This window comes from Phascolarctos cinereus, unplaced genomic scaffold, assembly GCF_003287225.1.
Source record: "Phascolarctos cinereus isolate Bilbo 61053 unplaced genomic scaffold, phaCin_HiC Scaffold_726;HRSCAF=1367, whole genome shotgun sequence".
In the NCBI taxonomy this organism is placed as follows: Eukaryota; Metazoa; Chordata; class Mammalia; order Diprotodontia; family Phascolarctidae; genus Phascolarctos; species Phascolarctos cinereus.
In genome coordinates this window covers 405,154,802-405,225,386 of record NW_027556098.1, presented here as the reverse complement: position 1 = coordinate 405,225,386, position 70,585 = coordinate 405,154,802, and the positions used below count along the sequence as shown (strand labels likewise).

At 50.6% G+C, this 70,585-nt stretch overlaps 2 protein-coding genes across 3 annotated transcripts; both read right to left on the bottom strand.

Moving 5' to 3' along the window:
- Positions 1-22,159: 22,159 nt before the first annotated feature.
- On the bottom strand, positions 22,160-40,430 carry C1QTNF12 (C1q and TNF related 12). The gene is made up of 8 exons (XM_020976522.2): positions 39,004-40,430; positions 29,028-29,144; positions 28,759-28,870; positions 28,023-28,192; positions 25,899-26,007; positions 24,894-24,984; positions 23,040-23,118; positions 22,160-22,679 (listed from the first exon to the last, which is right to left on the bottom strand). The coding sequence occupies exons 1-8, from the start codon at positions 39,172-39,174 to the stop codon at positions 22,581-22,583; spliced, it is 948 nt and encodes a 315-aa protein (XP_020832181.1). The 5' UTR covers positions 39,175-40,430; the 3' UTR covers positions 22,160-22,580.
- Positions 40,431-52,252: 11,822 nt separating this feature from the next.
- On the bottom strand, positions 52,253-67,947 carry UBE2J2 (ubiquitin conjugating enzyme E2 J2). Of its 2 annotated transcripts, none has more exons than XM_020976502.2 (7): positions 67,709-67,947; positions 59,845-59,975; positions 57,922-57,962; positions 55,719-55,821; positions 55,452-55,590; positions 54,007-54,087; positions 52,253-53,435 (listed from the first exon to the last, which is right to left on the bottom strand). In XM_020976502.2, exons 2-7 carry the CDS (start codon positions 59,973-59,975, stop codon positions 53,151-53,153), a joined length of 780 nt encoding a protein of 259 aa, XP_020832161.1. In that variant the 5' UTR covers positions 67,709-67,947; the 3' UTR covers positions 52,253-53,150. The 2 variants fall into 2 exon arrangements, with proteins under 2 accessions (XP_020832161.1, XP_020832167.1); XM_020976508.2 differs by lacking the exon at positions 67,709-67,947 and adding an exon at positions 67,502-67,653.
- Positions 67,948-70,585: the final 2,638 nt, after the last annotated feature.

Below are 70,585 nucleotides of genomic sequence, written 5' to 3'. Positions count from 1 at the left end.
AGCCCAGAATGTAGGGGAAACTCTCTTCAAACCCTACAGCCTATATAAAGGTTAATTATCATCAACCATCACCATTTTATCATCATTATTTTAATATTAATATTTAATTATGAATTAATAATAAATAATTATAATTATTCATAATAATTTTTATTATTTATAATAGTTTTTATTATTTATAATAATTTACTTATATTTCATTTATTATTTATTTGTAATGATAATTAATATTTAATATTAATAATTATTATTGCTATTAGCACCAGTTGCTCTCCAGAGACTAGAGTCCAATGGCACCACAAGGCCTTGCCCACTTGGAAAGTATTTCTTTTTTAAAAAACTAAATAGATTTTATTGAAGTAATTGTTTTTACGTTTGCCTCTATCCTTCCTCTCCTCCAGAAAGCTTTGCTGATCCCTCTTCGTTCCAGTGCCTTCTCTCTGCTGATTTTTGCCAATTTCTCCTGTATCTAGCTTGTTGGTTGTTTTTTTTTTTTTAATTTAAGAGGCAATGAGGGTTAAGTAACTTGCCCAGGGTCACACAGATAGTGTCTGAGTTCACATTTGAACTCAGGTCCTCTTGACTTCAGGGCCTGTGCTCTATCCACTGCGCCACCTAGCTGCCACCTGTCTCTAGCTTGTTTGTACCTAAACACTTGCACGTCATCTCCGCCATTAGTCTGGGAGCTCCTACTGGGCAGGGACTGTCTTGTGCCTCTCCTTATATCCCCAGCACTTAGCACAGTGCCTGACAACTAGTAGGTCCTTAAATATTTGTTGGCCAACTGAGTCCCAGAGAATCGTCCCTTACAACAGAGGTTTAAAAAAAAATTCAGCAAAAACATTCAGTATGTAGAAAAAAGCTGATGTTCTGTGCAATGACCCACCTCTGAGGACCCCAACTTCTGCAAAGGAGTGAGGAATGGATGTCTTCTCAGATGTCTCCTTTGAGGCCAAAATAACAGTTTGCTTATAATTATATATTATATTATATATTATATATATTACATATAATTTAATTCTAATTCCTGAGGGCTATTCTTTCCATTTCCATTTCCATGGTTGTGTGCTCAGATATTTTGATTTAGATTTATCAAGTGAAGAACAAAAGAGGCCTGGCAGACTTTTTAAGGAGAAAGCTCAGTGACCAGGCCCTGATGTGTGCACCAGGAGGAGAATGGGGAGGGGGCAGGGAAGGAGTGGAAAAGGACCCATGAAAGCATATCAGAATTTCAGAGAGCCGGCTGGGATATAAGATGGTCTCCACTTCCAGGAAACAGGCTGATATAATCAATCATCTGAGCACCTACAACTACCAGGCGTTGAGTGATAGGGATAGAACACAAAAGTCAAACAGTTCTTCAAAGAGCCTACATTCTATCTGGGGAGACAACAGGCAAACAGAAAAATACATACATATATATGACAGATTAGAGGCCATGGACTTCCTTTCCTAACCTGAACAGGCTCTTATAGTCACAGAGCTCAGGGCTACATCTGCCCTCAGGGCTTTAAGCCATGTATGACTTCTAACCTATGAACTCAAGCCCCCATTCCAGTGTGTTATCTCCAGTAGTACTTGCTGGTACTGGTTAATATCTCCTGAATTACAGCAATACCACTGATTATCAGTGGTGCAGTCAGTGAGTGGCAGGTCCAGTCAGGAGGGCTTGAATTCAAATCCAGTCTCAGACATTTACTAGCTGTGTGATCCTGTGCAAGTCACTCCACCCTGTTTGTCTCATTTTCCTCATGTGTAAAATGAGTTGGAGAAGAAAATGGCAATCCACTCCACTATCTTTGCCCAAAAAATCCCCAAAGGGGACCACAAAGAGTCAGACACAACTGAAATGATTCAACAACAACATTGATTTAGCCGTTAATTTCTCCTCCATGTCAATTAACCAATGAACATCAATCAGTGTTTACAAAGGGGTGTTTACTGAGAAGATACAGCAAGAGCAGAAGTACTGATACTTCCCCAAAGTAGGCTACACCCATCTGAGTCCCTGGGGACAATGGGTTCACATTTAAGTAGCACAATGTAAAGAGGGTTAAATTTGGAGTCAGGAAGACCCGGGTTCAAGTCACGCCTCAGACACTTACTAGCTGGGAGACTCTGAGCAAGTCACTTCATTTCTCTCTGCCTCAGTTTCCCCATCTGTAAAATAGAGATAAAAGCAGGACTCACTTCCTAGAATTGTTGCAATAATCAAACAAGAGGCACTGTGCAGACCTGTAAGTGCTACACATATAAATGCTAGCTATTATCAATATTCATAGGGAAATCTTGGAGTTTGGGGAGTAACGGAATGACGCAGTCAGGCCTGTGCTTCGGGAGTATCATTTTGGCAGCTGTTTCGGACAGTGGATTGGAGAGGGGAGAGGCAGGAGGTAAGAAGACCAATTGGTCCATCTGAGAGGTGATATGGCTCTAAATTAGGCAGATATGAAAGATGCTTTGGAGGTAGAAATGACAAGTCTTGGTAGCTGATCGGATGTGCGGGGGAAGGCAGGGGTGTGTGGGAGCCCCCTCCACCCTGAGCTTTAGAGCAGATTGTTAAATTTTCAGAAATCAGCAAAGGATACAAATCAGGGCTTGGCAGATCATTTTGTTGATTTTCTAGACTTAAGAAAAGTGATGGAGAAAATGTTATTCATGCAGGTTAAGCTTAAATGTATGTCCTGCCCCCTCTGCCCATACATTTTTTCCCAGAGAGCCAATTGTTAAACATTTACCTGCGCACTATTAGTAAGGGAGAGCGAGCAGCAGAAAAAGCCAGATGTTTCTGTAGGAATAAAGCCAGAAGGAAGCTTAGATATCAAATAGCCCAACCCCCTTATTTTAGAGGTGAGGACACCGGGGCCCAAGAGGTTAAGTGACTTGCTCAGTATCACTCAGGTGTTGTTTCAGTCGTGTTCGACTCTTCTGACCCTATTTGGGGTTTTCTTGGCAAAGATACTGGAGTGGTTTGCCATTTCCTTCTCCAGCTCATTTGACAGAAACTGAGGAAGGGTGCCTACTTTCTGCCCTTGCAGATACATAATAATTGATAAATAATAATAATGGAAGCTTTCATTTATATAGCACCTGCCATGTGCCAACCACCATGCCAAATATTGATCCCCTTCTGCATGTGTGCCAGGAGATCACAGACTTGAAGCCAAAAAGGACCTCAAATGGCCTCCTGTCCATTACCTTCATTTAATAGATAAAGAGGGGAAGGTCCAGTGAGGGGGCAGAATTGTAAGATCAGAAATTTAGAGCTTAGAGATCTGCATAGTGCCCAGATCTGCCTACCTTCCCAGAGTGGCTAATTGCCCCAGTGGACTTCAAAGCCTGGGTTCTGTGTTGGTGTTAGGGATGGGGCTGCATGGGCCTCTGGCTGCTGCCACAGTAGTGTGTAGAAGCGTGTGCTTAGGAGTGCAAGAGGATGTCTGTGTGAGTATGGGTGTGCACACATGCGCACACGCATGCGCGCGCACGCTCACACACACACACACACACACACACACACACACACACACACACACACACACACACGCTGGTGCTGGGAAATGGTTGTTTTTCTCTCCTGGCTGTGAAGTCAGCCCTTTGTTGGAATCAAATCACACCTCTTTTCCCTGTAATATTAAGACTCTAGGGCAGACCCAGAGTCCTGAGGGAGGAGTGTGTACTGCCCTCTCTGGGCCCTCAGCCCTCTTGTCCAGGGCCTCTGGCATCCCTAGGCCTGGTGCATGCCAAGCTCCAGCCCCAGAGGAACTTGCCCGCTGCTGATCCAGGGACATAGGCAGCATCCTTCACCACATCTGCTGGGCCTGCATGCTCTGCACTATAAAAATAGGGGATTGGACCAGATGCCTCCTCTGGAGAAGGCCTTGGACAGAGCCTAGAATCGCATGGCCTACAGTGCTCTGGAGAGACCCCCCTCCCCCACCCAATGGCAATCTTCCTATGTGTGTGTGTGTGTGTGTGTGTGTGTATTTAGTCATTTTTCAGTTGTGTCCAACTCTTCATGACCCCATTTGGGATTTTCTCGGCAAAGATACTGGGGTGCTTTGCCATTTTCTTCTCCAGCTCATTTTACAGATAAGGAAACTGAGGCAAATAGTCGTGACTTGCATAAGGTCATAGCTAGTGTCTGAGGCCAGATTTGAATTTGGGAAGATGAGTCTTCCTAACACTAGACTGGCATTCTATCCACAGTCACCTAGCTGTTATACACACACACACACACACACACATACAGGTATGCTATACATGTACATATGTATGCATGTATATAAGTGTGTGTATATACACAATATACACCTATATCTATATATATGGTGTTCAATCATTTTCAGTCTTATCTGACTCTTCATGACCTCATTTGGGAATTTCTTGGCAGAGATACTGGAATGGTTTGCCATTTCCTTCTCTGGCTCATTTTATGGATGAGGAAACTGAGGCAAGCAGGGTTAAGTGACTTGCCCAGGGTCATACAGCTAGTGTCTAAGGCTGGATTTGAACTCAGGAATATTAGTCTTCCTGCCTCCAGGACCAGCATTCTATCCATAGAGCCACCTACCTCTTCCCATTCATGTACACACACACACACACACACACACACACACACACACACACACACACACAGAGGTATAGTTATATATGTGTATATATGTCCAGTATACATAGCATTGGGCTAGACCCTCTGGTCTCAGGAGTGAGACCCATGGCCCTGCCCTCAGGAAGGCCTGGCCCGAAAGAGAACCCCAGCTCAGAGAAGAAGGAGATACATGGTCCCCACCCTTGGGACCAGAGGAGCTCCCGGTGTGAGGGGAATATCCTCAGCCCTTACCCCTGGGAAGCCAAGCCTGCTTCTCTAGAGCCTCCTCCCTTCTCTTCAGTAACTCAAGCTCCCTGCCCAGCCCTTCAGCACCCCGCTGAAGGCATGGCGGCCCCAGCCCAGCCTCGCTGACTGTCAAATGCCTGATCATGGCTTCAGACCTGGGACCCGGGCCGGACAGCGGCCTGGAGCCTCAGACGGTACATTCCTGGAGAATTATGGTGAGAAAGAAGGCTGATCACCTCCCATTAGCAGGCTGAGATGAGGGGACCAAGGCAAGCAGATAGAGAGATGACAGGAGATGTGCTGACGGAAGAGAGATGGGACCAGCAGACTGCAAGCCTCCCTCCTTGTCAATGACATTCAGCAAAAGCCCCTGATTGGACCCCACCGGCTCCGTCTCTGTCTGTCTCTGTTTCTGTCTCTCTGGTTTTTTCTGCGTCTGTCTCTCTGTTTCTAACCAGCTCTCAGTCTCTGCTCATCCCTAGATGTCTCTCTCAGTCCCTCTTTCTGCCTCTGTCTTTTTTCTCTGTTTCTTTTTCTGCCTCTCTTCCAGTTTCCTCTGTCTTAGGGTACTGTTTAGAGGCAGCTGACAACAGTGGATCAGAGTCTGGGTCTACAGTCAGGAAGACCTGAGTTCAAATCCCGGCTAAGATGTTTTCAAGCTGTGTGACTCTGGGTGAGTCATTGAATCTCTTCCTACCTCAATTCCCTCAACTCTAAAATGGGGATAAGTATACTATCTACCTCCCAAGGTTGTTGTGAGGATGAAATGAGAAAATATTTGTAAAAAGCATTTAGCACAGTGCCTGGCAAACAGTAGGCACTATATGACCACCTCCTCCCTTCCCTTCTCTTCCCTTCCACTTCCCCCACCCCCGCAACAATTCTCACTGTCTTGTTATATTTGTATTTGGAATGCCTCGGGAGGTGGTGAGTTCCCTGTCCTGGGAGGTCTTCATACAAAGGCTGTATGACCGAGAGCCAGATCTGGTCTAGTGGGGATTCCTTTTGGCCATAGGTTGGGTTACATGACCACTAAGGGTCCTACCAGTTGTGAGATTGTGAGATCCTGCTGGCATGATCAATCACTCCACAAGCATTTTTAAGCACCTACTATGTGTTCCAGCCAATGGGAAAACAAAAGCAAAGACAGTTCCTGTCCCTGCGGAACTTACATAAAAGAGAGGAGAACTGGGGCAGGAAGCAGGGAGGGGAACACCAACCAAAAAGGGGGCCAGGAAAGGCTTCATCTACAAGGCGGAGCTTACATGAAACCTTCAAGGAAACTGGAGATTCTGAGAGACGGAGGTGAGGAGAGAGGGTGCACCAGGTATAGGCAACAGCCAGTGCAAAGACTTGGGAGACTGCAAATAGAGGACTATGTCATGGCCCTTTGATGAGGAGGATTCAAAGATTCAGGGTACAAAATGCTGACCCTCTAAACCAGAGGAATTCCTGTCACTGGTTGGGAGGTCTGCTTCCCCAGTAGCTGGGAAGCGGACCAAGGCAACTGGTTGTGAGAAAACCAACCAGCATGATCTCTATGAAGGCCCTTGAGCTCCCCTGGAATAAAAGTGCCATAGGGATCACAGGCTCAGAGCTGGAGGGGACCTAGAGGAAGAAGTCACTGTTGTTGAGTTGTGTCCGACCCTCTGTGACCCCATTTGGGGTGTTCTTGGCAGAGATCCAGGAGCGGTTTGCCATTTCCTTCCCCAGCTCATTTTACAGATGAGGAAACAGAGGCCAACAGGGTCAAGTGACTTGCCCAGGGTCATACGTATAGTAAGGGTCAGAGGCCAGATTTGAACTCAGGTCTTCCTGACTCTGGGCCTGGAACTACCCACCGCACCACCCAGCTGGGTTCAAATTCTGCCTCTGCGGACTACTCCCTATGTGATCCTGGGTAGGTGTCTCAGATTCTCAGGGCTTCCGAATCCTCATGTACAAAATGAGAAGGTGATGGCTTCGAGGGTCCTGTCCCTTCTTGGTCTATGGTCCAAGCCCTTCACTTTGCAGAGGAGGAAACTGAGGCCCAGAAAGAAGTGATTTACCTAAGGTCACACATCAGGATCAGGATTTGAACCCAAGGCCTTTGACTCCAAAGTCAGCGATCTTTCCACTATATCCCAAGGTCTGGTCCTCCATTCTCTCTGCCCCGAGCTCCTCAGCCCTTGGGTCCTTGGTCAGAGTATCTAGTCCTCCCAGGCTTCCCCATCCTTTCACCCGAAGGTGAACTAGGAAGGCCAGCAGGAGGCTAACTGGAGAAGGGACTGTTTGTCTTGGCTGTTCCTGTGAGGAATCAAAGCGCTTTAAAGTGGGAGGGAAAGGGGGGAGGGGAGGAGGAGGGGAGGAGGGGAGAAGAGGAGAGAAAAAAAGGAGGGATGGGGGAGGGGAGGGGAAGGGAGGAGGAGAGGGGATTGGGGAGGAGAGGAGGGAAAGGGAGGGAGGAGGGGAGAAGGGGAGAGAAAGAGGGGAGAGAAGGGGAGGGGGAGGGGGAGGGGAAGGGGGAGGAGGGGAGGGGAGGGGAGAAGGGGAGGAGAGAAGGAGAGAGGAGTTGGGAGAATCCTGGGCCCTAGGAATTCACTGCTCCAACCACACTCGCTCATCCAGACCCATTGAGACCTCGGTGACATTTCCACGTATTGCACCCCCTGGCAGGGGCTCCTGTCCCTTCTAGGCTGTTCTCAGTGACCCTGAGTCATTAGACAGGCGGAACAGAGGACCAGCACCTGCTCACCCCAATCCTCCATGTCTGGAGGGGCTCCTGCTATCTGATCTTTGTAAGCAGCCTTGGCCTCCTCCCCACCCCCATCTCCCCACTCACCTCCTTACTTGATTCTCTCTTCCCAGCCCCCTCAGGGCTAATGGTGACACAGAGCTTAGGCACCCAGAGGAGATGCCAACATACACCTTCCATTAGCCAGGCCTCCTCTCAATCTCAACACAAGGTAGGTTTCCCTTGAGGACATGATCATTCCCACATCGTTTTATATACATATTCACATGCACAGACACATATATGTGCATGTATCTATGCATGTATATATGTATACACATGTATGTTGGTTAACTGTATATATCAGTTATATACATATACATATACATATACATATACATATACATATACATATACATATACATATACATATACATATACATATACATATACATATACATATACATATACATATACATATACATATACATATACATATACATATCTATCTATCTACATATATATAAATTCTCCAGGGCAGCTAGGTGGTACAATAGATAGAATGCTGGGCCTGGACTCAGGAAGACTCATCTTCACGAGTTCAAATCCAGCCTCAGACACTTCCTAGCTGTGTGACCTTGGGCAAGTCACTTCACCCTGCCTGTCTCAGTTTTCTCTACTGTAAAATGAGCTGGAGAAGGAAATGGAAGCCCAGGGTTCAAACCACTATTGTATATAGTGACAGGCCTGAGCCCACTCTCCACTCCATCGTCACTGTCTCCCCCATCTGTCACTGAGGTCACTCTCTGTTATCCGCAGATGGTATTGTATGGTAACACTAGCTTCTATCACCTTCCCGACAGATACAGTAGATAGTGTTACTGTACCTTTTAAAGACAATAGAATCTTGAGTAATAACTTCCAAAGCCCTGTGACCCTTGGGTCTAGGATACCATCCCAGGATGGTTTCAAGCCTATCTCCCACTTGCCATGGCCCAGAAAGCACATGCTGCTTGGAATCAACCAATCTAGGTAATTATCTGAGTACCCATCACACAGATGGGTAAATGTACTTTTCAGACCTTTGAAGAGAAGATACCATAAAGTAGACTGGGCTGCTTTGATAGGTAGTGAGCTCCCCATCACTAGAAGTCCAGCAAAGTCTGGAAGTAGGAAAACGTCTGCTGGTGATGCTGGAGTGACCACTGACCTCCCAATTTAAGGCCTCCAAAGAGAGACCTAGGAGATGACCTCCCCCCTGCCCCCACCAGCCTGAGTCCCACTTGTGCAGCTGCAGGCTCTTACCACCCTGGGTTCCCCAGGGCTCCGTCTCTGCCATTCAGTGGCCATGGCTGAATGGAGGTGGGAGGGGACCTAAGGAGGCGGCAAAACTGTTCCCAGCTCCATGGAGCCTCCCCACACATTACACGGGCCAGCAGCTGGCACCAGCCTTAGTCTAGGGGGCAAGAACAAGGCTTCCAGACAGGTGGGAGGGTCCTGAGATAAGGAGCCGAAGCTACTCACTGGCTCTGCCTTGAAGCTCTTTACCTCCTCAGGCTGCCTCGGGTCAAGGGACAGAGGCACTGGCCCTTCCCCAGTCTCTGGGCTACCAAAGTTCCTAGGCTGAGATGGTGGGGGAGGGAGGGAATTTATTGGGATATGGGGGAAGGAAGATATTGTCACCCGGCAGTTATTACAGGGTATCGGTGGTCTACAAAACCCTGCCCTGAGTGTGGCCAACAGTCCATCTTGGGCTTCAGACCTGAGGAATCTCCTGATCCTACTTGACATGAAAGTGTTTGACCGTGATCTGAGGCCACTCCCCCACTTGGGACACCCTACAACCTGTCTCCCTAAGGAAAGGCCCTCCGACGTTCCATCAGCGGCTGCCCTGAGCCCCTTTCCTCACTCACCAGCTCTTTCCTTCCAGTCCCCTCCCACCACCCCGGGGGACCTGAGAGGCGCTGGCCTCCAGCCAGAGCTGTCCTTCAGCACTCTCCTCCTGGCCCCTGGCCCTGTCAGTGAGCTCATTAGCAGACCCAGAGCTGTTTGTCCTGCCTGGCGCCTGAGCTGCCACCTTGCGGGAAGAAACTGCTTGGGTCCCCAGACAGGACCCCTGGGGCTGCCCTCAGCCCTCCCCTGGCTAACTCCCTGCTCCCCTTCAGGGACTACTGCTTCACATATAATTTCCTACTCCCATTCCCATCCCACCCAACTGGTGCTCACCAATTAGGAGATGGCTGAGCAAAGCATGGCAGGTGAATGTCATGGAACACCACAGCCACGTGAGAGATGGTGACTGTGAAGAAAAGCATGCAGAGACTCACAATGAAGGGATGCAGAGCAAATTTTTACAAAATGACCAACAAAATAATACACACAATGACGGCAATAATGTAAATTAAAAGAACAAAGAAAGGGAAGGCAAACGGTGTGTAATCAAGAAGCAATATAGGGGGCAGCTAGGTGGTGCAGTAGCTAGAGCACCAGCCCTGGAGTCAGGAGGGCCTGAGTTCAAATCCAGCCTCAGATACGTAACACCCACCAGCTGTGTGACCCTGGGCAAGTCACTTAACCCCATTGACTAGCCCCCCCAAAAAAAGAATATAGTCCAATGGAAAGAGCTACAGGTTTGGGGTCTGAGGACCCGAGTTCAAATCCAGCCTCAGATGCTTTCTAGCTGTATGACCCTGGGCAAGCCTCCATCTCCCCATGTGACCTGGGGATCATAATAGTGACTAACCACCTTTCAGGACTGTGAGGATCAAATGAGATAATCCTTGTAAAGTGTTCAACACAGTGCCTGGCACTTAGCAGGCATTTAACCAATGCACATTCCTTTCCCCTGACCCTTCTTTTCTCCAGGCTAAACGCGCCTAGATTTTTTTTTTTATTGAGGCAATCGAGGTTAAGTGACTTGCCCAACATCACACAGCTAGTCCGTGTCAAGTGTTTGGTCTGAGGCCGAATTTGAACTCAGGTCCTCCTGACTTCAGGGCCGGTGCTCTATCCATTGCACCACCTAGATGCCCCTACTCCTAGATTTTTCATCTGATCTTCATATGACATGGACTGGAGGCCCTTTACCATCTCAGGGGTCTGATGGTAAATGTTTAACAATTGGCTTGGGGTGGGGGGGAGAAAATGTATGCATGGAACACTATTAAATTTAATCTGCATTATTAACATTTTCTCCCTCACTTTCTTAAATCTACACAATTAGTAAAACATCAAATCAAGCCCAGAATTGTAGCTTTTGCTGATTTCTGGGGCGCAAATGCTCACACTGAAAACGTAACAATCGACTCTCTGGTTGAAGCAGTCTCCAGCACTCCCCTGGAACTTGCCCTCCTCTGGATGTTATTAATGCCCTTATCAATGCCCTGCCCAGACTGGGGCTCCCAGAACCGAACACAACATGCCCTATGTGGTCAGACCCAGGCAGAGGACAGAGTGCTGATCGCCTTAGTCCAAAAAGCTCTTCCTCTCTTAACGGAGCCCAAGATGGAATCAGTTTTTGTGGCAGCCACATCCCAGGGTTGAGCTTGCAGTCCACTAACACCCCCAGATTGTTTTCAGCACAAACTTCTGCCTAAATGCACCTCTCCCATCTTGTACTTGGGAAGCTGATTTCTGGAACCCCCAGATGATACTTTCTATTTCTGCCTATTAAATTTCATCTCATTAGATTCAGTCCAATGTTCTAGCCTGTTAAGATGTTTTGATCAAAAGGGATAGTGTGCGTAAAGCTCTAAGTGCCATATAAATGTCAGCTCTGATTATGATGGATGTGTGGGGGCAGGCTCTGATGGGATAGGTGCAGACAGTGGGACTGAGGAGGGAGCTGGCCGTGACTCCAGGAGGCCTGCCCTCATTCATCACCTGAGTTCACCTTTAGCAGGAGGGGGATGGAGGAAAGCGCTGGGGTGAGGGTCAGGGACAGCCAGGGACAGCCAGGGAGGCGGATCTCCTCTCCTCTATGGGGGAGCCTCTTGGGACCTTTCCATTCCACACTCCACCACAGCTGGCATTCTGCCACCTAGGTCTTGCTGAGGATTGCCAGGATTGTGAGTGATGGGGGCAGAACATTGGCAAAGAAATGAAAATCTTTCCAGCAGATGATAGGCACTTCCTATGTGGTGGGTGCTGGGGGTGCAAAGGCCAAAAATGAAACACTTAACTCAAAGCACTTATAATTTTCTGGAAGGGCATGAAGAAGTAAATGGATAAGTGAAAATGAGATAAGTTGAGGAAAGAGAGAGGGAGAAAGACAAAGACAGAGAGAAGGAGGGGGGAAGAGAGAAGGAAAGATAGAGGGAGAAGAGAGAGGGAGGAGAGGGAGAGAGAGACTGAGAGGAAGAAAGGAGAGGGGAGACATAAGAGAGAGAGAGGGAGGAGAGAAAGAGAGAAGAGGGAGAAGGAAAGGGAGAGAGAAGAGGTAGGGGAGGGATAGAGAGAGAAAAGAGAAGGAGGAGAGAAGAGAGGGGAGGGAGGAGAGAGATGAGAGAAGAAAAAAGGGAAGAGGGGGGAGAGAGAGAAGGAGAAAGAGAGAAGGAGAGGAGAGGAGAAGAGAAGAGAAGAGAAGAGAAGAGAAGAGAAGAGAAGAGAAGAGAAGAGAAGAGAAGAGAAGAGAAGAGAAGAGAAGAGAAGAGAAGAGAAGAGAAGAGAAGAGAAGAGAAGAGAAGAGAAGGGAAGAGAAGAGAAGAAGAGAGGAGAGAAGAGGAGGGGAGGGGAGGGGAGGGGAGGAAAGGGCAGATAGAGAGGAAGGAGAGGAGGAGAGAGAGGGGGAAGGGAAGGAGGGAGGGGAGAAGGAGAAGGAGGAGAATGAGGAGAGACCTAACTCCTGGGAAATCAGGAGAGGCTCCCTTCCCTGTAGGAGGCAACATCTCAGGTGAGCCTTAAAGGAAGCCAAGAGGATTCTAAGTGGCAGAGGTGAGAACAGAGGGCATTACAAGAGTTCAGACCAGCTTGTGCAAAGACAGGGAGGTGAGAGATGGCCGGCCAGCCAAGTTTGGGAAACAGTGAGTAGACCTGTTTGTTTGGAACATAAAGTATGTGAAGGGGAATACGTGTGGTCAGTCTGGAAAGGGAGGCTGGAGTCAGCTTGTGGAGAGCTCTCAATGCCAAGCTCAGCTCCTATTTTATCCTAGAGGCAACAGGCTTTAGTTCACGGGCCACTGACAAGAAGCATCCTTGTTGTGCTCAGGGATCTTAGCAGCTGGCTGCCTTTGGCCCTGGGCTCTCCCCTTCGTGAGAGTCTGGCACCGGACGCAGCCGTGGATGGGAGCCACTGTCTCTCAGGGTAGGTCACTGGGAGCCTGGGCCATGGCTGCCAAAATCATCTCTCAGAGCACAAGCCTGACCGCGTCCATCCCTCCTTGAGGTTCACTCGGGCCCAGGGCTGCCGACGTACAGATCTTGTTTGCCCCTGGTTGTTGGTGGGACGCTGTTTCCCCCATTCGATTGGGAGCTCCTCGAGGGCAGGGATTGTCTTTAGCCTTTGTATCCCCAGTACTTAGCACAGTGATTGGCACATAGTAGGCACTTAATAAATGCTAATCGACTGACAAGGCCTAGAATGCCACCATTAGAGTGGAATTCTAGGTAAATTTGGAAAAGAAGCCTAGCAATCCCTGGGCTGGGAGCTGGGAGAGTAGTTTTTGTGTGCATGGGGCAGAGATGGGGGCAGTTATGGCCAAGACTGAGGCCCCTGAGGAGGGGTCTGCTTGCCTCTGACTGTGCCTCTGGCCCTGGTGCTGGGGAAGGCAGCAGAAGATGGTGAGGGCCAGACTCAGCCTTACCCAGAGCCCAGCCAAGCAGGCCCCATTCAGAGCCCCAAATCAGAGGTGCCAGTGTCAAATACCAGTGCTGCCCACCCCCTCCACCCCTCAGCCCTTGCACTGTTCTGAGGAAGACCTGTAACTCTGGTGCCAGACAGAGATGGTATCAAATGTATTGTCCTGGCCCTGGAACCCTTGGGTTTCTGCCTGGCCAACCTACATTCTTGGTCTAGTTTTCTAAAGCCAAGATATCATTGGGGGAGGGGGGTGGAGACAGGGGAAGGAGGGATTTGGAGAGGGAGCTAATTGAGTAATTTCCCTTAGGCTCCATCTGGAGGTCCCAGAAGAGACAGTCAGGCAGAGGCCCTGCAGATAAAAGTGCAGGCACCTGTCTCCTTCCCAAAGGGCCTTCTCCAGGCCCAGACGCTCTCAGTCAGAACAGAACGTATCAAAGGGGCCCTCAGTCACCCTGTCTCCACTTCGCACACACGCATGTGCACACACATGTGCACACACCCCAGAGCAGGAGTGTCCAGGGTCACTAGGGCTCCCTGGACCTTCTGTCCCAAGCTATCTACCCCCTCTGATGACCCGCAGAGGCCAAGAACCTCAAGTGTCAGGGTAGAAACCAATCAATTATCAACAAGCTTTTATTAAGCACCTACTATGTATCAGATGCTATGTTTTGTTGGTGCAAGGACAAAGGTGGAATTTATATTTGGAAGGAAGGAAGGAAGGAAGGAAGGAAGGAAGGAAGGAAGGAAGGAAGGAAGGAAGGAAGGAAGGAAGGAAGGAAGGAAGGAAACAAATATTTATTAAGCACCTACTATGTGCCAGGCACTGTATTAAGAACTGTGGATGCAAATAAAAGCAAAAACACCATCCTTACCTTCAAGGAGTTCCCAGTCTAATGGGAAAGACCACTCACTATGTGATACACGTGGTCAATTGCGTGTAATCTCAGGGGAAAGACATCAAGACTTAGGAGGACTAGAAAAAGCTTCTTGAGAACAGCAGGACTTAGGAGACTTAAGCAGAGAAGCAAAGGGGTGGAGATGAGGAGAAAGAGCATTCCAGGCATGGGGCACAGCCAATTACAAACGCTCGTAGCTGGGAGATGGAGAGTCATGTCTGAGGAACAACCCCCAGATTGTGGCCCTCTGTTGCCAGGTGCCCCCTGAAGTGGCCAGCTGGTGGTGGATCCATTCTAGATTGTATTACACACACATGTGTGTATGCATATATATGTGTGTATACATGTGTATGTGTGTTGTGTGTGTTTATGTGTATGCATGTGCATCCCGTGCATATGTGTGTGCTTGTGCATATATGTGTGCATGTGTGTGTATTCACACAAAAACAGCAGTACTTGGCCCCACTACTTTGGTTGTCTCATTTGAGGCTCAGGACAACCTTGTGACGTAAATATTGCCATCCCCCTTTCATAGCCCCCAGGCTCTCTGGTCTGTCTAAAGCTAGAAGGCGTCTAGTTCAACTCCTTCATTTTACTAAACAGGAAACTGAGGCCCAAATGACTTACCCAAGGTCACCCACGCAACAGTGCCAAGACTGACACCCAGATCCTCTGACTTCAGCACCACGGTGCTTTCCACGGTGTAACAGCTCGGAAAGTCTAAATAACAGAGCTAATAGTCCTGCATTTGGAGTCAGAAGACATGGATTCCAATCCTGACTGTGAGACTTACTACCTGTGTGCCTTTGACCTCAGTTTCCTCATCTATAAAATAAGGGAGGCAAGCTGGATGCCTCTGAGGTCCAGGATACTACAACTTACCCAAGGTCATTTAGCTAGTGAGTGTCAGATTCAGGATTGGAATCCAGCTCTTTCCCACTTCAAGCCCCCTATCCACCATTCCATGCTGCAGTCACAGGCAAAATCAGAGGGTCCTGGGGGAGGCTCCTGGGACAGCTGGTTTCTATCTAGCCCCGATGGCCACTAACTCACTGGGTGACCATGGGCAAATGACTCTCTGGGCCTCGGTTTCCTCCTCTATAAATGGTAATAATTGTCCCTGCTCTGCCCACATCATAGGGGTTTTATGAGAGTCTAATGGGAAGACAGAAGGGAAAATATTTTGAAAAGAATGAAGTCTGTGCTCATGGGGAGCGTTACTAAACCCCAGGGCCCAGGATGACGCAGGGTGGGTGGAGTTGATAGGGAGGAGGCCTTCATTTTACACTCTGCATCAGTGAAAAAAAATCGACCTGCCACCCTCACCAGTCAGCTCTGACACCAACCCAATCCAACACGTACCATGTGTGATAAAGGACCAGACTCCCTAGCCAGAAGACCTGGGTTCCAGTATTGCTTTGGACACATCAGGACAGTGACACCCTGGGCAAATCACTGAACCTCTGAGTGTCCCAGGCAGTCATTAAAGCTACAGGGGAGAGGAGAAGTCCAGCCTTGGGAGATGTCCATACTTGGGGGCCAGGAAGAGGAACCAGGAAGGAACTAGAAAGAAATAGTTTGAAGGGGAATCAGGAAAGACCATTGGCTTCCTCCCCCTTCAGATGAAGGCCAGAATAAGTAAAGATTAGTAAACCAGAGTAAATAAAGGCATTGTGGAGAAGTAGCAGGGGTCTGTTTGAGGTTAAATATCTCTAACTCTAGCACAGAGTCAATAAAAGGTGGTTGGATGGATGGATGGATGGATGGGTGGGTGGATGGGTGGATTGGTAGATGGAAAGGTATAAATGCGGACAATTGAGGAGATATGTGGTTGGATGGGTAGAAGGATTAGTGGATGAATGGATGTATGAATGGATTGGTAGGTGGATGAGTGGATGGATAGGTGGATGGGTAGATGGACAAGTGAATAAGAAGATGATAATGCGGTGGATGGATGGATAGGTGGGAAAGTAAGTGAATCCCTGGTAGAAAGGTGGACAAGGGGAAGGAGAAAGGAGCAAATAGGGCCTGAGGGAGCTCCCCTCCCTTGCTCTGGTGCTATGCCTCTTGCTCATTAAAGCTGACCAGAGGTACCATCTCCACCTGCTCCTCTGCCTGCCCAGCCCAGCCCTACTGGCTTACCACTTCCAACCCTATCTCACAGCCCTTGCCGAAAGCCAACACCAAATTCCAGGACCCACAGACAAACTGCTGCCCCTCATTCTCCAGGAATTCCCCACCTCTTTATCTCCCTGCTAGCCCAACTCTGCCAGGACTCTGTCTGCACCTGCCCCTTCTGACTCTAACCCTGGCCCAGGCCCAGGCCAGGGCTCCCTCAGACTCTGTCCATCTTCCTTCCCCTTTTCTTTTACTCACTGACAATAACCACAGAAGCAGGGCTGACCTTCAGGACTCAGGGTTTTCCCCCTAGGTCTGCCCCCCAGCTTGTGGCATTATATACAGCAAGTTGGGTTTTTTTTATTTTTAATTTTTGCTTTTTGTTGAGGCAATCAGGGTTAAGTGACTTGCCTAGGGTCACACAGCTAGTTAGTGTCAAGTGTCTGAGGTCAGATTTGAACTCAGGTCCTCCTGAGTCCAAAGTCAGAGCTGTCCATATCCAGAAAGTTGTTGAACCTCATTGAACCTCAGTTTCCCCATCTATACAATGGAGCAAGAGCTTTAGCAGAAATATACTCAGTCCACAGGTGACCAGACCTCTCAATTATTCATAATAATTCCAAAATTTCAGAAAAACCTGGGAAGACTTGTATGAACTGATGCAAAATGAAGTGAGCAGAACCCAGAGAACATTGTACACAGTAACAGCAACATTGTAACAATGATCATCAACTGTGAAAGACTTAGCTGCTCTGCTCAATGCAGTGATCCAGGACAATTCCAAAGAACTCATGATGAAAAGTGCTATCCACCTCCAGAGAGAGAACTGATGAACTCTGAGTGCAGAATGAAGTACAATTTTTCTCACTTTATTTTTCTTGCTTTTTTTTTTTGGTAATATGGCTAATATGGAAATGTTTTGCATGCTTTTAAATATATAATTGGCATCATATTGCTTGCCTTTTCAATGGATAGGGAAGAGGCTGGAGAAAAGGAGAGAATTTGGAACTCAAAAACTTTAAAAAAAAAGAATGTTAAAAATAAAAGAAATTTTAAAGTTCCAGCCTCAACTTTCCTTCAGTTCTGAGATTCTCCCCTCAGAACCTTTTCAGGATTCCAGGCTGGGATTGGGGTGGGGGAAGAGGCTCAGATGAGGGATTCAGGGCCAGAACAAGCCGAGCCAGTCTCCTCCCCTGGGTGACCCTGAGCTTCTTAGGAGACAGTGCCTGAACTCAGCTCCTCCATAGGGAAGGAGTGACAAGAGCCCACGGGAGGGAGGCAGCCTGACTAAACTGAAGAGGGAGGGCCCAGAGAAGCTCCCTCCTCCTCCAGGGATCACAGCACCAGAGAGAGATGGACAAGGAGGGAGACTGAAGGGCAGAGAGAGAAAAGAGGCAGAGCGACGTGGAGAGGAAGACAGAAGCCCATACAGAAACAGAGAAAGAGACAGAAACTAATTAGGAGAAACACACAAATGCAGGCAGGAGACCAAAGAGACTGAAAGAGGCAGAGAGATAGCTAGAAAGAAAGAGATTGCCTTTGTACCCTGGGGGAGGGTTCACTCCCCTGACCTTTCCTAGGGCTGGGGTGAGTCAGGCCCTTCTGGGGCTGGCTCATCTCCACATTCCCTCTTTGACCCAGAGCTCTTAAACGCTTTTAAGAGCCCGCCTCATTACAGACGGGCGCCCTCCTCCAGCTCCCGAGCCTGGCTTTTCCATTATTGGCCAACAGCTCTTCACGGCTACCGTCTGTCCAGCTTAGATTCCTTTAGAAAAATCTGTTGCTATAAAGTATTTTTTTATTAGACTCCAAATGTAAAACACAAACACACACACACACACACACACACACACACACACAACATATACTCTCTCCCTTCTCTCTCTCTGTCTCTCCCTCCTCTCTCTCCCTCCCTCCCTCCCTCTCATTCTCTCTGTCTCTCTCTGTCTTCCTCCCTTCCCCCTTTCTCTCTCTGTTTCTCTCTCCCTGACTCCCCCTCTCATTCTCTCTCTCTGTGTCTGTGTCTGTTTTTCTGTCTCCCTCTCTCTCTCTCCCCCCCTCCCCCATCCCCCCCCCCGACTTCACTCCTCCTCACCAATCCTCCCCCTCCCCCCACCTCCTCTTCCTGGCTCCAGCCCCAGCCCCTCCTCCACCCTTAGCTTCAACCTCTTTTCTTGCCCCACTAAGTCTCAGCCTCTCCTGAACCCCAGCCTTCCCTCCCTGGGCCCAAACTCCTTTCTCCAACCCAACCCCTCCTTAATTCTGCTCAGCTCCAAAATCCTCACCCAATCCCATCATCTTCCTCTCAGCCTTGACCCAGGCCTTTTTTCCACTACCTGATACAGTAGGAAGGTCACTGCCTCTGGAGTCAAAGGACATGGGTTCGAATCCTGTCTCTGATGTCTCCTACCTAGGGGCCCTTGGGCAACATTCAGCTGAGACGTGTTAAATGCCTACAGCCAAACTATTCCTAGGACTATGAAGTTGCTTCCCTCCTTGGGTCTCAGTGTCCTCATCTGTAAAATGGGCATTTTGGCCTCTGAGTTTGCTCCCAGGTCTAGCTCTTAGATCCCAGGGTTCTCTGGTCTTCTCCCTGGTCCCTGTCCCAGCATCAGCCCAGCACAGCCTCCTCCAGCTGCCTAGAACTCTGCAGTTGTGGCCTTGGATGAAAGAGAGAAGAAAGGGCCCCTGTTACTGCTATGGTGGGGGAGAGCTTCCTATCCCAAAGATGCTCCCTCTCCCTTATGCCCCCGGCCCCAGCCTCAGGCCTAACTGCATTGGGAACACCTCTAGCTAACTCCTCCTTCCCTACAGTTAGGGAGCAGTTGGGTACTGCTATGGGCCTGGAACCAGGAAGACCCGCCTTCAAATCCAGCCTCAGACCCTTCCTAGCTGCGTGACCCTGGGCTAGTCACTTATTGGTCTCATCTGTAAAATGGGGATAACAATAGCACCTGCTCCCCAGGGTGGTTGTGAAGATCAAATGAAATATTTGTAAAGGGTTTGCACAGTGCCCCGCAAACAGTAGGTGCTTCATAAATGTGTGTTTCCTTCTTTCCAGCTCTTCTTAAACAAAAGTTTGTTTAGCCACAGCCTAGGAGAGACCACTCAGCACTGGTCCAGATGGACACTGCTGTCCTTGCCTCTAACTAGCCAGAAGGGAAAGCTATCTCTATAGTTTGAGCTGCAGTTTCCTGGACCAATTAAGTCTCCAGGACGGTTTTTTGCTTTTGTTTTTGTTTTTTTAGGCAATTGGGGTTAAGTGACTTGCCCAGGGTCACACAGCTAGTAAGTGTTAAGTGTTTGGTCTGAGGCCGGATTTGAACTCAGGTCCTCCTGACTGCAGGGCCAATGCTCTATCCACTGCACCACCTAGCTGCCCCCAAAGAAAGCTCATTCATTCATGTATTTATTTGTTTGTTTATTTATTCATTCATTTATTTATTTATTTATTTATTTATTTATTTGTTCCATCAGTGGTTGGCATTCCCAATGTGGGCAGAGCCCTTGCTCACAGTGGGCACCCCCTCCCAAATGGAGGAGGTTGAAATAGTTTGACGTAGTAACAGATGAGGCCGTTCAAGGATCTGTGGAGGAAAGCCTGTATTTTCAGCCTGGAGAAGACCCTGATTTGGGGGGGATGTAAAGCCTGCCTTCAAGTAATTGAAAAGGTATTATATGGAAGAGAAGAGTGACTCAAGACAGAGTGGCCTCAGAGGACAGAGCTAAGGACCTTGAGGGGACGGTACAAAGAGGCAGATTTTTGTCAGGGAAAACTTCCCAAAGTGGCATGGAGCCTGCCCACCTCAAGAGGCGGTAAGCTCCCCATCCAAAGAGGTCTCTGAGTAAACCCTGGACCAAATGGCCTCGGGGGTCTGCTATGTTGCTGAGCTTCTGACCATGGGACAGGTTCTATGTACTCACTCCTTTCTCTAGTTTTCTTTTAAAAGCCCCGCCCCACCATCAGCCTCTCAGTGAGTTTATATAGGACAGGCTAGGTTGGGTCCCCCCCAGACTCTCAGGGCAGACCTGGGCACAATACCCCCAGGAATCTGGAGGGAAAAGGAGAAAGACAAACCTCCACATTCACTACTTGGCCCCAGACTCTCTCATACACATGCTCACAGACCCTCCTCTCTAGCCTCTCCACTGCCACGATCCTCCACCCAGCTGCCAAAGGGACCAGCCCGAGTCTGACCAGGCCAATCAGCTCCTCTGTGGGCACTGAAAACCCTTCACAGTCTAGCTCTAACTAATCTTGCCCATCTGACTGCCCCATATCCCACATCTCAAACTTTACGCTCCAGCCAAACCAGCCTTATTTCCTAGCCTGCACACCTTTGCCTAGGCTGTGCCCCATATCTGAAATTCTCCCGGTTGTTGACTCATGTCTCTATTTAACATCGCCTACTACAAGAGGTCTTTCCTGATCTGCACGCTTAGTTGTTACTGCCCCCCCCAAATCACTTTGTAACTCACACTCACACATACACTCAGACTCATATACTCACATACACACTCACACACTTACATACACACACACATATACATGTATATGCTTATCTGTGAATCTGTTGCACTCCCCCTTTCCTTGCATAATATAGACTCCTGAGGGCATTTTGTGTCTGCATCCTTAGCATCAAGCACTGTCTGGCACATATAGGTGCTTAATAAAAACTTAGAGGTCATTCCACCAATAGAACAGGAAACTGAGGCTGGCACTGAGCTACCCTACACCTTCCCCCCCTGAGGTCTGCCTGCTCGTCCGTCTCAGGGCCCACGTGTCACACCCTCAGTGTCTCTGCACTTAGAGGTCCCCAAAAGCCTGAGGCTCCCTCAGAGGTAGCTCTGCATGCCGATTTTCGAGTGTGTGAGCACATGTGCCAGGGAGAATATGTGGGTGTTGGTATGACTTACCCATGTACCGGTGTGTGCCCATGTGTGGGTGCAATAGGGCTTGGGGGGACAGGGTGGGGAAAGGAGAGCGAGAAGCAGGCTTTCACAGGCAAGATTCCATTGGCATGAGGCAGGAAGAAAACTTTCACCCAGTATAGGGGTCGGGGGGGGGGTCCCCTTCTCCATCTTTTTGGAATTTAGGAGAAAACTCTCCTGGGCCTTAGGAATGGGCTCTGACCCCTAATGAACATGGGGCTTTATAGCACCAGAAGGCAGAGCTGGGCTGCTGCCCACTTGGAGCCCAGATTCCTACACTGCTGTCCCGCCCCAACCCAAGGGACTCAGAGTCACAGAACATAGTGAAAAAGTCCAATATATCTCTGGTTCCATCCAACCAGAAAAAATGGAGAGGAAGAGCCCAGAATCAGAGAAGGACCTGGGGGGGGGGGGGGAGGGGAGATCAGAGGCTGAGGACAAAGCCAGGCACCAACAAACAGACACCCCCCCCCCGCCGGGGTCCAGGCCCCCCCACACACACACAGCAGGCCAGCACCCAGGCTGCATGCCATTTCCAGACACTGCCTCACTCCCTTCCCTAAAGTCCTAGGGTACAGCGGAAAGAGCCCCAGGTCGGAGTCAGGGGCCTTGGATTCAAATCCCAATCTCTCTTTGTTACGCTTGTGACCTTAGCAAATCACTTCACCTCTCTGGGAATCAGTTTCCCATCAGTAAAATTTGAGGGTTGGACTAAAGGGTCTTTGAGGCCCCTCTCAGCTCTCCATCTATGATCCAAAGATCCCAAGGCTACTGCTGCATTCCCCCAGCCCCCAGGCTCCCCTCCCTCAAGCACGGAGAACCATGACAGTAACCAGACCGGGCTAGAGATTCAGCACCAGACCACGCCCCCCCTTTTATTCTTTATTATCATAATTTTCATAATAGTTATTATCAGTAAAGTGTATAATAAGAATAGGCAAGAACAAAAGAACAAGCAGCCACCTCGGACCCGCAAGGTATGTATGTGGTGTGTATGTATGTGTATAGGTGTGTATATGTATGTGCAGGCACGTGTGTGTCATGTGTGTGCCTATGGTGTGCGGTGTGTGTGTGTGTGATATGTGTAGAGTGTGTGTGGTGTGTGTGGTGTGTGTGTGTGTGTGTGTGTGTGTGTGTGTGTGTGTGTTCAGGGGAACATGGAGGGAGGGGAGGGAAGGAGGACCCAGGCTGGGCTCCCAGGCCCTTAAAGGAGAGACCTTTCTCCCCCTGCCCGTGATCTCATGCTCCCCCACTGGCCCCGGGTGTGAGCTGCTTGGCCTCCCCTCCTGATCACAGCCCCATGAGCAGCCCCATGAAGTCCGAGCCATTCTGGATGGTGAGGGAGGCCCCGGCACTGTTGTCCACAAAAATGGAGGTGTACTGACCGGCCTACGGAAGACACAAACACAGCCCAGGAGAGCCGCAGACGACCTGGCATGAGAGGGGGCTGGGGACTGATGGGGGCAGGCAGCTCCCTCCCACCCACCCTAGGGGGGAGGGGAAGTAAATCGGCAGACACAGATGATGATCCCAAACACCAGATAAGCCAGCCTCCTCCCCCGGAGCAGCTTTCCTTCCCAGAGAGGATGGGTGTGCCCAGAAGCCACAGCCGCTGTCAGGGCCGGGGGACTGCCGGGGACAGGCAACTACCCCCCCCCCCCACGGCAGCCAGCAGGGCTGGGCATTCTCTCTGGACACCCCCTCCTCCCCATCAGGGACCTCGACCCCTTCCCTGCCCCCAAGGGTTACCTGAAGCTGCAGAAGCCCCTGGACGTGCACGGTAAAGATCCTGCTGTTGCTCTCCAGGCCCGCGATCACCTCCAGGGACCTAGAGCGAAGGCCAGCAGAGGGGTGTCACACAGCAGGGCGCCCTTGGGCACCGGGCAGCGCTGCCTGGTATTCTTACCTTAGGCCAGCTGGGTCTGGGTCCTGCTCCTCCTCCCCTGGAACTGAGGCCCCGAGGGCACCGTCACGTCCCGCCTTAGACCGAGGGGATTCTAAGCTCTCTTGACCGTCAAGAGGCTCCCATCTCCGGGGTTTAACTCAGCCTCTGCACCTCAGTGTGAGCCTTTCAGGTCAGCTGGGGCTGCTGCCGCTGCCTGGGCCTTTTCCCACCATGAATCCATGAATTCTCCCGCCTTCCCTCTCTCCTGAACACTCCTCATGATCCTTTCCCCCTGCTCTCCTGAAGCTTCTCGAGTGGACTACAAATGCTTCCCCAGGAAGAGGTCCCTCTGTGCTCTGGACGACTGGGAAGCGCGGGGCAAAGCAGGACAGAAGGGGGTGCTTCGAAGGAGGCAGATCGAGACCCCTTCACTGTGACACTGGGGGCACAAGGGGGCATATCATCTTTTTTGCTTCCCCAAGCATTACTGCCAGCTTCCCCCTTAAGAGTGGAACTGAGGAGGTGGAGGCAGGATCGAGAGATGTCTCAGACGAGACCCCAGTGGTTCAACAGGACCTGAAGAAAAATCCCCTCTAGAACCTAACTCCATTTGGGGACCTGGGGGTGTAGGAGTGTGGCAGGGAGCTCACTATCTCCTGAGGTGGCCCACTCCACTTAGGGAGGGGGCTCCTGGTTAGGAAGCCAAACCTGCTGCCTTTCAGTCTAAATGTGGCCCTCTGTGACACCCCGCCACTGCTCCTGGCTCTATCCTCTAGGGCTTGGCAGGGCAGGGCTCACCTCCCTTCCCTTCAAATACGAGAAGCCAGCCCACTCCCAAGAGCCCCAAGTCTTGTCTTCATTAAGGCTTGGATACTGAAACTACCTCCTAATTGCCTTCCCTGCCTCCATCTTCTCCTCTCTCCTATCCACCCCCCACACGGCTGCCCAATCTTTTCTAAGATTCAGATCTGACCACACTCTTCATCTACTTAACTTAACATCCCTCGTTCCCTCAGCTGACACTCATGCTCAAGGACCTTTCCTATCTAGGTGACCCTCTTCTCAATATTCACCTGCTCATCAACGTCTTTCCTAACAGGTGGTCCCCAGAACCGAATATGTCATTCCCAATGCTACCTGACCCAGGAGAGGGTACAGGAGGACTCCCACCTTAACCCTAGAAGCTATGCCTCTTAATGTACCCAAGGTGACATTATTTTTGGCTGGCCCATCACACTTTTGACTCTTACTGAGCTTGCACCAAAACCCCAACATCTTTTTCAGACCAACTGTTGCCTAGCACACTTCCCTCATCTTGTGCTTGTGCAATTGGTTGTTTGAACCTATAGGTAGACTTTACATTTATAATTATTGCATTGCATCAGAAACCAAGGCCAGGCTGGGAAATACCTATAAATCACATTCACTGTCCTTGTCTGTCCCATACCAGCCACGAGGTGATGGGAAAGGAGCCACTGAGATTTCTCTTTCCCTTCCACTTCTCCTCCCAAACAACCCAAGAGAGCTTCCCTTTGGAGACCATATCATGCCATATGATAGGTTTTCCTAAAACATGGCATCCCTGGACTTCCTCCTTCCCAGGCACTGATGGTCCTATTCCCGACTCTGCTGAGACACCTCGGAGTCTGCAGAGCCAAGAAAGTGGGAGGCCAGAGGAGTCCAGGACCTACCTGAGGAATGAAAGCACAGTTACGTACGTGTGTTGGTGACATAAGGATTCGATACAGATCAGCACACGGACATTGTCTCGAGCTCTCAGCTGGGCTCGGCTCTTCAGCTCACTGTGATCTTAGAGAAAAGCATCAGGGGTGAACAGAAAGCCCACTCAAACCCAGCCCTGACTGACTCCCTTTACCCACTCAGATGGGTCTCAAAAATGTCACCCACTCTCCATTATCCACAGGCAGGGATTAGAGCAACAAGACAGATAACCCCTCAGAAACACTGGACAATCTCTTTAAAAGAAGCAGAGCTTGGAGCATAGAGAGCTGTCCTTGGTGTCAGGAAGACCCGAGTTCAAATCCTGCCTCTGACATGTCCTGGGCAAGACCCAAGATGAGTTGCCAACCTGCATCCATGGAGGGGAGTTCCTCACATGGATGAAGCCACCTCTGCCTTGAGAATTCTGGGCTTCCTCAAGTCTTCCCTCCTACAGGAAGTCTATCTGATCTCCCCTTCCCACCACCCCGTTGCCATACACCAAAATCCCTCTGCATTTTACTTCTACGGATACAGGATGCAAGATCGAGAGTTACAAGGGGCCCCAGCAGGCATCTATCAGGGGTAGGTAACCCTTTTATTTTAAAATATGGTCTTAAAAATTACCTGGGACCCCGAGAGGTTAAGCTTTGGCCAGGGTTTGGCAATCAGGATATAACCAAAGCAAGACTTGAACCCAGGTCTTCCAGACTCCGAGGCCCCCACAGTTGCCACTCTGACTCGTCTGGCACATATTAGGTGCTTTATGGCACCCCAAACCACCCATCTTCTCTCTCCATCCCCCCACCCCCCCCCCAAAATTTCCAACCTCAGAAGATCCCCAAACTCACTTTAGGCACATAGCATTGGCCTTCCTCAGCACACATCTCTGATTCTTTAGGACCCAGAAGCACAGAAGACTGCCCTGATGTTTCCTTCCCACCCATGCACACAGAGGGCCCCCAACCAGCTCTGCCTCCCCCTCCCCGCAGACTCACGCTCACCAATGTGCACGTTGGCCGAGAATTGGTAGATGCCAGACACAGGGGCGGTGAAACGGCCTGTAGAAAGGTTCAGGCCTGATCCCCTCAGGAAGGCCCCCTTGGCCAGGGGCTATGAGAAAGGAACCCTGAGTTAGTGTCGTAGACAGTCCTGGAAGACTACTCTGAGCGTCTGCCCCCTCCCCAGGTTTAGGGAACATGGAGCACAGATCACAAATGGGAAACTGAGGCACAGGGATGGTTCCAGGCCATTTGGAAAAGTCTGATCTGTCATTTATTGTGAGATCCTGGCAAGTTCTCTGGCCTCAGTTGCCCTATCTGTAAAATCAGGGGGTTGGCCTAGATGACCTTGAATGTTTGTTTTGGCTTTAAATTTAGGATTCTAGGGGCAGCTAGGTGGTGCAGTGGATAAAGCGTCAGCCCTGGAGTCAGGAGGACCTGAATTCAAACCGGGCCTCAGACACATAACACTTACTAGCTGTGTGACCCCAGGCAAGTCACTTAACCCCATTGCCTAGCCAAAATAAATAAATAAATAAATAAATAAATAAATTTAGGATTCTATAAGAGGCCCTATTTTCCCCATCCTGCCTCCTCCATCAGCTCCCTGGGATCTCTGGAGAGCTCTGATCATGATCTATTATAACTGAGTCTGTCCATCCCTGCTCCTCCATGTTTCCAGAGTGAGAGGAGGAGGGGAAGCCAGCCAGAGAGAAGGAACAGCCAACTCCACCAGGGAATGGACACAGTGGCCAGGACTGGAGTCAGGAAAACTCACCTTCCTGAGTTCAAATCTAGCCTCAGACACCTACTAGCTGTGTGACCTTGGACAAGTCCCTTCACCCTGTTTGCCTCAGTTTCCTCAAATGTAAAATGAGCTGGAAAAGGAAATGGAAAACCACTCTGGTATATTTGCCAAGAAAACCTCAAATGGGGTCATGAAGAGTTGAACATGACTGAAAATGACTGAACAACCACAAAATCCCCATTGGAGACCATCCTCTCTGATATCTTCCCTGTGATTCTTACCACCTGTATTCCCCCTGCGGTCCCTGGGCTGCCTGCCTGACCCTACTCTCCCCTGGACTGGCTCTGCCCTGGGCTTTACAATAACACTGTTATAGCTGGAAAAGAACTAGATCCAAGGGCAGCTAGTCCATTTTACAGGTGAGGAAACTGAGGCCATGGAGATGAAGCTAAGGTTACAAAAGGTGGGGAATGGTGAAGCCAGGATTCATCCACAGATCCCCTAATTCCACGTCCCTTGGGGGTGAGGGGAGGGAAGGGGAAGAGAGACTGGCCCCATCAATCTTCCTCCCACCCCCAGCAGCACCCTTCTCCCTCCTCTGGCATCTCTGCTGTCTTTGAGTCCAACAGAAAAGGGCTCCCCTCCCCCCCCCATTAAAGCAATTACATTAATAGAAGTAGCAACTTAATTCCAAACCACTGGCTGGAGAGGAGGGAAACTGCAGGCACCAGAAAATGATCCCAGATAAAGCATTCCTGTCTCTTCATGCCCCAGGCGCTGGCTTCCTTTCTTTGGGGTTTGGGGTTGTGTGTGTGTGTGTGTATGTATGTGTGCGCGCGCGCGCACGCGTGTGTGTGTGTGTGCGCGCGCACGTGCGTGTGCCTCTGGGTGCGGCTGATCTCACAGACAACATCATTTGGGGTACTTCTAGGAGGGGTTCCGGGTATCCCAGATGACCCGAAATCATCTTCTGAGAGCTCCCTCAGGGCAACAAAAAATCAAGTGATTTGTCCAAGGTCACAAAGTTAGCATTAAAGGTGAGATTTGAACTCAGACCCTCTAACTCCAGGGCTAGTGCTTCCTCTCAATTACATAATCACTATCAAGCACCCTGAGGCCTCAAAAAGCACTCTACATACATCATCTCAACTGAGCCCCACAACACTTCTGGGAGACATTATGAACCCATTTTACAGATGGGAAAACTGAGGCTGGGAAAAATTAAGTGACTCACCCAGGGTCATGCAGCTAGGAAAGGGCAAGGTTGGATTTGAACTGAGGTCTTAGCTCCAGCTCTCTGTCTACTTAAACTATGAAGAGGGCACGCTAGTCCTCGGTGTTCTTGCCCAGACTTGGGGAGGGGAAGGGAGAGGGCTCACCGCCTGAAAGTTGTGCAGCTCCATCAGGGTCTTCTTGTCAATAACCAGCTGGGCTTTCAGCTTGCAATGGAAAGCTTCTTCCACCCGCCTATAGGGGGCCACCAAGGAGTCCAGGGGCCGCTGGCTCGGCTGGGCCAAGGCCGCCATGGCTGCCCGGCGCTCTGCGGCTTCTATGGGGAACACTGCTCAGAGCGAGGGTCTCCTCCTCCCCGACTCCCCAATGGCCTTCCATTCCAAACGTGGCCCTGAGACTTCTCGCTGCCCAGCTCCCTTCCCTAGGCCAAGGTCAGCGTCTCTGACTCGCTCACCGCCATCTTTGGAGGCCAGCTCAGGGCCACCCTCCTACATGAGAGGCCATCTGGACCCCCCAACTGTTAATGCTCCTCCCTGACCCCCAAATTCCTTTGTAGTCACTTTATATGAATTCTGCACATATTTATGTCTTTCATATATTTATATTTAATATATTCTTTACTTATAAAATGTTCTTATATATTTATATGATACATAGCAGGTGTTTAATAGATGCTGCTGGAAGTGAATGGTTGTGGGGGGACAAGGCTGATCAAGGTCAAGGTCAGAATCAGCTGGGGCTAGAATCCAAGGTCAGTCAGTTCTAAGACCTGGGTGAAGATCAAACTGTGGCTGGGGGTCAGTTCCAAGGCCAAGGTCAAGGGGAAATCTGGGACCAGAGTCAGGAACTCAGAGGTCAGCCTAGGGCAGGGTCCTTTCTCACCTTTCAACATGTCCTTGAACTCTTGCAATAGGGCTTCCTGGGTAACTTCAGCCCCTGGGGGGCCTGGGGGACCAGCAGGCCCTGGGGGGCCTGGGGGGCCCACAAGGCCACGCTTAAAGCAGACAAAGCAGATGATGAAATTCAAGGTATAGGTAGAAGCAGGCCCCTTTCCTTCTGCCCAAAACCACGGCCCCTCCCTGCTGGCCCCTCTCCCAGGCCTAGGATCTCCCCACCCCCACCCCAGCTCAGCCTTGATCTGGATGACTTACTAATCTCTTATCTTTCCCTTTGCATTTCTTCCTGGGGGTCACATCATCTGGCCTCCGGACAAAGTTCAGCCAAGTTTTGTGGGCATCTGTGAGCTCAGGACCTGGAGCCTCCGGAGGCTGGAGAGCCAATAACCACAGAGATGCAGGGCCTCAGCCTCCACCCGGGGATCCCTGGAGGGGTTCTTCCCCTCCCACTGCCCTCCAGTCCTCCCAAGGGGGTCTGAGAGGCTGGCCTCAGACCCCGACTCCTGGACCACAGACAGACATGACAGACCCAGGAGAACCCAACAGGAGCAAGAAATCCACAGCACGCCAGGCTTGGGGCAGACACACGTAAGAACATCCCACTGAAGCAGTGACCATCTGGGAATGGAAGGGGGGGGGAGCAGTGTCTCCTCTTTCTGGGGGACCCAACTCCCCCCCAACTTCTGTCATTTATTAAGGCCTAACAACTCCCAGGAAACCCAGGAGTCTTGGCTCCCAGCTGGCCAAGGCCAGAGCCAGGCCTGGCACTGCAGTCAGGTGGGTAGAGCCTGGAGCTAGCTGGGTGCTAGGATTCTGGGGCTCCCAGAGCATGGGGGAGGTCAGCTGTATACAGGAATGGTCCAGGCACAGGGAGGTACCAAGTGATTCCCTACACAGACTGTATGGGAAGGGATATGCCAAGCAAGCAGCATGGCCTCTGGCTTCAGATCCCGGGAGCTCTCGGTAAAATATAAGGTTCCTGAGGGCAGGGACCATTCTTCATTGTCCTGGTAGCCCCCAGTCCCCTATATGGTGAGAAGTATCAAAGACCCCGAGCTGATCTTCTTGGGCTTTAATTTCCTATTAAAGGAGGGTGTTAGAGCAGGTGGTCACCAAAGTCCCCAGCTAACAGTTTTAATGTCTATCCCATATTAAGATTTTCAAAGAGCTTTACAAATATGAACTCATTTGATCCTCAAAACAACCCTAGGAGGTCGGTGCTAACATTATCGCCATTTTACAGAAAGGAAACTGAGGCAGAGGTGAAATGATTTACCCAGGGTCACACAGCTAAGTATCTGAAGCTGGTTTGAACTTTCTGACTCCAAATCGGGGCTCTTGCCTACATTACTGGGGAGCCTGTGACCACACCAGAGTCACCAGACAACATGCTGCCTTGTTCCTTTCAGGCTAAATATACACCTATTATCACATTGCTTGCTTTCTCAGTGGGTTGTGGAGGGGATAGGTGGGGAAGGGGGAAGAGAATTTGGAACTCAAAATCTTTAAAAAAATGTTCAAAAAATATAAAGAATAAAAATTAAAGTTAAAAAGGTTAAAATACAAGTTTTAAAAATTTATACAAATAACTAAATAATAAATTTAAAATTAATTAAAAGTTAAAGTAAAAAATACAACATCCTCCCACTAGGAGATGGGAGTGGGCACAGAAAAATGTATTCTGCTACCTATGGGGACACAGAGACACATGCATGTTTGTCTGGGTTTTTCCCCTTTTGATCTGTACCCGGGATTTCATGGACAGGAAGAACCCCAGGCCCAGATACAGAATCTCTGTCCACCCCCAAGTTTGCCCAGACACGTCCTAGTAGGGCCAGACTCCACACTCATCTACCCTTCTCATCAGAGGGAAGCTGGCCAAAGCAGCAGAAACAGGTTCGTGCTTGGGTCCCAGCAGGGATTTCTCTCTGGCCAGACCAGGGTTTGGCCAGGAGCAGGGAGAGGAGAGTGGGGCAGGCAGGCAACATCTAGAAGGGATTTTTTCCAGGTGTTTTGCCATGATTTCTCAAAGCCAGAGACAGAGGTAGGGGAAGGGTAGGATGGGACGGCGGTCAGAATGGGAGGTGGGAAAAGGGGAGCCATTTCACAATCAGCTCCAGGCCTTGGTGACCGCCCAGACAGAGCCAGGCCTGGCATGGAGGTGTGGGGGGAATGTGGGCAGAGGGGACGCCTGAGGGGCCAGATGTTTCAAAGGCAGGCAAATGGTTCCCACTTGGCCCCGTGCCGGGTGTTGCTGACGCCTTACTCCCTCTGTGATGACTGAGGGGGCTGGCAGGCTCCCAGCCTCACACCCGGGCTGGGCTAGGCGGCTTCTTCCGGGCAGCCAAGGCCCATTCTAGGTTCACGGATGGAGGGCTAGAAGGGACCTCTAAGGTCATCCAATCCATTCCTCTCCTTTCATGTAGCAGTGCCTGATTTCTAATCTGAAGCTCCTTCTACATCACCAGGCTAGCCTGCCCTTTTTCTAGCTACCTTCCAAGCCCACATCCTGGCCAGGCTGAGCCAGGCTGGACGTTCCGGTACGCTGGTACAGGTGGAGCGTGAGGGGGACACGGATGACTGCCTCTCTCAGGCCTCATGTACAAGGTCCCCAGGGACCCTCTGGGAACAGGGGGACAGGAGCAGGCTTAGGGCCCCCCGCCTTCTGGTGCTCTCCCTCTCCTGGCCCTTCCTCTCCCCCACCCTGTCTCAATCCACCCACAATATGGTGGCCAAATTTCCATCAGATCCAGTCAAAGGCTGAGACTTTTCATCCAGGGTAGAGAATGAGGTGTTGGGGCCAGGAGGGGGCCGGGGAAGAATGTATCACATCTGAGCAATGCCGGCTGTCATTCCCCCACCCCACCCCCAGCCTAGTCCCACCCACCCTCCCCTATTCTCCCCCCAGTCTCACAGGGGAAGGTGATGGGTGTGGATGAGGAATTCAGTCCTTCTGCCTGGAACAGGAAGCCCATAAAACAGGACCATGAGCTTAACAGACGCTGGCCTGCTGGCCAGGAGCTCAGAACCACTGAAGAAGGGAGTTTGATTCCCGCCAAGCCTGGCTCCCAGCTCCCGACTTCCAGCTCCTGGCCCCCAGCCCCTGGGTCCATGGGAATTCAAGTGAGGCTGGTGAAAGGTGCACATCTTCCCTCTCAATCACCCCATCCCCATCAGGCTCCCTCGCCACCATCCCATCACCCTTACCCCTGTTACCCTCACTGCCCCTGGCCTACCTTCCCTATCCCCATCCTCGCTTATTGCCGGCATGACCTTAACTCCCTCACCTCCATGAGCATTTCCATACTCCATCCCCATCATTTCCCACTTCCATGCCTTTACCTAGGCTGTCCCCCCACGCCTAGAATGCTTGTCCTTCCTGACCTCTGCCTCTTGGAACCCTAAGCTCCCTTCAAGGCTTGGCTAAAGAGCTGCCTCCCCCAAGAAATCCTTCCCAATATAGCCTCGGTGCTCTCCCGCCACCTGCCAAATTTCCTTTGCATATACTTCTCTTGCTTTTTATTTTTTTTAAATACCTACTTAGGCTCACAGATTACAAGCCTGAAGGGACCTTTGAGGTCATAAAGTTCAACCCTTTCATTTTTGCAGATGGGGAAACTGAGACCCCAAAATAACACAGCTGGTAAGTGGATGCTACTTGTATGACCTTAGACAAGTTACCTGTCTAAGGAGCCTTATCCAAGTCAGCATTCAAACCCAGGTCAGTTCTTCCTGAAGTCAAATCCAACGCTCTGTCCACCACATTGTACTGCCATGTACATTTCACTGCATCCTGCCTGATCACTCCCAAGCCTCCAGTCAAGCAGAACCTCCTTGAAGGCAGGGGCTATTTCCTTAGAGCTTAGCACCATGCCTGACAGATTGACTCAATCTTGGGTGAGTAGAATAATTTCCCCTACACTCATCATGCCCACTGACTCATTACTGCTCACTATCCCCCACTATCTCCCAACACCCCCATTCCCTGTAGCCACCATGGGGCCTTGGCTTCCATCCCCCCATCACTCCACAGACTCTCCCCCCTAGCTTTCAGCCCACCACCCCCAGCATCTCATAAATCACCACCTAGGTGAGTTATCATGACCTCAGCTGATCCTGACCCCCTCCCATTTTCTTACTGGAAGTTTTGGGGGGGAAAACCATTAAAATGTCTGTAGCAAAGGTTTGGGAGCCTCAGTCTCCCTCTTCAGTGGCAGTGAAGGAAGCCCATGTCAGTGACTGTTTGACCCAACACCTGCCTCATTGTGGGCCTCCAGCCTGGGTCCTTGGAAAACCTCCCCTCTCCCCATTGGGCACTGAGCTTCATCGGCCCAGAAGGCAGCAGGGAGCCAGAATCCCGAGTCAGGCCTAATTAAGTAATTAGTGTTAAAGTGAAAGCTGTCAAGGGCAGGCTCCCTCCTGCCCTGGGAGTCAGGGGGTAAGGAATCTCTGGGAGCCCAGGTCAATGGGCCCATTCTTCTGTGGGCTGGAGGGATCCCTGGAGCCCCTAGGAGGGATGGTAAATCCAGAGCCCACCAAGCAGGAGCCCCTGACCCAGGCCACAACGCCTCCATCCAGTCTTCTTCCAAGGGTGGAAGCCAAAGGAAATAGGGGTGCGGGGGCCTGGAATCTGAGTGCCAGGGGAATCTCACTTCTCCAGGAAAATCAGCACCGGCTCTTGCTTTCCCCCATCCCCCCCTCCCCCCCGTTCCCTTGGGATACCGAGGCCCACCTCAGGCCCATAGAGGATCGTGGGGCCTGAGAGGCCGCCTCCTTTGTCAGATGAGGAAACTCAGGCCCCTAGAAGGGAAGTAACTTATCTAAGGTCATACGAGTAGCAAGTGTCAGAAGCAGGACTGGTTCCTGGGTCCTCAGACTCTGAAGTCAGTGTTCATTCCAGTCTCCCAAGTAAGAAAGGAAACCCCAGAAGCAGAAGACAGTTATGACATGTTGATTGAACAGGGAGGCCCCTGTGACCTGGGGACAAAAAAGCCCGGGCCAGAATGTGACCATATCTCTCTCATAGAGAGTATCTCAGATCTGGAGTCAGAGGCCCTGGGTGTGAATCCTGCTTCTTTGGACAAATCACTTCCCTCATGGGCCTCAGTTTCCCCAGATGAAAAATGAAGGGGTGGTCTCTAAGGTATCCTGTATATCAAAACCTATGTTCCTATGGTAATCCTATATTGGAGATCTTCTATATCAAAATCTATGTTCCCATGATAATCCTATATCGGGGAAAGCAGTGGTTTTAGCAGGGAGTGTGGGGGTACAGTGGAAAGAACATTGATTTGGAGTTGGAGGTCTTGGGTTAAGTCCTACCCCTGCCACTTACCACCTGTGTGCCTTGGGGCAATGCATTTAATTTTTCTGCACCTCAGGGTTGGGTCTAGGTGGCCTGGGGGTCTTTTCCACTCTCTACCTATGAGCAAAAGGTCCTACAGCCCCCAAGGTCTCTGGATGAAGAAGAACAGCTCCTTCCCCAGACCAACATCTTCCTGCTTCCCGCCATATTTGGAAGGGGAATAGCGAGGGAGGTGGATGACCCATGGCCTGGTTACTGGCCTAAAGAGAGAGTCCATACAGCCAAACTGCGCCCCAGGAGGCAGCTCCATTTCCTGGATGGGTAAAGCAAGGTACCCAAAGCCAATAGGATAATGACTTTGGGCCCCAGGAGCCCAAGAATTCACAATATCTGTGAAGCTCCTAAGCCCAGGGCAGTGGACCCGGGGGCTAGGTCGGGAGTCCCAGCTCCAGATTAGAGACTGGAATTGTGCCAGAGGCCCAGTGAGGAGCCTGGGACCCGGGGGAGGCCAGCCTTCCCTTCCTGGGCCCTGCCATTCACTGAGCCTGAGGCAGCCCTGAGGAGTGAGCACATTAGGGGGCGAGGGGGGACGCCAGGGAGGGAGGGAGGAGCTGCCTGGGTGAGCCAGGCAGAAAGCCCGGCTCTTCATGTCTTCCCTGGCCTGGTTACCGTGTAGCCTATGCCCTGAATATGTGAGGGCCCCAGCAAGTCACACGCCTCCTCAGTGGCAGGCCCACCACAAGGCCACATGCCCAGAACAGCGGCCAGCCACCCTCTGACTCGCTCTGTTCCTCCCCCACCCCCAGATCTCCTCCCCCCTCTGCTTCGCACTTGGGTCGCCCTTGGTTGGGGGGGGGGATTCATTCTCAGGCAACCAGCAGTGACCCGTAGGACGAGGAGACCCAGGGGGCCCCCACGACCATCCCTCAGCCTCCCCCATCTTTGAAATGGGACCCCAGCAGGCCCAGTCCATCCGTGCCAGGACACACCCAGCCCCACACGGGCCCTGGAGGCTGGAAGATGGAGGGGTAGATAGCATCAGTGATGTAGCGGGGAGATGAAAAGAGCCCGCCGAGGCGAGGCTGCCGGCGCTGGAACAGCCTGTCTCCAGCAGGCGAACTTGCGTGCACAGGCGCACATGCACACATGCACACACCCCAAGCCTGGAAACGTACCCAGGGCCCCGGACGCCCCTCCAGACAAGCAGGCAGAGGCTGATGGGCTGTGCATCAGGACCGAGAGGACCAGGACATGCTGGTCTGGACGTCAGCCCGGAGCTCCAGACTGGGCTGGCCACCTCAGCCCGCCAGGAAGCACGGAGGGCTGGGCCAGGGGGTTGGAGCCGGCTGGGTGACTCTGGACAAGTCACTGGGCTTCTTTGAGCCTCAGTTTTCTCATCTGCAAAATGGGGCTTATCACAGCCCTTCCCTCATGAGGTTGCCCTGAGGCTCACAGGAGATGTAGGAAAAATGGCTGACCTGCAGACAGTGGTTGGACAAGGATTGTGAAACGTTCAACCATCATCATTTCATTTGAGCCTCACAATCCCCCTCGGATGGAGGTGTGGGGCCCACCCTCATTCGTACAGAGCCGAGACTCAGAAAAGAACTTGCCCGGGGCCACAAAGTGGGTGTCTGAGGCAGAATTCAAACCTAGGGCTTCCTGACTCTGAGATATGGGGCTTCCTAACTATCCAGGGTGCTTCACTGTCTCGATGCCCGTCATGCATGGGAAGCATTTTGCTAATCTTAAAATGTCCTATGAACATCAACTGATATTATTAGGGAAGGGAGGGAAGGGAAAGAAAAGGGAAGGGAGTGAGGAGGGAAAGAAGGAGGGGGAGGAGGAGGGAAGGACAAGGGAAGGGGAAGGGGGAGAGAGAAGGGAAGGAGGGAGGGTGAGGAGGAAGGAGAGAGGGGGAGAAAAGGGGAGGGGGGAGGAAAAGGGGAGGGAGGGGGAGGAAAGAAGGGAGGGAGAAGAGGGAAGGGGAATGGAGGGGGAAGAGAGGAGGGTGGGGGAGGAGGGAAGGAGAGGGGGGAAGAAAAGGGGAGGGAGGGGGAAGAAAGAAGGGAGGGGGAAGAGAGGAGGGAAGGGGAGGAAAAGGAGAAAAGAGGGGGAGGAGGGAAGGGGAAGGAAGGGGAGGAGGAGGGGAAAGGAGGGGGAGGAAAGGGGAAGGGGGAAGAGGGAAGGGGAAGGGAGGAGAAGGAAGGGGGGGGAGGATTGAGTACACCAGGGAAACAACTCTGGGCTGAAAGCCTTCCTTTCTTTTTCAGGTACTGTCTCCTCCAGGAAGCCTTTCCGGTTCTCCCCAGCACGAAGTGATCTCTCCCTCCTCGGGCTTTGCCAGATCCTCTGTCTGGATCTCTCCTCTGCCCCCCTGCTTCCTCCCTTGTGTATGGAGGAGCGCAGTGGACCCTAAGAAGCAGTGTGGGATAGTGAATACTACTAGCCTTGGAGTACAGATGTCCTGGGTTCAAATCCTACCTGTGTAACCCAGGGCAAGTTACTTAATTTTTCTTGCCTAGATTTCCTCCCCTGTACAGTCAAGGGGGTTGGATCTGGTAACCTCTAAGGTCCCTTCCAAATCTAAAGCTGTCATTGTATGACCTCTCTGGATCTCCGTTTACTCTTATATAAAAGGGGGGAGGGGGTGTTGGACCTGATAACCTCTAAGGTTCTGAAGCTGTCTCTCTATATGTCTCTCACACACACACACATACACACTCACACACATACACATACACACACACTCACACACATACACAGTCACATACATATACACACACACAAATATATACACTCAAAATCACACATATATACACACACACATACACACACATATACACACTCACACACATATATACATACTCACACACATATACATACTCACACACGTACACACACATACACACACATACACATATACACACATATACATACACTCACACACATACACACACTCATGCACATGTACACATCCACACACACGTACACACACATTCACACACATACACACACTCACACACATATATACTCACTCATGCACATGTACACACCCAGTCACACACATGTACACACACACTCTCACACACACTCTCTCACTCACACACACACACACACACACACACACACACACACACACACACACACCCTAACAAAGTCATTAGCTCCTCAAGGGCAGGACCCATCTCTACATCTCTACTCAGAGCACAGAGCCTCAACCATGGCGGGCACTTTCTGAATGTTTGGGTGACTCTCATCCTAAATGTTGGCTCTCTTATCCAGCTCCCCAAAGGGCCCTCCCCAGGGGATGCCCCTGGACCCTCACAGCCCCTGGTCCTACAGAGGCAGACACCAGAATCCGGTGCCTTTCTGGCAGAGATTCAGGGCTCAGATTGGGGCTGGAGGACAGATGCTGGTCAAGAGAGCTAAGATCCGCTCCAGCCTTGCATCCCCTACGCTCCCTCGGCCCAGTGGAATCGCTGTGAGCCAGTGATGCTGGGTTCCCTGATGCCAGCTGGGACTTTGTGGCAGTGGGTACCACAGGGAGGCAGGGAGCAGCAGCGGGATTTCCCAGGTATCCAGACCGAGGCTTCCTTCCTGCTGGCGTCTGGCTCCTAAGGCGCCTCTTCCGACCCTTCTCTTCAGTCTGGGGGTTATTACTAGGACTAGCCTCTCACCTGGGCTGCCCCCTTGGGGAGCTGGGAAGCCAATTAAAGTTAATGGGCCTCAGCCCCACCGAGGCGATCATCGAAATGATCCGGGCTTCAAAGCGTTAATTGATGTGCCGTTGGGAACCCCCGAGTCCTGGCTGGGGCCCAGACCCCACCTCCCCTTTCATCGAGACTTCGCTCCATAGGGCAGCTGGCACCCCCACACTCCCTGGCCCCTTCCCTGTCCAGCAGCCTCCCCTTGGACCAGGGGTAGGGGAAAGAGGGCGGTTGCACTCTGGAGCCTTTTCAGATACAGATGCCCCTCAACTCTCCTGCCTCAGGCTATAGAACAAATGGATGGATGGGTGAGTGGTCAGGTAGCTGGATTGAGAGCAGGTTCTCACTCCCCCAACTCCTCCACTGTCCCCCCATTTTCACTGACCAAAGCCAACCCACGGTCTCCATCAAAGACTGCCATGCGGTCCACACCCTTCAAGAAACAGACTGCCTTTGAGCACGGAGAGATAGGCAGCCAGGGTGATAGAGAGAGACCCAGAGACAAACAGGGAGACACACACTGACCAGCCTCGGAGACAGACAGACAAGCATGGATGGAGACAGAGGGACGGATGCTAACAGCAAAACGGAGGGAGAAGATAGCAAAGAAACAGAGACAGAGACAGAGAGACAGACATAGAAACAGAAACAAGCAAAGACAGAGACAGACGCTGACAGTAAGAGAGAATGACAGAGACGCGGGGAGATGGAACGAGACAGGCAGAGACAGAAGTGCAGACCGACAGAGAGATGGAGAGAAAGACGGGTCCAGAGGCGGTGAGAGACAGCAAGAAAGCATCTCAAGGAGGCTTGCCAGGGGTCACCGGGAGAGGCTCCGAGGGTCTGGGCTGCTCATGGCTTCCATTCCCTAGCATCCCCTTCCCATGAATACTCCATGCTCTCAGCCCCAAAGCAGGGAGGACAGCGCAGCCCTGGCCTCAGAGAAGGTGGGGCTTGGAGGAGATGCCAACGACGAGGGCCATAAGCATCCCCCAGGACCCAGGCTGCGAATACGAGAGAAAGGAGTTCCCCGGGGCAGAGACACAGCCACATGGGGACCTACACACCCAAACACGGACTCACGTCTACCCAGACGCACATACATACACAGCACACGGATCGAGTGACCGCCCATGACTCATCACCCGGGGGAGGAGGGAGTCCCCAGCTGGGCCCCCTTCTCATCCAGCCCCACCCACCCCATCAGCGTCTGTACCTTGGGGTACCCAGGCAGTTCCTCGCTGTTGGAGACGGTGGCATTGAAGGGCTCCGTGTACTGAATCATCTCCTTGGCCTTCTTGCGTTCCCTCTTGGCGCTGATGCCCCTGAGGAGGGCCAGGTGCTGCCCCAGCAGAGCTACGGCCACAGCCCAGATCCACAGCCTCATGTTGGGGGCAGGGGCAGGGCAGGCAGCCCAGGTCTGCAGACAGACAGATGGACAGACACACTCCTAGAGGGGTGGGAGCAGCCGGATGGATGGTCTCTGGGCCCAGAAGGCCAGGGCTGGGGACTTTGGGCCTAGAGAAGATGGCAGGGAGCCAAGGGTCCGGTCCAAAGGCAGTGAGTTAGAGGACAGAGTCTCTGGGCACAGAGTTTGAGGGCCCTGGCCAGGCAGGTGTTCAAGGACACTAAGCTGGTGATCCCAGTTTTCTGGTTCACGGCTCAGTATCCCTTTCCCCTAAGCCCCTGGGTTCTCATGAGCATGGGCACCTGGGGGCCCCAGGGCCTGGCAGAGACAAACTCACTGTGCTGGTAAGAGGGGCCAGGAGAAGGCAGGAGGGGGCCCAAGCCCCATGGGCCAGGGCAGTGGGTTTTCCCTTCAGTGGGACTGACTCTCTCAAGGTCTGGAGGAGCCAAAGTGCGAGGCAGCTGGGCACCTGCTCAGGAAGGGTCCCCAGGTGGTGGGGCTGGGCTGGGTTCCTTCTGCCCTGCCTGGCTGCTGTCCTTCATAGGGCCCCAGGGAGACCCCCAGGCCCCTCGTGATGCTGCGGCTGTAGCTGCTGCCCCATCCTCCTACTCCTCTATGCTTGCTCACACCCCAGGCCAGATGTCACGGCAGGCATCCAAAGAGGGGCCAGAGAAGTGCTCAGTGAGGCCCCCACGCCCGCCTCGCCTCACAGGGAGCAGGACAGAGTCGTTCTGGGAGGGCTCCCCTTGCCGCCTGCTCCGGCTGTCAGGAGGTGGAATCAGTCTCCAGACTCATGTTCACACTCAGAGAGCAAAGCAGAAGGAGGGTGCCTTCCTTCTCAGCCGTGTGCCCCGAGGCTGGCTGGGTCGGGCTGGGCTGGGCTGGGCCGGTGCCAGGGAGCCTTCCTCTCCTCTCCTCTCCTCTGGTCTCTCCCCACAAGTGGCTCCCCCTTCCAAGCCCGGGACTCTCTGCCTCCCTCTCCCTCTCTCTCTCACGAAATAAATACTCCTTTTCCTGAGAGCCTTTCCATCAAGGGGGAGGGGTCATCCACCGCTCTGTCTCGGGAGCCCCAGTCTGCTCCTGGGCCCCGGCCCGCTGCTGGCGGGAGCCCCTAAGCAGCCTGGCCCAATCACTGGCTGCTGGCACTTTGATTAACGAGGAGAGGGCTGCCTGCTGGAGCGGATGGGTATCAGGCTCCCAGGGAGTCCCAGGCGCCGCCAGTCACTAGCCCAGAGCCCTTTGTCCCCGGCCCCCGCCCCGGGCTGGGCTCCCCAGTCTGGACCAGCCAAGGAATTAAATAGTTAACCCTCCCCCCCCCAAGTCCCCCACCCCCTCCCCCCCAACTCACATTCCAGCTTAACTATGTGCTGTCTTTATTTGTTAATAATATTTAACCTCCATTGGCGCCTTCTGGAGGGACCCCCCCTTCTCAGGTTGGTGGCAGACAAGCCCTGAATTTGTCAGAATGCACCTGATGACATGTTAATAGCTCCATCTGTCAAAGGGCACCTAACCAGCTCTGACAGACCAGCCCACAAACTGGGCCCAGCGAGTGCGTTCTCCCAAAGGGGCAGAGTTTCCATCATGCTCCCTGCCCGGACAAGTCAGCTGGTAGGGGCCGCTCCCCCGCAACCCTCCACAGCACACCCTCCCTGCTCAGCCCCCAAGCCCTGCCCTCTGCAAACTCAGCCCCGGGTCCCTCCAGGAGGCTCCACAGGCTGCTGGGGTCGGGCCGGGCTGTGTGTGGGGGGGTGGTGACAGCGATCTTAGGGGAGCCCTCACATTTGTAGACAGGTCAGTGGAGGCACCAGACCAGTCAGATACCAAAGGCAGTGAGTACTGAGAGACAGAGAGACAGAGAGACAGAGAGAGACAGAGAGGGAGGGAGGGAGGGAGAGGCAGAGACAGAGACGCAGAGACACAGACAGAGACGCAGAGACACAGACACACAGAGAGAGAGAGGTAGAGAGAGACAGAGACATAGAGAGAGACAGAGAAGCAGAGGCACACAGAGTGAGAGAGAGACAGATATTCATTCACAATTGCTCATCCTGTCATACTACAGAAAGAGTGCTGGGTCTGAAAGTAGAAGACTTGAGTTCGAATTTTGCTTTTGCATGTATACTACTTGTATGAGCCTGGGCTACTCTCTGGGTCTCAGTTTACTTTTCCATAAAAATGAGATGACTGGACTCAGTGACCAGTAAGGTCACTTCCAGACCTAAATCTATGGCCCTACTATATGCCGGGCACTGTGTAGACAGGGCTAATCCGTGATTTCCGTGCCTGGCACCTAGTAGGCACTTCCTAATCGCTTCTTGACTGGGGAGAGCTCGTCTGCCAGGGAAAACCAACTCCTCCTAGTGATGTGTGGGGCTCCAAGGGTTTAAAGGATTTGGCCAGGGTGGCTCAGCCTGTGTGAGTCAGAGGCAGGGCTTGAACCCGGGGATTTCTAAGGCAGAGATGGCCCTCTAGTCTGAAAGAACACAGAAAACAGTCTCTGGCCTTGAGAGGGCCCGGGAAGACTAACGGATGGGGAGTACAGCATTTCATTAAAGACTAGAGAGCTTGAGGAAGGACAGCGTTCCAAAGCCACGGAGACTGAGCTAAGGCCTACGTAAGAGAACTGCAACTCTGTGCCTCAGCTGACTGGCTGGGGGTAGCCTGAGGTTTTGGCCCACCTCCTGAGCAAGAGGCTAGAAAGACTGGGGGTAAAGGAGAGCTCCCCAGAGGACAGAGAGCCTGGGGGCTGAGTGGAGGTGGAGGCTTCATTTGGTATATGGTAGAGAGCATCCTGCGCCCCGGCTCAGACACACACACACACACACACACACACACACACACACACACAGAGCGCCTCCAGTTGAGGATGGCACTAGGGAATGGGCCAGCATCGAGACAAATCCAACCCAGAGGGTGGGGGCAGGTGGAGGGGCTCTGGGTGCATTAAGCCAGGGCCTAGTGCTTAATCTAAGTAGATTTTTTTTTTAAATCTGGGGTGGGGGAGTCCCAGGAAGGCCAAAGCTCCCACCCCCTGACGTTAGCCCCCTGGCCATCCCTATCACAGAGGAAATGCATGGGTGCCCCCAACAAGAATTCCCCAGACCCAGGAGTGCTAGGGGGCAAGGAGAGGGCAGCCTGACCCCACTACTCTCCAACCTTCAGGAAAAATTTCCCCACCTCAATGAAAGCCTTCCCTGCCTCACCCCATGGAGCCCCACCACAAGCCGCAAGACAGAGTAAGGTCGTGGGCAGGTCTACTGACTCCTGCGGCTCCTGGCAGCAAGTCAGGATGTGCCCCATAATCCCGGCCCCCAGCCCCAGCCAAGGACACCCTCCATCACTACAAGCCGGAGCCCCAACCCAGGCGCCCTCTGCAGGCTCACAGCGCCACCCTGTGGCCATGACTACTCTGTCATTCAAGTGGTTGGGGTTTCACCCTCATTTCTTTGGGGGAAGCTGAAGGAGGGACAGAGAGATCGAATCGCAGACCCTCAGAGCTAGAAATGACCTAGAGTCAGGAAGACCTGAGTTCAAAGCCAGCTTGATTCAATCAAGCAATCAGAAGTCCAAACTCAGTTCCATTAAAGTGAATAGGGACAGCTAGGTGGTGCAGTGGACAGAGCACCAGCCCTGGAATCAGGAGGACCCGAGTTCAAATCCAACCTCAGATGCTTACTAGCTGTGTGACCCTGGGCAAGTCACTCAACCTAATTGCTTCTTCTCCCCCCCCCCCCAAAAAAGAGGCCTATACATAAAAACAGTAAGCCAGTTTGAACCGGGAAGTCCAGTTACAGACCAGCCTACTTAGGGGTGGAGGTCAGGAGGTCCTGAGGTCGGTCCCCTCAGAGGTTTCAGTGAGAGGCAGAAGTAGCAGCCACAGGAGGCGGGAGGGGACTGAGTAGCTACCTCAAGGTGGATGGGCTGCCCAGTCAGCCCCGGGCACCTGGGTAGAACAATAAGGGAGGAGGAGCAGCAGCAGAGATGGCCCCGCCTCGGAGGACCGGAGCAGCCCAACGGGGCCACTTGTCCTTCCAATATGCCGCCACCCGCCAGAGTTTCACGAGGACCCCAAGACTGCCCACGCCAGGCCCTAGACTCCCCACACCCCTCTGCAACATGTGCTCCGTACGAGCATGTTTTACCATCTTTACACAGAAGAATTTAACCGGCGCTGCGGACAGGGCGAGGGACTTAAAAGGTAGGAAGATCCGAGTTCAAATGCTGCGTCAGACACTCTGTGGCTGTGGGGAGGATCAGGAAACATATGCAGAGCACTTTGTAAGGTGCTACATCAACGTCAGCTGTCATCATGAATGCTGTACTTTAAGAGGGAGCCCGGCCTCCCCTGTGGCTTCCTGCATGTGAGGTAGGCAGGAAGGAGGAGGCCCCTGGTGCAGGGGTTATGCTTCTGCAATTACTCTGGCTGCTAATGACTTCGTTTAATGAGCTCCTTGAGGGGCCTGGGGATAGCGTTAGCACCCCGGCCCCTCAGGATCGCCTCTAGAGGCCCGAGGGAGGAGTCATGAACCAGGAGCTGGAGGGGGTGCTTTGCTAGGACCACAAGAAAATCCAACCCCTTCACTGACAGATGAGCACGTCGAGGTCCCAAGTACGAAGGGAGCCGTCCACGGTGTCCCTCCGACTTCCCCCGGCCTCCAGAGGCAGCACTGGCCCTCTCTCCCGCTGTGTTGAGGGGGTTCTCCTAACAGGGAGCGACTACAGCCCACAGGGGCTAATGAAGAGGCTAATGAAGGGGAGCCCAGGCTTTCCCCAAGACTGATGGCTCCCCACAGACCTACAGCTGGAAGGGGCTCAGAGATCACATGGTCCAAGCACCCTACCCCAACCCTGGCGCCCAGAAAACTGAGGTTCTGAGCCAGAAGGTCACAGGGTCACCATAGCTGTGTGACCCAAAGTCCCTCAACCTCTCTGGACCTCCGTTCCTTCATCTGCAAAGTGAGGGAGCTACACCTATGGTTTCTATGACCTTACCACCCTCGTCGGTGTTGTTCACTCGTTTTCAGCCATGTCTGACTCTTCATGACCCCACTGGAGGTTTTCTTGGCAGAGATACTGGAGTGGTTTGCCATTTCCTTTTCCAGCTCATTTTACAGATGAGGAAACTGAGGCAAACAAGGTGAGGTTTCTTGCCCAGGGTCACACAGCTAGTGAGTGTCTAAGGCAGAATTTGGCAGACTCTTAGAGGCCTCTATTAGCATCCTATGGGACAGACAGCTGCTGCTTCCAAACGCAGCATGCCCTGGCCTCTCATGAGCACCAGCCCTGCCATGCCCTGGAATCTACCCACCCTCCTACCGTACCCCCAACCCCCAAAGGATAACTCCCCGAGGAGAGGGGACAATTCCCCGTTTGTCTTAGTCTGCTCCGCACTTGTAGGTGCTCAATAAAAGCTTGTTCGATTCAGTTGCTCCTTTTCTGTTCTTCCATCCCACTTCTGGTCCAGACAAGACCTCATACGTCCCCCCACCCCAAGACGGTGGATGCCAAGCCTTTCAAAATCCGCCTCCCATCTATCTTTCTGCCCCGATTATTATCACACAATACAGCCCTGTCATCTCTCCCGCCGACCCCACCACGGCCAAACTGGCTTGCTGTTCCCAGCACCCAAACGCCCCTCCCTGCCTCCGTGCCCTCCCTCCTCCCATTCCCCCTCAGAACCTCCCTTTGAGCTTAGGCTTAAGTGCAAAACTCCTACAAGGAGAGAAGGGAGCAAGCATTTATTAACCTACTGTGTGCCAGGCACTGTGTCAAGCACTCAACAAATATTATCTCCCCCCTGATCCTCACGACAATCCTGGGAGGGAGGGGCTAGAAGGACCCTCATTTTACAGATGAGAAAACAGGCAAACAGAGGTGAAGTGACTTGCCCAGGGTGACACAGCTTGGAAGAGTCTGAGGTTGGATTTGAATTTCCATCTTCCTGACTCCAAGCCTGGAGCCCTATCCACTGTGCCACCCAGCTGCCCCTGCTTTCCCCAGGTCTTCCCTGGTTGCTAGTGTGTGTTTCCCCCCCCCCATACTCTTTATATATTTACTCAGCTGTGTCTGTGTGGTTTCTCCTTCACAGAAGGCGAGGTCCACCAGGGCAAAGGCTGCCTCCACTTCTTTGTGTCTCTCCCCACTGTGCCTAGCCAACAGTTATTGCATTGAACTGAGGGGCTCTGATTCAGTCACCTGATCAGCCCTGCTTTACACCCTGAGTGGCAGACCCCCTTAGAAAACCCTAGAAGCCTGGCCTCAGATTAGGGCCCTGGGGATCTCCCAAGGCTGATGGTTCAGAGCACACTCAGGCTACTCAGCCCGGGGCTGGATGTCTAGCCTCACCCCTTTGTTTTAAAGATAAGGAAAGGGAGGCCAAGGAGGTTCTGTGACTGACCCCAAGGCACCCAGGGAGGATTTGAAACCAGATCTTCTGCCTTCAAAACCAGTACCACAAAACCACAGGAAACAACCCTGCCCACTGAGCCAGCCAGTCCCAATGGTTTCCTGGGCTGGTTCCAAGACCAGAGAAGCCAAGGTACTTGACAGTGAGAGCCCTGAGAGTGCCATCTCTTGGGGAAAAACCACTAGCAACTAGGACACTGGGCACACTTGGAGATACACCCAGGGCCTGGGAAGCTGGGGGCAGTGAGCTAAGTGTGGAAGTAAGGAAGGTGGGGGCAGTGAGCTAAGTGTACCAGGTCCTGGGACCTCCAGGTGAGAATCTGTGCCAAGGATTGTACGGTCCTTCCTCAGTTGGATCAAATTCAAATCTTTTTTTTATTTTTATTTTTTATTTTTAGGCAATTTGGGGCTAAGTGACTTGCCCAGGGTCACACAGCTAGTAAGTGTCAAGTGTTTGGTCTGAGGCCGCATTTGAACTCAGGTCCTCCTGACTTCAGGGCCGGTGCTTTATCCACTGTGCCACCTAGCTGCCCCTCAAATTCAAATCTTGAAGAAAATAACGACCAGTGGAGAGGGTTGCTGGACTTGGTCTCAGGAAGACCTGGGTTCAAATCCCTACCTCCAACACTTCCTAGCTATATGATCATGGGCAGGACACCTTCAGTTTCCTCATTTGTGAAGTGGGGCAAGAGCCTCTGGAAGCTCCATGAGATCATGCAGCTAGAGAGTAGTCAACACTTGGGGTTAGGAAGACTTGAGTTCAAATCTTGCCTCAGACACTTAATGGCTGTGTGACCTACGACAAGTCACTTTAACTGGTGATTTCTTCTCAGTTTCTTCATCTTCGAAATGGGCATAAATAATAATACCTACTTCATGGGGTGGTTGTGAAGACCCAATGAGATATAACACATGTAAAGTGCTTTGAAAACTATAAAGCACTATGTATATGTAAAAAACTATTAACGCAGAAAAAAGGGCTTTGTCAACTTTATTATTTTTCTAGAAAAGCAATGTGAGAAAGGAAGGAAGGGAGGGGAAGGGAAGGGAAGGGGATGAGATGGGGAAGGGGACAGGGAAGGTAGATTTTATTAAGTGCCTATTATGTGCCAGGCACTGTGCTAAGTACTTTATAATTATTATCTCACAACTATCCTGGGAAGTAGGTGCTAGTATTATCCACATTTTACAGAGGAGGAAACTGAGGCAGAGGTTAGGTTGGGACCTGAGGATTTTAATTCAGGTCTTCTTGACTCAGGCCAGGGGGTTCTACCCACTGCGCCCCGTAATGGTCTCTACTATGAAGTGGACAGTTATGGAAGGAGTCCCCTGAGCCTAGGTTTCAATCTTCCCTGACAGAGGTGGCTTAAGTCACTTTGACAGTCAGAGCTCAAGGGCAGACATGTCCAGCTCAAGGCCCCCAAAACTTCCAAGCACTGCCCCAAACCACATTACTATGTAATGGAGAAATGTTTCACAAATAAAAGAACTGCCTTCAGAGCCTATGGTCATTTGTGGTTTTCCAGGCGGATGTGGCTGCGCTCTACATGGCTGAGAAGGTAGTGACCTGCATCGGGGAGGAGGCGTCTCACCCCCCCCGCCCCCAGGTCCAGTCCTTTGACTCAGGAAGCCCAGGCAGACTAGCAGAGTGATGGGACATCCACATAAGAGGAGGAAGCTGGTGGACGGTGCTCTGGCACAAGGGGACTCTCCCCATGGAAGCCCCCTTCCCCAGTGCAGATGGGCAATTCCTCTACAAACAAAGCATGAATAAAGTCAACCAGGGCCCTGAGAGGGCAGGCGGTGCCGTGGGACTCGGTGTGGTGGAGTGCACTGGGAGCAGAGGGGGTTCAGATCCTAGTTTTGAGGCATACTGTTGCTGTGACCTTGTGCAACTCACTTAGAAGCTCTGGAAGGTTACTTTCTGCAGTTGTAAAAGAAAGGGTGGGAGGCAGGGAGCCCTCTGAGGTATGAGCATTTTGTTGGGGTTGGACCTGGGCTCCTGCAGCCCAAGCACGAGCAGTGGACGGGCCTGGCAGGGGCCCCACCCAGCCCGCTATATGGAATGGGAGAGCAAGAATCAGAGAATGCCAAGGCTGGATTCTCCAGGAGAGGGCACACTGGGGTGGAACGCTTGTAACGTGGGAGGTGAAGAAAGGACAGACAGACACACACACACCACCACAATCACTCTGAATTCCAACAATGGGATTTTTCACCAGTCCAAATAAGCCCACTAGCAGACCGGCTCCCTTCCAGCCATACACCAAGAGCGGGATATCAGGATCTCCTTCCAGTTCCTTTGCCACAAAATCAGTCAATCAATCAGCATTAATTAAGTGCCTCCTATGTGCCAGCACTGGGAAAATCAAGGATGACCAGGGACTAATAAACTGCCAGCAGCCTCACTACAAACACCAGGGGACAAAGGAGGAGGTGGGGAGACCTGGGTCCAAGCTTCCCAACGAGGCCAGGGCAACAGGCTCATGCTTCTGCAGTGTCTGGAGCCCCAGGAAGCAAGGCGCTAGAGGAGCACAAAGCCATATTCTTTGGGTCACAGACTGGAGGAAGCCTGCAGCCCCAGCACAGCTCAGTTCATCACTCTCAGCCACCCTACATCCTTCCTTCAGGTCTCCTGGAGCTGTGGGAGCTATTCAGTCCAGGGACAAGAGGAGAGCCGAAGAACTTTCTTAACGGGCTTTTAAAAATTCCAATCCCTTGGGGCAAAGGCTTTCAGCAACTCCACTGCCCTGTGGTAGAACTACTTTCCAATTTCCAGTTGAACTGCCCAGCCTTTCTTGGAAATGCAAGCAGGAGCAAAGACATGCTTTTCCCTAGGATGCTACCTAACATTCAGGGTCCTGGTCACTGGGGAAGCATGGGGTTTTTGGTGTGACCTCTGTCCCCTTTTTACTTTGGAAAGGAACTGCTTGCAAAGCCAGACACACAACCAGAGAGCCTTGGGGGCAATTGGAAAGGGCAAAGCCAAGCCGGCCTTACACTCTTTACTGGCCCACAGGCAGGAGCAAACATCAATGAAGAGGGATGGCTCTCAGGAAGGCCTAGAAAGGCAGAGCCCTAAGGCACCTCCACTCAGACACATATCCCCAATCAAATGACTGCAGTCATTGCTGGACACATGGAGAACTTAGGACCCAACAGAAATGTCCAGGAATTAGGGCCAGAAAAGTACAGAGAGAATGAATAAACATGTATTAAGCACTCACTATGTGCCCAACCAATTCTTGCCCTCAGGAGCTTATACTCTAAAGGGGCTGGCTGCCAACACATAAAGGCAGTAAGGTGAGGGAGGAGTGGAGCCATAGGGCAATTAACCCATCCTTTCAGGGAAGAGCATGTTAATTTGATGCCCATGCCAGAGGCAGCCAGAAACTGCCAGAGATCAGGCCAGAAATGTGAAATTCTCCTCAACCAGAAGCCTCACCCTTGATCCTTTGGACACAGAGATGATAGAGGCTGGGGCCAGAAAGATTCAAAGCTGGATCCCTCTGAGAAAACCCTCTACAGGCCAATGGGATGGGTACTGGAGAGGTGTCCAGGTTAGCCCAGGACTGGAAACTTCAAAGTGACCCTCATCCTTGGAGCAGACCTGTTTCTGGTTCTAACCACAGGCTTATATTTAGGCATGTCAGGATGTTATCTATCCATGGACCTAAGATAAAGCAAAATTCCTCCCTATCCCTGCCTGAAAAAATCACTGACCAGCTACACGGTACAAGTGAAAACAGAAACTTTATTAAATCTCTCACAAAACAATCTTTCCCAGTACACCTCCATAGCCCTTTCTCCTCCTTCCAACAGGCCCTGGGCCTACCCCAGACACCCCAATCACAGGGCCCTTCTTCTCCCTCTCTCCAATGCCACTCCATGACATGTCCCAATCACAGATTCCTTCTACCCCTTCCCCTCCGTGGGTGCGGAACAGAGGATACCCCAACCCCAGGTCCTGACTGCCTCTTTGGTCAGCATGGGATACACCCACGGCCTCATCTCACCCACTGCCTCCCTCTGACAGGTGCTGGAATTACATGAGACACTCTGATCCCAGGTCTCAATTGAGTCCTCTTATTCTCATGGGCAGTGGGTTAGGACATTCCAACTTCAGATCCTTTCCTGTACCCCTCTTTCTGGCAGGCAGTGGGATTACACTAGAAGCCCCAATGCTGAGCTCTCCTCTCTGCCTAGACTCAGTTTCCAGCCCAATCAATAACCACTGTTCTGCTGATTCAACTCTAACCTAAAGAAAGAGACCCTAGCAAGGATAAGCCACAGTAAGAATTGCCAACCTGCCCAGGTTTGAACTGGAATTCCCTCAAACTTGTCCTAACTCCTCCATCGACCAGGCAATGCCCAGAGAGACAAGACCTTCCTCCAGAACCCAAAAGAAAATGAGAAAGGTGATGCTCTTTTGGACTGAGGCCTCCAAATATTCCACATCCACAGACTGAAGGCCAGGAAGAGCTTATCCACATGCTAAATTTAAGGGAAGAGGGAAGACGCACCACCACGCCAGAAGCAAGCGTGCATGCCCACATATGTACACGCCAGCACACAGCTCCACACAATCTGATTTTCTGTAAGAGATTTTCCTTCTTTTATTTAAACAAAGATTTTACAATGCGGTCACTGCCTAAGACAGAGTCTCCGCTATTCTCAGCATTAAGCACACCATTTTCACGAAGATGTTGGGGGAAAAAAAAATCAAACTGTCCACCAGAGCCCAAAGCATGTGATTTTAAAAACTGAACTAAAGCTAAGCACTGTCAAGGGATTTAAAAGAGAGGGGAAACATTTCTGACCATCCCCACAAGTGGTTAGGGAGGGTGACCCAGGAAATCGAGACCGAACAAGGGTCAGTTCCACCGGCAGAAAAAAGGAAGCTCACTTTGCTGTGTAACATTCAGATCACACATGGCCTCAGCATCATGGGCCACATTTCAGCCTCGTAGAGGAATGCCGAGATCCTCCAGGCCGGACTCAAGGGGCTGCTTGTTTGTTGGAAGAAACCTATACAGAGCGGCCTGCGTGTCAGTGGCGGGGCTCTGAGAAATTCCTCGGTGCAAGCAGGCCCTCTTTGTCCTCATCTCCTAGGTAACACAAAGGGCAGCTGAGAAGGAAGGCATCACTGGAGGGGGATGGCAGAGAGCAAGGATGGGAAGCCGCAGCACAAGCACCTTCTAAAAGGGGAGCACTCTTTGAACAGCTAGCTGTGCCTTCAGGTGCCAGGGGCTCAGCTCTAGGGCCAGTCATTACACAGTGCCACCTTCCACCCACCCTCCCCCTCAAAAGGTCTGTGGCCATCAGGCATCCCCGATTTTTGTCATCTTTCCACCTCGGCTACCTCCAACTACCGAGGACATGACAACAGGCTGCTGCCTTCCTACTGGGTCATTCTGATGGCACGTCTGCAAACAAAGGTGGAGGAGTCTGGGAGTCCAGCTACAGCCTCGCTCCAGGATGGGCAATATGGGCTTACCCATGACAGTCTGACCGTCTTCAGAATCTCAAATGGCAGCACTCCTCACCTCCCCCTAAGTCAGCACAGGAAGACACATAACAAGACAGCTCTTCCCCCAAGACCCAGACTAGAACAGAACTAGCTCTAGAGACGGACAGACGCTCTTTGAACAAGGGCAAACCAAACACATACAAAGCGGCCGATTTAAAAAAAGTCAAAGGCTTATAAATCATGGCTTGCGTTTCTGGTTGTTGGGGTTCTGAGAGATCCCTTCCCTGCTGTGCTGTCCCTAGAAGGGGGCATCACAATTTCCTCACTACAGTACTGGCCTATTAGCCCGCTGGCCACCTAATGCAGAGAAAACTGGTCCCAGGATAGCCCATTAGCTAAGTTCTATGGCTCTGCGAAAGAACGCGATGCCTGCTTCCCAGTATCCCCCAGAAGCAGAGACCGCACAGCTCGAATGTGCATCTCAACAGCCTAAGGACGGTCCATTCTCAGGGACACTCGTGGGGCACACAGAACAGAGAGTTCCCAGACACCCTGCTGTGGAACTGATTTTTCTCTGCAGACCATGCCAACTCCTTCTGGTCTTGTCTTGCAGGGGGAACTCTGTCATCCCATGCAGGGTGACCCATCACATTCAACTGTAATAGGCACAAAACCTGCCTACAGACCAAGTCAAAATACTGGAGTCAAGCGAGTATGCAGACCGAGAAAGGAAAGGCCTCCAATTCTATTGGAATCCCTTCAGAGAAAAGGCCACGTGCACAGAATGGGATTTCCTGCCCTCGACAGGGGACCAAAGAGGGGGGCAGCTCTTTCCTTCTCAGTTAACCCTGAACTAAGGAACCAGGAGCAAAGTGAGAGGCTCAAGGCTGGCCAGTCGATGTCTGAGGGCCACGTGAATCAAGGGGAGATACTTGCAGGGGGGCCATGTGGTTACGGGTAGGCTTTGCCAATCGCCTGAAGGGAGAGAGCAGCTTGACAGTGATGGCCGTGGCAGCTGAGGCAGGAGGAGACCCCTGAGTGGGCGTAAGCTGGTCCAGAATTCATCTCCTCTGCCCCTCCCCGCCCTAGAGTCTGCCACCAGACAGCATCTATTACTATTCTCCACTACAAGCCCTCCAGAGGAATCTGTGACAAATGCGACACATTCGGAGCAGCCTGTCAGTTTCTCTGCAGATTTATTTAAGTAAACAATGACATCTTGCGATCAGAAAGCAAAACAGAATCTTAATTTGAGAGGGGGGAGGGTGGTATAGAAGGAAAAACCCTTTCCTAAAAGTCATTTCTTTTGTCATTCTAAGTGAACATAAACACACTAAAAATGCTGAGATAAATCGATGATGGCCCTGGATTAGTCTAAAAGTTTGTCACTGGCCAGCAGAAGCATCTAACAGGTGACTGGCTACCTGAACTCCTAAGAGTTCCTCCTAAGCCTTATTAAGACATCCATTTTGACAAAAACCAAAAACCAAAAAACCAATTAGCCAACACAAAGCATGGCTGAAGATCAGCCGTGAAATGGGGAGCGGTCAGGCTCCTGCAAGGCAGTCCAGTGAGCCACCCCCGGCCACCCTCCCAAGTTTGATACTGGCCACTTCCGTCTCATTCCAGATCAGAGTCCTTCACCTAAACTAAAAACAGTACGTACGACAAGGGCTAGGCATCGAGTTTCAGGGTTTTTTGAACGACCAAATTATGTAAAATGAAAAATGTGTTTACTTCAAACAAGTCCAACAAACTGAATAGGGGCCGGTGCTAAGAGACCGAGCGTTAAGAGCGCCGGCTTCTCATCCACAGCGCTGAGTTGCTCTACAGCCACAGACACACAGGGAGGTTAAGAAGACAGGAATTCAAGACTCTCACATATTTCTCAGATCCCAGCTGCGCCCACTCTGGGGTCTGGCTTTGTTTGTGTTTTGTAAAGGCTTCCAAAACTAAACCCCAGGAGCCCAGCAGGACCAGACCCAGCCTGCTTGTCATCTGCCCCAGGGTCACGCTCCGCTGCCCAGAGTCTCACTTGCTTCGCTCCGACCAAGGTCTTGGAATCCCGGCGTGCGGCTCACTCCTGGGCTATGCTTCTCAGGACATACTTGACTGTGTAGGCAAAGGCGGCAAAGCCGACTATGACAAACAGGTTGGCCAGAGCGCCTCCCAAGAGTCCGTGGTTGCGGTTGGCCTGCTGCAGGCCCGCATGGTTGGGGCCGGCCAGCGGCACGTGCCCGTTTAGAAGCTGAATCCCATTCTGACCGTGGTGAGTGTCCCCATCAGGGACCACGTCTGGCAATGGGAGGGGCTGGGGTCGGCTACTGAGTTCATCTTGTGCTTTCTGTTTTTGTTTTATCTCCTAGAAAAGCCAGCCACAAAGAAAGAAATAACTATGACAAGCAGAGACACAATTCACTAGGAAGACTGTCATTCCCCCACCCTGGGCCCTCTTCTTCCACAGCCTCAGGACTAGCCCCTCCCTTCTGCTCCTGCCCAGCCCGCTTCACCTTTGGGCTGCACAGCCCTGGGATAGCCCCATACCCCAGTCTCCAAGTACTCTTTCTCCTCCCCCACCCTTTTCAGCTCCTTTTGTAGGTTGCCTTTCTCCATTTGAATGTAAGCTCCTTGAGGGCAAGCACTGTCATCCCCAGCACTTAGCACAGCACCTGGCACCTAGGAGGCACTCAGTAAATGTTTATTGACTTTCCTGTGGGCCACCATATATGTTCTCTCTCTGCTTCTTAGAAGCCACTACTGTCACTGCCTTTCAGGTCCAAGGTAAAGAAGTGCGTGCGTGTGGGGGGAGGGGGGGGAGGCCTCTTCCCTCGGGCAGGGCTGCTGACTTTGCCACACACCTACTTCCTCCCTGCCTGCCCCCTAAAGGAATGAAATGGATTCCCAACCTTCTCTCCTTTTTAAGGAGTGCTCACCTCCACCACTTCAGGAAACAATTCACAAAACACTTTGTCTTTTACGTTAAATGCCAAACTCTGTGCGGCAAGTTGCCTTTTCTGCCAAGAAAGAGAGACATTAGCTTGAGAATACAACTTCACCCACATGATAACTTGAAAATGCAAAAAAGAGACTATTTTTCAGCCCAAAGTCAGCACCTCAATGGTACTCAAAGATAGATGGCAGTGCTTGCTAACATCTGGGTCTTCTGTCTCCCCATAACTAACCCACTTTGTCACTCTCCAGCCCCAGGCTTTTTTTTATTCCCTTCACAGACATTAACACTTCATCATTTTGGTCCAATGGATTCCCAGTTCATCCACGGCAGAAATGAAGGCAGGCACTGTGACACACAATAGGAAAGACCCAAGCAAAACAGCTATGATAATCCAGCCATCCCTCCTTACCTAGCACAAGGCCAGGGCCCAGTATTTCTTAGCTCATTCCAACCCAAAGTACTCAAGGACCCCCAGGGTGTTCACCTCCTATCTACTAGCTCAGCAAAAGCTACAAAAGATGAGGGTGACCCCAATTTTTCCACCCTCAAAGAGCAAACAATAAGGAGAATAAGCTAAGCCTTAGGGTAGAAATAAGGATCTTCGTAGCTCGGGAGGGATGGTCAGACGCAAAAATGTGGCACTCATCCGGCTAGGGAGCCTTCCCTTGACAAGGGAAAGCAAGAGATGTCATCATCTATCTTGCCCAGGGGCAGGGGAATGGGGAGGATGACCTCTTGGTTTCCTCTAGGTACACAGAAATCAGCATGGGGAGGGTCTATTTCTGATTCAGCCATCTGGAATCACGGCCCGGTGGCCCTTTGACAAACACTGTTCTTTTCTCCAAAACGGACAGGATGCCACAAACAGTTATGAGAATTACCACGGGATTTCCTGGGGATGAGCCAGGGCCCTGGCTCTGGCAACACAGAACAACCTCTAACAATTTACTCCAGCCCCCTGGACTTTCTTCACTCCAAGGAATTCCCTATTCTATGGTCCAGGTGAACGGTTTTCTCAGTTCTGCTGTTCTTCAGCTCTGGGTCCTTGCACATACCACCACCACACCCTAGAAGGATCCCTGTGCCCACACCAAAGAAATATCTGCCTCCAGACCACCTTCCCCATGGCTCAGGCCCAGCTCAAGTGGCAAGCCACTCGTGAAGCTTTCCCTAAGCCCACGGCTAGAACCAAGCCTCCAATGGAGGCCAGACAACAATGATGCTGTGGATGGGAGTTCTCCAGAGAGTGGAGGTGGTTGGGTAAGATGGGCATCACCATCAGATTAAATTACACTGAGTGAAGAGACTGTCCTTTTCTTTGTTTCCTCAGGCCTAGCACCCTGTAGGCACTGTGAACACTGCTGGTTCACGAGCCCCATTTTCCATCTAGAACACCCCATAAGTGAGATGTTTCTAAAGACTCACCGTGTAGTCTGAAGTTTCTATGCTGCCCAATGTGGGGCCTTTTTCCACCATAAAGCTGAGCAGACCCGTCAAGATTGTTGAGACTGACCAAGCTGGATTCCATGTATCAGGGTGGAAATCAGTGATTGAAAGACATAACCTGTCAAAAAAAAAGGGGGGGGGGAAGGAAGGCACCTCTTTATAGAATGTACACACATGATGCCCCCTGCACGACTCCCAAAAATAACAACTGCAGAAACAACAGGTAGGACAAGGGAAAGGTCTTACCTTGTATTACATTTAAATCTTCCATTGGGAGTTATCATATAAATACTAGGAGGTTTAAAAGGAAATTCTCTGGGGAAAATTAGTTTTCCATGATAATAGCCACCTACAACAAAACAAAAGAAAGCCAAAAATAACTTCTTAAGTACTCTGAGAAATTTCCTTAGAACACTTACAAAGACTTCTCTGCGGCAAATAAAACGCGGAAAAAAATCATTTTTTTTTAAAGTGAGGCAACTGGGGTTAAGTGACTTGCCCAGAGTCACACAGCTAGGAAGTATTATGTGTCTGAGGCCGGATTTGAACTCAGGTCCTCCCGGCTCCAGGGCCAGTGCTCTATCTACTGCGCCACCTAGCTGCCCCAACAATCACCATTTTTAAGCCTTCCCCAAATGCAGAATGAATCCACTGGTCAGGACCTCAATCTAATTACCCAGAAGTGTCTATTTCACAACTCAGACAAACTCACCACAATTGGAATGGCTAAGCGGCACCAGGCCTGGAGTCAGGAGAACTTCAGTTCAAATCTGGCCTCAGATACTTACTAGCAGAGTGACCCTGGGCAAGTCATTTTACCTCTGTCTGCCTCAGTTTCCTCATCAGTAAAATGAGGATCATAATAGCACCTGCCTCCCAGGGCTGTTGTGAAGATCAAATGAGATAACAATAAAACACTCAGCACAGTGCCTGGCACACAGTAAGCATTCTATAAACATTAGCAATTATTAAACCCCCACAAACCCAACAAGGTTGGTGAAGACACCCAGGGAGAGATTTACTTTATTCTTTATCATGTCTGCTTACAAAAGTCATTCAACTTCATTGAGCTCATTCAGCCGGGTTCTGGCAGTGTATTCCCCAGTAACAGGCTGACCCCCAAAGCTCTGCAGACCACTCCCCACCCCCCACTGCCTAGAGCACCCCTCACCCGGCCACCCTTCCCACTAGGCTCCAGCAAGTGCCCTCAGCTCTGCCTTTGCCCATTCTGTCCCCCCACTCACAGCAAGAAAGTCTCTGCCCTGCATCCCACCCACCAGTTCAATCCTGCCTCATCCTCTCCAAGCTCCAACTGCTGAATGAAGCTTCACCTGTCACCCCAACCCTCACTATTTCCTTGTGCCTGAGCTCTGTAATGCTTTCAACATATACACACAATGTAACAATTATATGCTCCCTGGAAGAGTTTCTTGATGGCTCCTCTGATAATCTTTGTTGACCTTCCCCTAACACCTCAACAGAAGGCAAACTCTTTGGGGACAGGGACTGCCCCTACCCTGTGTCCAGGCCAGGGCCACACACAGACTAAGTACTCCATGTCATACGTGATGACAGATCTACTAATGCCTCCATGGTAAGTTACTCTGATGCCTGAAAATGCTACTCTGGCTTACAGGGGCTCCTAGGGACCTCGGGGCGGGACAACCTGGGTCCAGTGTCTTTAGGATTTCACAGGACTGAGAATTGGCCAAGATCTCAGAGGCCAGGTATCACCAGAGCAGGGATCCCCTCTAAGCAGACCTACACATCCATTCATTCCTTACCCTCTGCTTGAAGACCTCTATTGAGAGGAAGCCCACCATCTTCCAAGGCAGCAATGAGATGGCTCTAACTATCAAGACACTGCTCCTAACAGCTGGCCAAAATCTGGGGGGGCAGGGGGGGTGTCTTCCCATGGGCCCGTCATGCTCACAAAAAAGGCCAGCAGATTCTGCCTAAGCTTTATCCCACTCACCTAAGCTAGCTCAGGAGACTGGTTAAGCAACCTCAATCCAAGGAAAAACTAACAAAGGTTAAATAAATAAATACGGTTAAATAAAGCAAACTTTGTAAGACAGTGAGCTCCCATCCTCGGGTATTCCAGCAGAGAGGGTGGATATTAGGAATGCTGCTGACGCTCTCCTACAGACAGTGGGAAGTTGGACAGCAGCTGACCTCTAAGATCTCAAACCACCAAGATCCTAATAACTTTATTTAAACTCCAAGTATTTTTAAAAGCTGAATAAAAGTATGTCTAGTTAAAAAAAACCAGAACAGAACTTTAAGTATCTTTAGAACTTGGAGATCTGAGGAGGAGTCAATGAAGATCTGTACCAAGTCTCCTTAAGCTGCAACCTAACAGGGGGCATTGGCTTGCCCCAGAAAGGATACTTGGCAGTGTATCCTCCTTGGAGTGACTCCTCCTGTGGCCTGGCCTGGCCTCGCTTACCTTCATAAGGAGTCATCTCAGGTCCCCGGACGACATAGTGCCTGTGGGAAATGAAGGACAAACATCAGAGTGCGGCCAGGCCAAGGATGCCCAAAGCAGCCCCAAGCTTAGCCATCAGACAGGCCTGGACAGCCCCTGCACCCCACATGCGTGTGCGTGGAACTGGAAAACAGCAATGGAGCTTCCTTCTGATTAAGGAAGGTGAAGATGCTGCTTCTAAAACATCTGTCTTGGATCTCATGCCACAAGGGCAAACATTTTCCCAAATGTTATAAAAGACTTAAAAATAAATTCAATAACAAATTAATTCGATAAATATTTATTAAGTGCCTACTCTATGCCAGACATTGGCCTAAATAACCTACAGGCCCCCCCCAAGGTCTACCTGCTGTATGCGCTTCATTACAGTGGCTCTAAGAGGCAGAGTCCAAGCATCGAAACAATATATTGTTTAACTGAAGCTCTCTCTGTAGTGCTACTGTTGCTTTATGTAACTTACTCTAAAGTTAACAACCAACTTACAAATAAATAAGTGAATTTTAGCACATAAAAAGTTGCCAATTCTTCAGTCACTCCTGCTAAGTCTCCACCAAAGTATTGACATTTCTATATCAAATAAAATTATTATATGTTATACATAAATATATATTACATATTAAAAAAATTATTAAGTTTTGGTCTTGGATAACCCATAGTTATATTAAAATCCAATTCCAATGACTATTTCAGTCTAAAAACTCCTCAGTGCACAACATGTTGAAATGAGGAATGTTGAAATCACTTTAAGATGATACACTTTGAAAAGATGAAACAAAACTGTGGCCAGAATGTTTATATTTTTTCCCCTTACGTAGATACACCCACATGCTTTTCCCATTAGGCTACAAACTGGTTAATATGTCTCTGCAGCAAACCAAAAGTCTGAAAAACACTATAACCACCTCTCCCCCATTGGTTCCATACAATCAAATGGTCCCAAACCACATTTCGGCCAATCTGATGAAAGGAACAAGGACTAGGATCATCTGCAACTAATCTAGAAATAGTATGGCTCTGTGGGGGAGAAAACAACCAATCACCCACTTGGGACAGTAAAGGAGGAAGAGGTCAATTACAGCAAAAATATATCATGGAAAGAGAAACAAATAGCCCCTTTGAAGCAAAAATGCAGGGGACATACTCACTCCACGTAGCATCACATGCACAAAACAGGAAGTAAAAGAAAAATTCATGTGGCTCGAATGCAGGAGGGCTCAGGCCTCTGCCGAGGAGTCTATTCCTAGAAATGGCTCCTCTGGAGACACTGGTTTCACAAGCTCCTCTAACACAGACTCACTTGAGAGGCAGCAGGGCATGATGGGAAAGGAGCCAGTCCCACCTCAGCCACCATTAGCCATATGACTTCGATCAAGTCCCATTAGCTCTCTAAGCTGCCCGTTTACTCATCTATAAAATGAGGAGGTTGAATCTAAGGGTCAATGCCCTATGATTCTTTCCTCTCTATTTCTGTCCCCTCAGCTGCAAAATTGGGATCAAAAAACCAGATTTCCCAAGAATGCCATTAATAAGTTAGATATGTCTTTCAAAGCAGAGAATTCTAATAATGATTCTGAATATTTTCTCATTGACATTTCTGCCTAGGCACCAACATATCTAAAATCTGTTATTTCTACACTAAGATAAGGATTTATACTTGGGTCTTAAGCTATAAGACCACAGTTTAGGAGAACTTCACACACACACCCCCCCAACACACACACACCCCACAAGTGCTCAACACCTGGATGTATTCATCTACTAGGGGTCCTCAGATACTAGAAGAAAAAAAGGCTAAGGCGCTGAACAGGGACAAAAGACAAGGAAGGCCAACCTTCTTGCTAAGTTTTTATAATCAGATGAAAGTAAACCAAAGCACAGCCTCACCATTCCAGAATATTCGAAGGAAGGGGTTCCGCACAAATATAAGGCACTGGGTCTTTTTTAATTCGAAGGTAGTCTTGTTTAAGCCTCTGGGTTGCTGTGGTCGGTGCTCTCTTATTACTGGTGTTGCTCATCTATTAAAAACACAAACATGAATTATGAATGAGCTCCAGAACTCATTAGCAGGCCACTCAATACCAATATTTCACTTCCTAAGTCCATTACTCTGACAAGTTCATTCATTCAGGGCCCCCCTCCCAATTCCCTTCCCATACTCACTGGCACCGTCATCTCCCAGGTGTCCGTGCACTATGGACTCTTCACTTCCTCTGCCTCCCTTGTAGCTCACCAGCCACAACCTCCTACTCCTTCTTTCTCCAAAGTGCCTCCTCCCTCTCTCTTTCTGATGTCTGTATAATGCAGCTCCTCAGTCCCTCACCCTATGACAACCTGACAACAACAACAGGAACCCAACTGCTCTCTCACTTCCAGGCTCTCCTGGGGATCCAATTCCCTCCTTGGTTAATCCTCCCAAAACACCAATGCCATCTAGTCATGACTTAACCAAAAATCTCCCACAGCTCCCCATCTCACATGCCTGCTTAACACCCTTCCTAAAAACTCCACAGACTTACTCAGTCTTCCCCTATCCCATGAGCTCAACCTTGTCCAAAACTGAAATCATCTTCCCTCCCAACCTGTGGTTCCCTCCTGGCTGTCCAAGTTTCATTAATGGCACCACATTCTCCCATTCATTTGCTGGTGTCCAAACCCCCAAATCAAAAACAGTCCCTGCCCTCAAGCAATGTACCATATCCACAGATAACTAAATACAAAGTAATATCTGGGAGGGAGGCCTAGTAATAGGGGGATCAAGAAAGGCTTTGTAGAAGAGGTGGTACTCCCAATCCCCATGGATTCCCTCTCCCTCTTTCAAGCTCAAGGGTGGAAACCAAAGGAGATGTGGCATAATAAAAATGACACTGGATGAGAAGTAAGGCGATTCCAGGGATTCCAGCCCTGGAACACTGATTCCCTGGAGGACCCCTAAATACAGGCACTCATCAAATCCTGGAGGGATGTTTTGTCCTCCAAAACACTTCTGGCTGTTTTTCTTCCCATTGCTACTGACCTAGTTCAGACCCCTGTCACCTTGGCCAGAAACACTGCAGTAATCTCTTATCTAGTCTCCCGACCTTCAGCCCTACCTTTCTAATGCAGAGCTCTGATCAAGACCTTCTACTGCTCAAGAGCATTCAATGGCTTCCCCAATGTATAGCCAAATTCCTGGAGTCTGGCATTCAAAACTCCTAAACTGAACCCAAACCGACTCTTTCAGCCTTTTTTTCCCATCACTCTCCATCACAGAACCCACAGCTTCAGCTAAAAGTGACTATTCCGCATTCCTTAACTCCCTGGTCCTTTTCTACCTCTGGCTCCTGCTCAGGATAGTTCCCTAGGCCTTCTGTGTGAATCCTACCCACCCTCCACAAGCCAACTCCTTCCAAAAGCCAGCTCTATTTCAGAAGGGTTCCTTCCATCCTCAGACTCTGCCAGGGCTTTGTTCTTACTTCTCTTACACACACACATCCGTTTCCAGCATGGGTCCTGGTTCTGCTTGTCTCCTCCATCAGTCTCCTGGAGGGCTCTACCTTCCATAGTGACTAGCACCCACAAGTACTAGATATCTGTTTCATTAAGTACCAGTCTTCTCACCACCTGCAGTGATTCCTAACTCAGTGTCTTCACATAAGCTGAGTTTATTCCCCATGTGCTTTTTCAAAATAATCCTTAATGGGTTCTGGGCCTGGCTGTGTCACTGATTCCTAATCTTACCTCGCAGAAGCTGTTCTTCCTCCCTGGGACTCAGTTTTCTCATCTTTAAAAGAAAGCCATAGACAAGCTCTCCAAGCTTCCTTTCACTTCTTTAATGTTCGGATTCAGAAAACAGCATGCCTCCAACAAGGAATCAAAAGAAAACTGAAAGGACCCACTGGGTGAATTCTATGTTTCCAGTTCTACTTCCAGTTTCTCCCCAGCCCAGGCAGGCATCTCACCTCCAACGACACTGTTCTGCAGCTATAATCACATTCCATGGAGTGACTTCAGCTCAGATCCTGCTTGGGTAGCACAGGGAGCTCGCTATACTAGCAGAATAGATCGAGGAGCTCATACAATACCAACACTGGCAAACACCTGTTTGAGCCCAGTAAGGAAGACTGCTAAGACCACAATTATAAGAGATCTGCCAAAAAGAATCCAGCCCTTTCTACCAGAACACGGACTTAATACCCTGGAAATGAAAGCAACAGCCTGTCACATAAACAAAGGATAATCCAGGAAACCTGGATAAAACAAAGGTCATTCTGTCCTGTTACATCAATGCTTAAAAGTGGTTTCTAGTTGCCTGAATTGCATGCTCATTTTTTCCAAAGGATGCTGAAAGTGAACTGATATCAACACAAACCAAGTTAAACCGCAGTGTATTTGGCTATCCTACGAACAAACCAACCAAGGGCACAATGTGACCTTCAGCAGTATAGTTTGCACAATCTGAAATTTAGTCAATCCATAAAAAAGAATGTAAATATAAACAATATCACACATGTATGTGTGCATGCATGTGTTTATATTTGTATGTATGTGTGCTTGCATGTACAGAGAGATGTATCATTCTATCACCTACCAACTTTATTTCCCTGCCCACAGGCCAAGCTTTCCATTTCATTTCTTATAGGACACCCACCCCAGGGTCAGTTTAGGGAAAGGAGTCTGTCTCTTCCAAACCATTCTGTCCAAGTGTCAAGCTCTCTCAGCTGTCGGGGGCAAAACCAAAGGCACTAGAAAGAAAAATTAATGTAGGTAAAGATGGTGTATATGACCCATGCTGCCTTCAGACAGCCTCCTAAAGGGCAGGGATCACCCAGTGTAGTGTGTGTGTGTGTGTGTGTCTGTGTGTGTGTATACACACAGACACACACACACATCACAAAGAGATTAGGTAGAATACCAGAACAGAAATAATTTGAAGATCTACAAACTCAAGAAAGACAGTATAAATGACCAGCTCCCAGGGTACTATCTCTCAAATCTCAAATATTAAGCTTATCAAATTATCCGAAGTTCAGCCTGGCTAAGTTCAAGGAGATTCATGACTAGAAAGTTAGCCTTTGCAACTCACAAACACATCCTGCCAGGCACAAAAAAAAGGGAGGGGGCGTGCACCTTATGATTCATATCAGCTGAGGTAGTTCCCAAGCCAATGAGATCACAGTTGCTTGAAATATTAAAAGCAATAATGTGTATATAGTATGTATGCATAGATGTGTGTATGTATTAAAAAGTAGTATTACTACATAATCAAATAATTAAATCTAGTATTGAAGAGTTTTCTCAAGTCTCAAATATAATGCCAAGACCAATCTATGAACATTTATTAAGCCCTTACTATGTGTGAGGCACTGTGGTGTGTACTAGGGATACAAAGAAAGGCGACATGGAAATAACCAGGTATACATTAGATAGAACCAGAGTAGATGAAGATAATCTAAAAGCATGTGGGGGGAAGGGGGGAGACCCTGAGAAAGGGCTCTTACAAAAGGTGCTATCTGAACTGAGTCTTGAAGGAAGACAAAGCATTTCAGGTGTCCAGAGGACAGCAATGCAAAGGCAGCAAAGGGAGATGGAGTATGGCTGTGGGAGAAAATGCAAGCAGGCCGATATGGCTGACTTAGGGAAAACTTGGAGTGGAAGATGGAAAGGTAAGAAGGGGCCATGGGACGTGCCTGTGTCTGAAGGAGTCATGAAGGGCTTTAATGCCGAACAAAGAGTTTTATGTTCTGTCTGATCCTAGAGGTAACAGAGTCACTGGGCATCTCGGCAGAGATTATGACAGTCCAAGTGAGAGAGGTGAAGGGCCTGGATGAGTGGAGAGAGGACATGTGACAGTGGAAATGACAAGATTGAGCAACGGATGGCACATATGAGAGGGAGGAGTCAAGGAGGATGCTGAGGTTTGAGTCCAGGTGGCTAAAGGATGGTGCTGGTCTTGTTGGTAAGAGGAAAGTTTAGGAAGAAGATGAGCTCCATTTGGGACATGTCGAGTTTGAGATGCCCAAAGAACATCTAGTTCAAGATGTCCAAGAGAGGGGCAGCGAGGTGGCGCAGGAGATAGAGCTCCAGCCTCAAAGTCAGAAGAACCTGAGTTCAAATCCAGCCTCAGACACAGGACACTTACTAGCTATGTGACCCTGGGCAAGCCACTTAACCCTGATTGCCTCACCAAAAAGCAAAAAAAAAACCCAAACAAACCAGTCCAAGACTGTGCTGTGACTGTAACTCAGGAGAGGCTAGGGCTAAATATGCAGACTGAAGAATCACCTGCAGAGATACTGTCTGAACACATGGGAACAGAGACCACCAAGTGAGACAGTACAGACCACAACTACTGAACTTCGCAAGCCTTGATGATAACTAGTCTGAGTACGAGCTTTGCCCCTAAAATGGGAACTCTGAAAGGAATCTATAGTCACACACTAAAAAAGGAAACTGATTATAGTTTCTCAAAGTCAGATGGGAATGGAGGGTGTGGGAAGGCAGAAGCAGCCTACATATGGATCAATACATGCAAATGCCAGGTACAGGCAAATAGAGGCAAAGATCTTACTGACTGGAAGGAGCCTTACAGACAAACCAGCAGAGTCCAATCCCTTCATTTCACTCATGAAATAACAGAGGCCCAGAAGGTCCTACAGCCAGTTGGTAGCACAAATGGGACCATGAAACACAGACCTCCTGACTCCCAACCCTATGCTCTTGTCACTATCAGATTGTTCTCAGGAAACCAAAGCTATAAGAAGTCTTTAATAATCATGGTTTCTACAGCAGATTCCCCTTTTGCTTTCTTTACGCAACTATTAAAATTTATCTGGCTTCCCTGAGTGGTGGGGGTGACTTGAGAGCTTTAGGTTCGTGCACATGGAAGCCGGACATGAACAAAAGCCCCAGGATGCCCAGGAGGCTGGTGGGAAGAGACTTGAGTGTGAATGACAGCTCCAGAGCAGTCCCTTCTCTCAGGCCTGCTTTTTCATCCATGAAATGAAAGAGTCAACTGGATGGCCTATCAGGTCCATTCTAACTCTAAGACAGATGCCCCCCATCTCACCACAAAAAATGGGCTACTCAGTGGGGCCCACTGTGAAGGCTCCTGTCACACTAATCCGCTAGTCCCCAGATTTTATTAAAAATACACACACCCCCAACAGCACTCTGCTGTTGCTTCGATGACCTGTGGAGGAATCTCATTGAAGTTCTCTGGAGGAAGGGCCAGGTCTTTTTTTCTTCCCTTATATCCAAAGTCTGAATGCAGTGTTCAGCTTTAACACCCTCTGCCCCCAGCAGCACCTGGCACACAACAGGCACCCACTTGTTGCACTGACCAGAAGTTATGGCAGAATCCACTGACCAGACCGGGAAATCACACCCATTTACCCTTCTCTGAGGCCCTGAAAGCATAAGAGAGTCCAAGAGGCTTTGGATCTCTGCTTCCGAGGCAGCTGAGAGGGACACCAGAAGGAGGGTAAGGGCCAGGGGAGCTGACCAGGCTGAATCTGCCAGGATCCTCCTCAGGCTCAGGGCAGAGGCTGTGAAGGGTGCTGGGCTGATGGTATTTTAAGAAGCCTTTTTTTTGGGGGGCGGGGCTCAAGGAAGATGGAAGAAGCAGAATGAAGAGCATAAGGAATCCTCAACTGCTGCTGGGACAGGCCATAGCCCCCACACTACTGGATTTTCTGAACTGGGGCTCTGCTCCTTCCTACCTGTGAAAGGCTCCACCTTGGGCGAGTCCTTTCCTCTCTCAGTTTCCACCAGCCGATTCTGTTCCATTCAACACAGAGATTGACCACTTCCTTGGTGTCCAGTGGAAAGAACAGTGGACTCAGAGGATCTGAGTTCTAATCTGTCTCTGCCACTCAAGTACATCTGGACCTCAAGGTTCACCCCATCCCCTCTGGGCCTCCACTTCCTCATCCATAAAGTGAGCAGGTCATCACTTCTCAAGTCCCTTCCAGATCTAAATCTAGGATCCTCCGGGCTAAGCTCTGGGATGCTCAAAAATCTCAGCCAAGGACAGCCGTTATCAGGTGGGTTCCATGGCCTTGGGAAGGTCCTTGACAGTCTTTCAGGGAGCAGAGAGGCCAAAACTATTTTCATAACAACATCAAGACATTTGCCTACTAAAATACCAACTACATATCTGTGTAAAGCTAGATTTTCTTCATATATTTCAAATCAAAACAACAGATTAAATGCAGAAAGAGATAGGAGAATCCAACTGTCTTCTCTTACGTCAGACACTAAAAGAGAGCTGCAAAAACATGTAAAGCAGTAATTATGCCACTTTCACTCATTTTTTTTGGTTTTGGAAAACTGCTATTTTTCACAAATATCACTAATATAGAATGTGTTTATTATTTTAAGTGAATACATATTTTTACAAGTTTATTCATTTAAATTTCTAATACAGTAAATAATGATAGATACAACCCACATTTTAAAAAAAAGCCCCTTGGAGTCCCCAATTTCTCACTGTAAACACGTCCTCAGACCAAAAAGTTTGAGAATTGCTTTTCCAGTAGTCAGTCAGTAGGACCTAGGTTCAAATCCAGCCTGACATTGACTGGCTGTGCCACCATAGGTAAATATCACTTTCTCTTTGAGCTTCAGTTTCCTCATCCATACACTAAAGACCAGCATTCAGATCCAGTCTGTTACTTTACTAGCTGTGTGATCACGGGCAAATCACTTCTATTCAGTTTCTTAACCTGAAAAATGAGAACCAGGTCCATACAAATCCCATCTCTGACCCCTACTACACAAAAGACCTTGGTTAAGTCAGAGAGTTCAACAAAAAAGCAGTGGCTCAGAAGTGAACAGGCCAGGTCCAAATCCCACCTCGGATTATTTCTAACTGCCTCAGCTTCCTGATCTGAAAAACGGGAGGGGTAGATGAAATGACCTCTGAGGCTTCTTTCTGCTCTAGATGTTAAGCATTTATTAAGCACCATTGTGTGCCAGGTACCATGCCTAAGCTCTAGGGATACAAAGTCAGATACAGTCCCTGCCCTCGGGGAGCTTACAGTCTAGTGGGCGAGAAAACATGACCATAACTGGGTACAGAAGTTGGAGATAATCAGACAGAGGGATTGTATTAAGTGTTCGGAGGGCAGGGAAGATGGGGGCAGCGACGGCTTTGTTTTTGTCTTTGCATCTCTAGCTTTTATTGTAATATTCGTTTTTAATATATTTATAATAATAGTCTTGTCTGTCCTATCCTTGCCTCCTACACCCCCTCCCCCACTCCTGGCACTTAGTAGGCGCTTAATAAGTGTCCATGGGCTCAGAGCCTTTATTAAGCGCCCACTGTGCGCCAGGCCAGGCTTGCTGATCGATGGCTTCCCCTCCCGGCCTCAGTTTCCCCATCTGTCAAAGGATGGGCTCACACCGGAGGGCGGCCCCTCCCAGCCCCGGCAAACTCCGCCATCCAAGGGTCGCGAGTCCCCGGACCTTCCTTCCGCAGGATCGCGGATGTCCGGCTGGGCGGTGGGAAGGAGGGGCCTTCCTCGGACAAGTGGGGAAACTGAGGCCCAGGGCCCCGACTTACCCAGGGCCAGGCCGCGGGGACGCTGCTGGAGCCGGAGTGGGGAAGCCCGGGCTCCCACCTGGGGCCTGGCACTCACGTCACCTTTCGGAGCCTCGGGGGGCTCGTCTGCACGGCTAGGAGAGGGGACGGGGGGCCCGGACCTCGCCGTGCCCCCGGCGATTGTTACCGCGGCCCCGCCCCGGCCCCGCCCAGGCCGGCCCCGCTCACCTCTCCCGCCGCCGCCGCCGCCGGGGTCGCTCCCGGGGCCGCCGCCGCCGCCGCCGCCGCGCTGGGCCCGGGCCCGGGCTCGCTCCGCCCGCCGGGAAGGCGAAGGAAGGAGGGCGGGCGGGCGGTGAAGTCGAGCTGAGGCGGAGCCGAGGCCGGGCCGGGCCGGGGAGCCGCCGCGCCGCCGCCGCCGCCGCCGTCCGGGAGCGGGCCCGTCACACCCTCAGTGGCCGCCGCCGCCGCTCCGGCTTCCAAGATGGCCGCCCTCCCGGCCGAGCCGGGAGCTACTTCCGCTTCCGGGAACGAGCCGAGCACCTCCCTCCCTCATCCCCTCCCTCCCGGCCTCACTCGACGCTCTAGGCTGCGCGGGCGCCAAGGACACAGTCGTCTCGCTGCTCCTTGGGAGGGGGGCGGAACGGGGAAGGGGGCGGGACAAGGGATGGCTACAGCGCAGGCGCGGAGCTTGGGGCGACCCTGCGTCTGCCTCCGAATTACTCAGGCGCAGTGTCCGGCGCAGTCCTTGGGCTCGGCCTTTTTCTTGACTCTGTGTCTGTTCAGCCAAGCCATCTCGGGCGTTTAAGTGTTTACTGTGCTCCAGGCACTGCGAGCCCCGCACGGGATACTGAGGCACTACCAACATCACTGCCCAGGAGGAGCTTACGTGGGGAGGGAGGGCACGCGTGCACACACGCCCACACGCACACGCACACGCACACGCACACACGCCACAAATAAATAAATGTGCACGTTGGTGGTTATAGTCCTTCATGCTGGAAGAAGAGCAAAGTGACTTCGCTATGCTGGGGTCAGGATACGGTGTGTCAGACCGTGGCTGATAAGACCAAAACGAGCTTGGAAGGCTCTACCACAGATCAGACACGAACAATCCATGTGAACATTTGGGGTGGATTCTCTAAATTTGGCGCATCTCTGGTTTCTTTTGAGCTGCTTCAATTCTGTTTTGCTCATAGAGCACAGCACCTTCTCTGATGTGGACAGCCCACGCTGGACGGTCCTGTGCCAGTGTCTCCCATGTCATGCAGTCAATTCCAAGGTTCTTAAGAGAGACCTTGAGAGTGTCCTTTTATCGCTTCTTCTGACCACCATGTGAACTCTTGCCCTGTGTGAGCTTTCCATAAAATAGTCTTTTTGGCAAGCATACATTCGCATGGCCAGCCCATTGGAGTTGCACTCTCAGAAGTAGAGTTTGAATGCTTGGCAATCTAGTCGGAGAAAGGGATGAAATGTCTGCTATCTTCTCCTGCCAGGTGATTTTCATAATCTTCCCAAAACAATTCAAATGGAAGCAATTCCATTTCCTGGCATGACACTAGTAGGCTGTCCAGATTTCACAGATATACAACAGTGAGGTCAGCACAGCAGCTCTGTAGACCTTCAGTTTGGTAGTCAATCTAATACCTCTTCTCTCCCACACTTTCCTTTGGAGCCTCCCAAACACTGAGCTAGCTCTGGCAATGCCAGCATCCACCTCATTATCAATGTATACATCCCTGGAAAGTATACTGCCAAGGTAAGTGAACTTATCCACAGCATTCAAAACTTCTCCATTTGCTGGTTGGTGGAGCACCTATGTTTTCCTGGTGTTAATTGCTAGACCAAAATTAACACAAGCAGCAGAGAATAGATCCATACTTTGTTGCATCTCAGCTTTAGAGGCTGCATTGAGTGCACAATCATCTCTGAACAAAAAAAGCATACACCAACTCTCCCTCTGCTCTAGTCTTGGCTTGTAGCCTTTTCAAGTTCAATCATTTACCATCAGTGAGGTAGCTGACCTTGATGCTGTTTTCATCCTCGCTGAAGTGACCAACAGCATTGCTGAAAACATCATACAGTCTAATGGGAGGAAACAAGCAACTATGTGCAAACAAGCTATGGGACAATAATTAACAGAGAAGGCACTAGAATTAACAAAGACTGGGCAAGACTTCCAATAAAAGCTGAGATATTAGCTGAGACTTGAAGGAAGTTAAGGAAAGAGCAGATGGAGAGGAAGAGAGAGAGCATTCCAGGCATAGAGGATAGACAGAGAAGATGCCAGAATGGAATGACAGCTGGAGCGTCTGTCTTGTTCAAGGAACAGGAAGAAGGTCACTATCACTGGATCAAAGACTATAATGGGGCAGGGTAAAGTGTAAAAAGACTGGAAAGGTAGGAGGAGGCTAGATTATGAAGAGCTTCGAATGCCAAACAGAGGATCTTATCATTTATTTTGGAGGCAATAGGGAGCCACAAGAGTTTATTGAGTGAGGGTAGGGGTGGGAGTCACAAAGTCAGACCTATACTTTAGGAAGATCCTTTTAGTGGCTGGATAGAGGATGGATTGGAAGGGAAGAGACCTAAAGCAGGCAGATCCACCAGCGGCTATTACAATAGTCCAGGCATGAGGTGATGAGGGCCTGCACACCAGGGGGTGGCAATCAGTGCCTGAGGAGAGAAGGGGGCATATTGGAGAGATGTCACAAAGGTAAAATCATACTCAACACGTAGTAGGCACTTTATGAATGTTTATCGACTGACATAAATGATGATCCAGCAAAGCAGATGGGGGAAGGAGAGGCAAGGGAAAGCACTGTCATGAAAATATAGAGAGGGGAGGGTTTCCAGGAAGAGAAGGTGCTCTCTGTGACTAGTATCCAATGCTGCAGAGAGGTCAAGAAGGGTGAGGGATGAGAGGTCATCAGATTTGGCAATTAAAAGGTTGGATGGCACAGTTTCAGTTGAATGAGGAAGTCAGAAGCTTGCAATGGATTGAGAAGCAAGTGAGGATAGGAAGTGAGGGCAGGCAGTTTTTTTCTAGAAGTTTGAATTGAAAAAGAGAAGAAGAGATGGGACTAGGAGGCTAGTAGGACTAGGAGG

Coding starts and splice junctions, on each gene's coding strand:
- C1QTNF12 (XM_020976522.2), bottom strand. CDS start 39,174: ATGAGGCTGTGGATCTGGGCTGTGGCCGTAGCTCTGCTGGGGCAGCAC. Junction 28,871..29,027: donor AAGGGAAAGATAAGAGATTA/GTAAGTCATCCA, acceptor GTCTGCTTTAAG/CGTGGCCTTGTGGGCCCCCC. Junction 26,008..28,022: donor AGCTGCACAACTTTCAGGCG/GTGAGCCCTCTC, acceptor CCTTTCTCATAG/CCCCTGGCCAAGGGGGCCTT.
- UBE2J2 (XM_020976502.2), bottom strand. CDS start 59,975: ATGAGCAACACCAGTAATAAGAGAGCACCGACCACAGCAACCCAGAGG. Junction 55,822..57,921: donor TGAGATGACTCCTTATGAAG/GTAAGCGAGGCC, acceptor GTTTTGTTGTAG/GTGGCTATTATCATGGAAAA. Junction 53,436..54,006: donor TGTTTCCTGAAGTGGTGGAG/GTGAGCACTCCT, acceptor TGGCTTTTCTAG/GAGATAAAACAAAAACAGAA.